Source organism: Dermochelys coriacea, chromosome 1, assembly GCF_009764565.3.
Source record: "Dermochelys coriacea isolate rDerCor1 chromosome 1, rDerCor1.pri.v4, whole genome shotgun sequence".
In the NCBI taxonomy this organism is placed as follows: Eukaryota; Metazoa; Chordata; order Testudines; family Dermochelyidae; genus Dermochelys; species Dermochelys coriacea.
Window position 1 is genome coordinate 267,828,793 of NC_050068.2, and position 72,089 is coordinate 267,900,881.

Here is a 72,089-nt window from a genome sequence, read left to right on the forward strand (position 1 = left end):
AATAATTTCTAACAATAATTGATCCATAAAACAAAATCCATAATGTTAATACACATTCGAACTAGGAGCAGTGATGGTATATGTGCTAAGAATTCATATCAAAGCATGGCTAAAGCATTGCATGCGCTTTGGCAGAGTTGGCTAAAACTTAAGGGCACAGCTCTGTTGTCATTAATGGAGTTTCACCTGTTCACACCAGCAGAGAAGGAGACAAACCACAAAGTAGTCAGTGAATATTTTTTCCTTAAAAAAGGAAAACAAAAATGCTCTTAGAGTTTGGGTTCTTTATCCCCTGTGGTGTTGGGCAGATAAAAGCAGAAGAGGACATGAGGATCGGATACAGCAATTGCAGGTGAATGGCTGGTTGTACCATGACTTCCTCTGTGTTAAAATACAATGGTATTTTAGATAGAATGTCAGTTGCAGGACCTTCTACAATCTCAGGTGGTGACTTTCCAGCTCCCCTTGCCCATAGGACAGCATATAATATAAATACCAATGTGAGGAGCAGAATATAAAGGCCTATAACAGCAGGTCAGCCTAAAATACAGCCATAATTTTGACTTCCGGTCAGAATACATTCTAAGGCTGGATGGAAAGATAATGCTGTTTTTTTGTAAAGATATTTACCATCTATGATACGAAAGTCTTACAAATGCAAAATTTATATTTTTTTTTAAAAAGTCACCCTCCTTTATTTGGCTCAGGTGCAGGTACACAATCTAATAACACATCTAACTGTACTTCTTATCAAAGACAAAAACAAAGCAAAAGGGACAATACCTCCAAAGAAAAAAAAAAATCCCTACCCACCCACTTCAGGCAAGCCTCTGAGAAAAGAGATGCATACCCAGACAAGAAGGTACCCAGTACTTACTACACATGCCACCTTTCACTCAGGATCCTGTGAGAGCTCTTTTTCCTCTGCCACCCCATTCTGATCTCAGCTTGTTAATTCTTTGCATTGCACCAGACCAGCCCAATACCTGAGTTTTTTATTATAATGTTGTATAGATCACTTCTTTAGGCAAAGAAGTCAGTATCCTTTTGTAATGTGGCCACTCACCTCATGACCACCTCTTAGATGCTGGACATGGTATTGCACTGTCTTTCTCCTCCTTGGTGCCCCTTTCAGCCAACCTTTGAGGGTCTTCAGTGGCTTTGTCCCTCCAGCTGAGGCACAAAGTCCAAATGAACCCCTTCTGGGGTATTAAAGAGCCCCATTGCTCTCGCTAGGGTCTTCAGCCCCAACTCTGGGCCCTTTAATTCAACTCTTTGTTCTGGGTCTCAATTAAGCCCTGTCCCCTTCTTGGGGTTTATGCCACTGTGGCTGGTAGGGGAACCCAGGCCCACCTATTGCATCAGGCTCCAACCCAGGGACACTACAAACAGCAGCTATTCATTGCTTAATTTCAGTTCATTACTGTTTCTTCCTTGGCCTCTTCCTACTTAGCCCCTTTCAGCTTCACCCTTACCTAGGTTCTTATGACCTTGCTCTCCCTGCAACCCCAACTTGAGCCAATGCAGCCAGAAACAAACTCTGGTTATGCCTTTGGCCAGAATGAAGCACGCTTCCAGGGCTGTCTTATGATTTATGGGGCCTTACACAGTATTATTAAACTGGTGCCCCTGTGCTCCACTGAAGGCAGTTCCCAGCTGGCGCTGCTGACCCCAGTGGGTCGAGGTGGCACAGCCACCACCCTCACCTGTGGACCCCCAGAACTCTCCTCTCCTCCCATTGCTGATACACACTGATGTTCAAACGCAGCAGATGCTGCGGCAGTGACTCAAGACATGCTTCGCGCTGTCACATGGAGGCTGCATCTTGCCAGAGCTCATGGCCCTCCTGCAGCCCCTAGCCGCTCCTGGCTCACCATGAGCTTTTTGACAGGAAGTATCAAGCAGTAATAACAATAATACGTGTGTGTGTGTGTGTGTGTGTGTGTGTGTGTGTGTGTGTGTTGGGGAGTGTGAGAGACAGTGAGCACACTGTTGCTGTCACACACACCCTTCCTCCCGACCTTCCTCCCCTCCCCCCCCACTTTCTACTGATTCGCATGGAAGTTTCCCTCCTCCTGTGCTGGCCCCTGCCAGAGATCAAGAGGCGCAAGCAGGCAGGGTCCAGGGAGGGATGCCACACAGGGCAATGGTGGGCCAGGGCTGCACCTCTCTGGGCTCCCCAGGACTGGGGCAGCAGAGCTGGAGGCTGGAGTCCTCAGCAGGCTGGCTGAGGAGGGGAGGGAGGTGGGGTTGGGGCTGGGGAGAAGCCCATCAGCCTAGCGCAGGGAATGGTGCCTCAAATTTTTGGGTGCCCTACACGGCCACGTGTGCTGCGTATGCCTAGGGACAGCCCTGGACGCTTCCTTGTCTCTCTGGTCCCACCCATGGACTGAGCTGCTATGGCTGTCGCCTTGCAGCTCCTTTTAGCTGAGCCTGCTAGGCTCTGATTGGCTGCTTCTGTGAGGCCTCTCCAGGCCTGCTAGAGGACCCACCTGTGATGTTGCACCCATATGCTTTATGAAAATATGCTTATGAATGTGAATATAATGAAATTGGAATATGCTTTATGCAAAAGTCTCTTGCATCTGATGAAGTGAGCTATAGCTCATGAAAGCTTATGCTCAAATAAATTTGTTAGTCTCTAAGGTGCCACAAGTACTCCTTTTCTCTCGTAAGGTATCATTGCAAAGTTTATAATCTACTGTGTGTGTTCATCCTATTTGTTTGCATGTATTATTTCTATGTCTGAAGTTAGGAGAATAAGATATAAACTTGTATTACTGATGCAAACATGTTAAGTGGAAGCCATTAAGGGTGCTTCAGAATCTGTAAATGGCTTTGTTTATTTGCAAACTTTCCTGTGCATGTGTGGGCCAGCCCAGGAAGAATAGAGGCTGGGCTCTCACAAGACAGGTGATCATGTCACCTGATACTGGAATCCATCTTAATCCTCGTACTTTTCTATTGATGAGGCAGGGGCGTGGACAAGCACAGACAAAAGATTCCCACCTTGTGCCAAAGCTATAAAAGGGGGTGGAGCAGGACAAAGTGGGCTGCCAGTCACGAGAAAACCCCTGCTTACCATCTGAGATGTCTGCTGGAACTAACAAGGACTGTACCAGGGGAAAGGATTGGGCCCAGACTAGGAAGGAGTCTAGTCTGTGAGAGAAGCTTATTGGAACATCTCAGAGTGTGAGATATTACCTGTAATCAGTTTCTTAATGTATTAGGCTAAGACTTGCGGCTTTTTGCTTGGTGACTTTGTTTGGTCTGTTATTACTTGAAACCACTTAAATCCTACTTTTTATACTTTAATAAAATCACTTTTGTTTATTAATAAACCCAGAGTAAGTGATTGATACCTGGGGGAAGCAAACAGTTGTGCATCTCTGTCTGTGTTATAGAAGGTAGACAATTTATGAATTTACCCTGTATAAACTTTATACAGATTTATTTTGGGTTTGGATCCCACTGGGAGCTGGGTGTCTGGGTGCTGGAGGCAGGTAACCTGCTAAGCCATTTTCAGTTAAGTCTGCAGCTTTGGGGACATGGACTGTACCCTGGGTCTGTGTTGCAGTAGGCTAGTGTGTGTGGCTCAACAAGGCAGGGTTCTGGAGTCCCAAGCTGACAAGGAAAGCGGGCTCAGAGGTAATATCAGCACGTCACGTGACAGTCTCGAGGGGATCTTTGTGACCAAACCAGTCACACCACTTTCACTCCTCCTTTCCTGGGTGGGGTGTAATAGTAGTCTCTTTTTGTTCTTTGGATATTTCCGGTCTCCTGGGGTCCAAATACCTGCCACACACACATGCAGCTAAATGCATGATGGAGCAGATTGTTTACATAAGTAGTTTAGCACACATTCTAAGGGACAATTCCAGGTAGAGTGGCCCATTAACACCTTTGCAGCCATAGAACAAAAAGGGGAGTTAGTAGGGTACAAATTGTTGTAATAAGCCAGGACTAGCCAAACTGTTGCTCATGAGCCACATGCAGTTCTTTTACTGTTAAAGTGCAGCTCAAAAGCTCCCCATTCTCCACCTACCAGAGTGGCAGTGGGTGAGTTCAGGACCTCTGCCTTGCAGTGGGGTGGTGGGGTAGGGGCTTCTGCCCAGCAGGGAGTGGAGTCTTGGGGCTTCAGCTCTGTGGCGTGCACTTACTGGGGCCCAGGGCTTCAGCAGGAGTCAAGCTGAAGCCCTGAGGTATAGTACCTGATCCACCTTGTCTGTCTAGTAAAGCATAGCACTTGACAACCTGACTTGAAAGCACCTTTTAAAATGTTCTCAAAGGGCAAGCAAGGTACTTTCAAAATACAAAAATGCTATGACAGACTCAGGTTCTGAAGTTACAGTGATTGAGGATGCCCCTTGAGAGTATAAAACACCAGATACGTGAATTAAAATAGTGTGTGCATTAGGCTCAGCAGCTCGATCCATGGCATCTGCCATATGTGTGAGGAGATGTTCATAGCTGCAGTCTTCCAGTCTGCTTCCTCAACTATACCCCCTTCCAGCTTCCCCCCTACCCCTTCCAGGATCCTCTTTTTGGGATCCTGAACTATGGTAACCTTACTTGGAATCTACACATAACTAGGAAACGGTTCCAGCCCCAGGAGACTCACAGATATCAGTGCTTTATACCTGGGCCCCAAGACCTGCTGAGAAAAAGGGACAGGAATTACAGGAGGTGACTTCTCTCCTCCTCTGTGGCAGCAGGTTCCTCTCAACCAGTAGTCCAGTCTAACTAATTTTGGTGGGTTTGTCGTGGGCAATGTATCACTACCTACAGACCCATCTATTCCTATCTGTACCTCTGCCAGTCATCTATCCCACTTCCTTCCTTGGAGTTGCATCAAATTGCATGAGTGGATCCTAAGCACAGTGGGTCTAGGATATTCTCCATTTTTTTTCCTACACCCCCCTCCCAATCCCTCTTCAGAGACCACTTTCACAAGCCTTCAGCAGGAGGTCTAATCTCTCCTTCTAGCAGAGGCCATTTCTCTGTTTCTCAGGGGGAAGGGCTTTTATTCCCACTATTTCCTTATTCCCAAAACAAAAGATGGTCTTAGATCTATTTTTAGATCCAAGAGTTAATCAAATACCTGAAGGAAATAAAGTTCTGCACAGTTACCCTAGCTTCCATTATTTCTTTCCTGGAACAAGGGGATTGGTATGCTGCCCTCAACTTACAGAACATTTACTTCCACACAGCGATCTGTCCAAACCATTGCAAGTTTCTCAGGTTTGTAGTGAATGGAACCCACTACCAACTCACAGTACTTCCATTTGGCCTATCCACAGCCCATTGTGTTTTCACAAAGTGCACGGCTGTGGTAGCTGTGTATATGCGGAAACTGGGAATCCATGTGTTCCCTACCTGGATGACTGGCTGGTAAGAGGCCAGTCCAAGTCTCAAGTACTGTCCAGCATGACAGTCATCATCCAGGTTTCAGAGTAGCAGCCGTGTTAGTCTGTATTCGCAAAAAGAAAAGCAGTACTTGTGGCACCTTGGAGACTAACAAATTTATTAGAGCATAAGCTTTCGTGAGCTACAGCTCACTTCATTGGATGCATCGGATTCATCATCCAGGCCACCTTCAGTGCAGTGGGACTGTTATTTAATCTCAACAAATCATTTCTAAAACTGTGCAAGGAACAAAGTTTACTGGAACACTCATGGATGCCATGAAAGCCAAAGTGTTTCTGCCTCCATCAAGGTTCCAAGTTGAGGTGTGGTATTGAAACTAAAAGCATATCCCATTACCACAGTGCACACTTCCCTCTCTGGACTGGTGGATAGACTCTCAGAATGTCTGTGTGGGAGTTCCCTTCATTTCTGCACAACCAACATTTACATTGGTCACAGACACCTTGTCCCTGGGTTGGGGAGAACACATAGGAATCCTGCAAACTCAAAGGTTGTAGCCCTCACGGGATAGGAGGACTCTCATAAATGTCAGGGACCTCCATGCTATCCATCTAGCTTTTTCGGCCTCCTGTCCAAATATTGTGGGGGAAAAATCTGCTAGTGTTAACAGACAACACAGCAACTATGCTGTATGTAAAGAGAGGGAGGGGTGTGTTCATCCCAGCTGTGATAAGAGGCAAGTCTACTTTGGGAGTGTGGCATAACACATTGTTCACCTCAAAGCTGCTTACCACCCAGGAGACTAAACACGTTAGCAGACCACCACTCACCACAAATGGTCCCTACATCAGGACATGGCCATGTCCCTCTTCCAGCTGTGGGGGACTCAAGTGGATCTGTTTGCCACAAAGGCCCACAGAAAGTGCCATCAGTTTTGCTCAGGGGGCAGGGGTCATAGCCCAGGTTCTTTGATGGACACTTTCCTGCTATCATGGATGAACTCCTTACTATACATCTTTCTTCCAATACCATTCCTACCCAGTGTTTTGTTCAAGGCCAAGCTGAACCATGCTTGACTCATTACTAATAGTACTGTCATGGCCTTGCCAACTTGGGTTCTCAACCCCACTAGCATTGTTAGTGAGACCCCCTCCCATTGGTTCCAGACATGATTTCTCAGGACCATGACGGACTGCTCCACCACAACCTACAACGTGGATACAACCTCTACTTGACAGCATGGATACTTCATGGTTAACACCAGTGGAAATGGCTTTCTTGAAAGGCATTCAAGGAAGTGCTTCTGAATAGCAGAAAGCCTTTAACTAGGCATGCTTACATGGCCATGTTCTATCTGGTCTCAACAGAAGCATGTCTCTCCAATGCAGGTTTCCATTAACCATGTTTTGAATTGTCTGTTGCACCTAAAACATCAAAGTCTGACAATTAGTTCTATTAAAGTACATTTAGTAACTATTTCAGCTTTGTACCCTCCAGTGGGTAATAGATTGCTTTTTTCCAAACCCATAGCTATATGATTTCTAGAAGCGTTAGACAAGTTATACCCACAGGTATAAGAATCTGTTCCCCTTATGGGATCTCATCCTGTTAACAAAATTAATGGGGCCACTTTTGAACCTCTCATGACTGGCTTCCTATTCTACCTCTCTATGAAAGTAGCATTTCTGGTTGCAATTACTCAGCAAAGAGAGCAGGTAAATTAAGAGCCTTGGTCTCTGAACCTCCTTACAGTTTTCCATAAGGATAAAGTTTACCTCTGCCCTCACCCAAAATTTCTGACAAAGGTGATTTTCAATTTCCACGTTAATCAGGCAATTTATTTGCCATTCTTCCCAGACCCTCGCACGCAGAGAGATGAGCAGGAGCTTTTCGCTGCATGTGAGGAGAGTTTTAGCTCTATACTTGGACTGTATCAGGTCCTTTAATTCCTCAGTGCAGTTATTTATTATGTAAAGGACAAACTGGTTTCCACTCAGAGGATTTCTTCCTGGATTTCCTCTTGCATTTGTTTTGCTACCAGTTAGCTAAAGTCATGCCACCTCCTAGAATGTTGGCTCATTCGACTAGCATGCAAGTAGCTTCAGCAGCTTCCCTGGAGTAAGTACCTATTTGAGACATTTACAGAGTGGCGACCTGGTCATCAGTTCACATATTTGCTACTCATTATGCCATTTACCATCAGCCCAGGAACAATGCCAGTTTTGGACAGAGTGTTCTAGAACTGCTGCTCATGCAGACTCCAAGTCCACCTCCACGTTAATCTGCTTGTAAGTCACCTACTGTGGAATGGACATGTACAATCACTTGAAGAAAAAACCCAGTTACCTACCTTTCTGCAACTGTTGTTCTTCCAGATGTGTTGCACATGTGCAGTCCACAACCTGCCCTCCCTCCCATCTCTATCAGAGTCTATCCAGTAAATGGTAAGTGATGGCACAGGGTGCTCGAGCTGCCCTGATGATTATCGCAGAAAGAAAAAGTTATTTAACAAGGTGTGCACACACCTACAGTGGAATGGACATGTGCAACAAATCTCAAAGTTATGGAAAAGTAGGTAACAGGTTCCCCCCCCCCCGCCCCATGTTTTATGAAGCACTGTGATCTATGAATAAAAAATGCTGTATTTTATTTTAAATTACTACCAAAACCGGATATTTTAAAAGCATAAAATTAGAAAGAACACAAAAGCCTCAGTATGGCAATCTTCCTTTTATAATTGCTATTCTAGAGATCAATGTGATATAACAGCATGAGAAAAAAGTGCCATAATCCCTATAGCTTTTCTCTTCAACAAACTCGTTTTTGACAGCCTATAAACGTAGCCACTGGATGGCAGTGTTTTACATGGAATGTCAATATCAGCTTCAACAGTTTAACAAGACTATGCAGGTGCTCATCAGATTAAAACTGCCATCCAAACACTAGGCTAGCACTTATTTGAATTCCATGTTTGTTGCACTGACAAAAATTGAACTGACAGTCATATTACAGAAAGGCTACTGCCTCTGCATTGTTAAGGTTGAGACTTGATTTCTATTATAAGCCCAGCTTTGACTCTCACCTCTGAAATTCTCATAAAGGGTCTTTTCTGTTTCAAATGTAATCTGTGCAGTGGGTGGCAAGTAGAGAATTTTTGCTCAACTTTCAGATAATTTGGAAAAGCTAATTATTTTTTTTTTTATTTTTAGGTTCCTGAAAACCTGTATTATGTTTTGAAAATTCCTCTGACACTTGTTTGCCACATCTTTCCTCAAAAATGGCTTCTCTGAGAAGCTTCGTATAAACTTATTTTAAAGACCTCAAAGAGGTCAAGTGCATGGGATCAATTTTGAGACAGGAAAAGGCATATTTGTCACAACTGGAGGTGAATTTGCTCCAGCCAAGTTGGGGTGCAGGCTCTTTTGTGTTGGTCTATTGAGGAAATTTAACAATCAAGTTTTACTGGCATGAATGTTTGCAGAAAATTAATTCCAAAGTGGCCTGTGTAAATATTTGCAGAAAACGTTTTTAAAAAAATGTGTACATGTCAGTATTTGAGCTAGAAGCACTCACACACTCCTCATGTCAGGGAACAGAAACAATATCAAATCATGTGATTTATTAGACAAATCACAACTAACCAACATAGCTCAAACAGGAAATGTTGAAAACTTCCTGAGACTGTATGCCATCATCCACAGAGTAAAAAACCAAAAAAAAACCCACCACAACTTAATACTCACAATATCAGAGGATAATTTCAAATAAGAAATTTCAGAAAATCATGCTCAGTGTGACGAGATTCCATGAAAAGGAAAAGAGGCTAAACCTACTGAATAAATTGTTACTTCGTTCTACCCACCCAGCTCCCAGAAGCCAGAGATCCCAGAAGACTCAATATCTGCTTCTGTTATCTTCTCCCGACTCCTGAATATCATGCTAGGGCTGGCATTCACCAGCTGAATCTTCATTCCCAATAAACTCCTCTCAGACATATGCTCAGTTCCAGTGACTGTCAGTCATGGCCACAGGAGAGACATCACCACTGTCCTTCCCCTTCTACTTGAATCAATTCAGCTTCTCTAAACCCCTCTCCCTGAGGAAACAAAGTCCCGCTGAGGGCATTATCTCCTGAAAATATTTGTTAGTCTCTAAGTTGCCACAAGTACTCCTTTTCTTTTTGCGAATACAGACCAACACGGCTGCTACTCTGACACCTGAAAATATTTTTGTGTTGAGACGATTCAGGGATGAATTTCCCTCCCCCCTCACACACATATTGAGGGGGAAGGAAAGAAGCTGTCCTGCACCTCCATATACTAGTCTAATCCTCCTACTGGTAGCAACCGTGTCTCCATATTATACCTTCAGAGTATACAGGATGCGGATGTTGCACTATTCTTCCTGATGTGAAAAATACAACTCTTCCCCCCTCCTCCCCAGTAGTGGTGCAGTCTTCAAATCCACTCCTTGGCCGATGGCTGTGAACTTCTTAAAGCCCTTAGAAAGTGTTCTAATCCAAAGATAGCATTTTTTACATAGCAAGTAAGAAAGGGACAAAGAGGGGAAAATGGAATCTGGTCTCAGTACTGGGCAGAGTTAAAATTATTGAGATGTCCCCACTGCTTTTTCACACTGTTGAGTGTTTGGGATTGAAGTTTAGACTTAACTCTGAATTCCCGGGGTTTCTGATGGCTACTTTTGAGAACTAGAATGTTCTTGTAAAATATTTTACCTTTGTTACTGATAAGTTCTCAAGCTTGACTTCAGCTTAACACCTTTTTTTTTTTGGTCTGGGAATTGCACAAGACTTAATGTGCTTTATTACTATGTAAAATTAAATTCACATGGCAGAATTCATAGTTGAACAATCCATTTCAAATTTGCAGCTTCCATTCCCCCCCCCATCATTAATGATGGTGTCACAAAAACCATATAAAAATGTAGTAACATAAAATGAGGGAGAAAAAAACAGGTTGTGGTACAAAAAATAAATTAGACTTACGTTGTCTGGTCCTTGCTGAGAAAAATGAACTTACACAGTTCTAGCAGTAGCATAGTGATAACATTTGCATGGTTTCTGCGCATCAGCATTTCCATGACTAAACCCTCTCCTTCAGGAGTTTGTAACTTCAGTGTGAACATTTGTTTTGGCATGAAGTTTATCAGTTTATATTTGTATGCATGTACATGTGTGTATCAAACTAAGTATTTAAAAGGGGAAAAAGCATGCTCTTAAATGCTTAGCTATGTATTAAGTTGATTTAAAAAACACATGGTTTTCTTACAACCCTAAGTGTGTTGCTTCAGATTCTATATGACATAGGTATTACAGATTCTTATCATAAAGGAGTTTTTGTTGGCAGGTTTATGTGATGGCATCCAAGAACTAGAACACAAAAGCCACTGATAAAGTAGGTCACTCAGTCCCTAGAAAATGGGTAGGTCTCACAAGCCCTCTCTCTGGCTGGTTGAGGAACAACATTGATTAGCTCCAAGAGAGTCTTTTGATTCATCGTGGCAAGGAGGACTGTAAGAGCTCTAAAGGGTGAGGTTGTAAACTGGTGACAACGAGCATCTCAGGATACATTTTACCATGTATAAGGTGCATGCAAATGGGTTGGGGGAGCACAGGAAGGGGGTGTATGGAACCTCACCTATCTTAGATGTACCCATGCACCTTTGCAGCAGAAGAGCACTGAGGAGACCTTTAGGATGATGGCCTTGCTTCTCTGACAGTCCTTCTAAGGGGTGTGGCTTGACAGTTAGGAGGTTCACCCCCACAGTCATAGTAATGTTCCCTCTGCTGGCCACTCGCTAGGCTATGTTTGGTTCCAATCCACTGGATCTGCATTCTCTAAGCTTCCCTGGATCTCAGTAGACTGCAGTGTTGTTTCTTCCCTTGGCCTCTCTGACATGTCTCTTGGGCATACACCCTGTGTCACTCCTTCACGGAAATGGAACCACAAAGCCCAGCAGCCCTAGGCCCCCAGGATCAGTGGTTACCCCTCAGTCTTCCCAGTATCTGAAGAACACTCTGTCCCAGAACTCCAGCGGTGTGGGCACTCTGGGTTACCGTTTAATTCTTCAAGGACATGTGATCGTGAAAAACAAACAGACGTATAGGTTTTGTAAAGGCTTCTAGCACCATTACGTTTTACGTAGAGGTAACAAGAAATACACTGATCTAGACAAAAATAATAAACACATCGGTTTGCATTTCCCTGCCTCAGTTTCCTCACCACTCTTTGGGCTTAGGACAGAGTCCTCTGAGGAGTCCAGGATTCCCCCCCCCACATCCTCTTTTCAGAATCATGGAATCTGTCTGCCTCCTCTAGGACTGTTATCTGTGGCACCAGCTGAGGAAGAAGTAAACCAAGTGTATGTCTTACTAGCAATGTAACATGGCTGTGTAGTCATGGCACCAGTACTGGGAGAGAGGTCTCCCAGCACTATAAAAAACCACACCCCCCATGAGGGGAGTAGCTCCCAGCACTTGTGCACTGTCTACACTGGCACTTTACAGCGCTGAAACTTGCGGCGCTCAGTGGTGTGTTTTTTCACACCCCTGAGCGAGAAACTTGCAGCGCTGTAAAGTGCCAGTGTAGACAAGGTCTAAAAGGATACCCCTGCTATGAAAGCATACCTATCTTTTTCTCTCTCCTGCCCAAACTTCCTTTTCCTGCTCTTAGAGTCCCTCAAGTTTATACTTCCACCACCAACACCTGGTTCCTTTGATCTGCTGCTGGGGATGTTCCCCCAACCATCCTATTGTTTCATCTGGGCCAGGTCTATTCACTAGCTAATAGCCGCTCAATGACTGTCTCTTTTCAAGAGAAACTTGCAGGCTCCATTCTTCTCTGTCACCATCTGTTGGAATTTCAGTCCAACATGGAGGTAAAAAGACAACAGAAAAGGTGGCTAGCCTGACAATCTAACTGGAGCTTGCAGTTTGATAAAGATACATACAGAGTTCATAATCTCAAACTGGAATGCATAAATGGTACAAAGATCCCCCCAAACAGCCACAGAGGGATAGCCAGTTACCTGTCCAGACAGTGCATATACTGTGGTGTACAGCCTTTTCTGGCAGAGGTACATGCCACTTCTTATCAATGTCCCACACGTTGGCCCTCATCATTGACATGGAGGATGGCACTGGGATTCTCTAAGGAGCCAGCACTGCTCTGATGCCCCTTCATGACTTAATCTGTTAGGTCAGGATATTAACCTTCATAGTACCAAAGATTAAAAATTCCTTGTGATCCAGTAACAATAAGAGTTTCTGAAAGAAAGATAAATGAATGAATGAAGTTAAATTATATTTTAAGGTGGGAAAAAAAGGGTTTGGAGAGAGTTTCATGTATACATCCCAATTCCTACCTTACTGGAAGCTGCTCTGCACTGTTTTTCAGATCTGATTAATTACGTTCGGCTGGTACATTCCATATTTGTGGGCCCCTATAGGGAAAATGGAACATGGCATAGGGAGGTCAGTTCTTGGAGTGAGGGGCTGGCCAGGGGCAATGGGGCATGGTCCGGAGGGGGCAGCCCTGCTCCACACAGTGTGAGGGCACTGTTTACAAACTGGCAGTCACCGGATGCACACTCCCCCCCACCAGCACCCCTTGGACCAGTTATGCCCAGCACCCCCCCAATGCAGTGCCCTGAACACCCCCCCGCCTAGTGTTCCTCCCACCCTCAGCCCCACCACAACTGCCCAGTACTGCAGACACCCCACTGCCCAGCACCTCAACACACACACATTTTCCCCACCCCCACAGCCCAGTACCCTTCCCCACAGCCCCCCAGACTCCCACTGCCTAGCACCACAAAATATACAAACCTCCCCCACTGCCCAGCACCTCCCACCCCTCGCATCCTCCCCACAGACCCACTCCCCCTTGCCCTGCTGAGCCAGCGCAGAGCAGGAATCCCCTCTCCCAGCACAGCACTAGGAGGCAGGACAGCTGAAACTCAGGAGCCCAGAGCAGCCCCATCCTCCGGGGCCCCACCTAGGCCTATCCGACTGGAGCTGATGGTGTTCACAGTGGAAGAGGCGTTTCCTTGTATGGGCCAGGGTTGGGGAAGACAGCCTCCAACTTCCCAGGCCTGCCGTTTCTGTAGAGCAGTAGGGAGAAGCGGGCCCCACCCCCAGGGAGCCCGAAACGGACGGTCACTGGCCCACAGCGGCAGCAGATGCAGGCTCCTCTCTGCATCCAGCTCTGCCAGCAGCTGCCTGCCAATGACAGGGGCAAAGGGGAACCCTTAGCTGGCTGAAAGAAGCGAGCAGTGGGCAGGGGGCGAGAGGTCAGGGGGTGGGGAGGAGCTGGCAAGTGGGCCAGGGGCAGAGAGAAGCCAGCAGGGAGTGGGGAGGAGCCAGGGAGTAGAGAGGAACCAGCTCGTCTAGATGCAGCACAAGTGGAGCGGGCCGGGGCCCCTTTTGAGCACGGGCCCTGCCCCATGATGCCATTGTAAACCCAGTACTGAACAGAGGGAAACATTGTACGGTTGCAGTAACAGAAACAAGATTTAAGAAGTGAGATTTATTAGACTTCAGGCCTGGCCATTCAGATCAAGGTAGAACATTGTATGCTGGGACCTGAAATCATGGCAGGTGACACATCCATGATAATACATGCAACAGTAGGCTTCATTTTATGCAAATTAGGTCCCCCACATCCAATGAAGTGAGCTGTAGCTCACGAAAGCTTATGCTCAAATAAATTTGTTAATCTCTAAGGTGCCACAAGTCCTCCTTTTCTTTTTGCGAATACAGACTAACACGGCTGCTACTCTGAAACCACACTTAATTTGATGCATATATGAGTAATCCTACTGAAGTCAATGGGACTACTCATGTGCTTAAACACATGGGTAAATCTTTGCAGGATGGGGCCTACAGATCACTGAGCTCCAGCCATACACGCCTTTAGTTGGATAAAGTTGGGCAGCTTTGTTGTGCACAGCGTGTCAAATCCTGCATTCTTTACTCAGCCTCCTACTGAAGTCTCTGGAGAGTTGCTTGGGTAAAGAGTGCAGGATTTTGCCTAATATCTGTCTCTCAAAATACAGCAAATGAGGCAACGTGCCCACTGATCTTCATAGAGAATTAGTCTGCAAGAATATATTGACAAAATACCCTCTTTGTTCCATTACATAATAAATCCCCAGCAAGGCAATGATACAAAGATTCCAATTAAAACCAAGAGTTTTATTCATTAAAGTTGGACTTTACTCCAGGACAGAGTGAAACAGATAGTTAAATACTACAAATAAGTAGTACAGATAGAGTACAGGTTTCAAAGTAGCAGCCGTGTTAGTCTGTATTCACAAAAAGAAAAGGAGTACTTGTGGCACCTTAGAGACTAACAAATTTAAGCATAAGCTTTCGTGCATCCGATGAAGTGGGCTGTAGCTCACAAAAGCTTATGCTCAAATAAATTTGTTAGTCTAAGGTGCCACAAGTACTCCTTTTCTTTTTACAGATAGAGTAGTTAAATAAAAGCTGCAGGCCTGGAAAATGTTTTTATTGAGTCAGCTATCAAGCCCGTGGGCATGAATTCCTGATCAATAATATTTATTATTACTGTTGCAACTAACAACACTAATTCCAGAATATCTAATTGCATTTGAAAATTAGAAATTAACACCTCAAATGAACACAATATAAATATTTCATGGGATAATAAAGCTTCCTTAGAAGAAAATTTTTTTCAAATATAATGTGGCCAAATAAAGAAGTGGTTCAGAAATACTGTGCAGAACAACAACAGTATTCTGTGCCTTGGCTTTTTGGGTGCTGCAAAGTCACCTAGATATAAGATTGGCTGATTAGAAAATGCAGCATATGTTTCATTCACTGTGATCACCATTAAAAAAATACCACATTTGCCAATATTAATCACACCACAGAATCTGAGATATTGCATTTATTGCCCATTTTATAGGGAAATGCTGAAGTAGCTCAGATAAATTTTGGAAAATGTGGATTTATTTATTAATTTGTAGTGTACTTACAAATATACTGAGATAATTGTTACAGAATCTTAAATCCAAATGCCCAACAAATAAGGAGAAGCAGAGCAGGAGTGACAAAAACAAGGGAGACTGCAAGATAATGTTTTAGATACAAATACTGTGCACATTGCACATACAGAATGTGTAACATGCCAATATAGGAATCGCCAGACCAGTGATCCATGTAGTTTACTATCTTGTCTCTGACAGTAACTGAGCCAGATGCTTCAAAGAAAGGTGGAAGAATCCCTGTGCAAGACAATTTTGGAAGAATCAGCCCAAAGGGGAAGTATCTTTCTTACTCTCATAGGTTAAGAGTTTGCTTATGCTCTACAGCAAGACAGGGTTATATCCTTTAGATTGTTTTCCCTCCTACATAAAATATTACTTCTTGGAATACCATAGATTTTGACACTAGTATCTTCTACAACAGTCTTTTGTATGCAGAGGAGGATTTAAGGAGCATCATCATTGGCAAATGTCAGCTAGGGTCCCCTGCTGCTAAGGTAAACAAAGGACTGAAAGCTTTTGCTGTGCTCCAAGTCTTTGATCTTTAGAAGCTACCCTAGCTAAGGAGCAGCTGCTCTACTGCAGGCTCCCCTAGTCCTTCCTCCTCCTCCCTGTGGCCAGCTGCCAAAACTTCCTCTGCCCCATCCAGACCTAACACAGACAGCAGGGAAGGAGTGCAGCAGCTGCAGTACATACTTTCTCCTTCAGCCTGATAAGGCACTGTGGGCAGTGACAGTAGATTAGAAAAACCTCACATGTCAAGCCCCCAATTCTGGTCCTACTGCCTCGAGCCAGGCATCAGGGAAGAGACCAGTGGCATTTGGTTTAAAAAAAACAAAAAAGTGGGTAAACTAACCTTTTTGGTGTTCCAGGCACGGCAGTAGTATGGTAGGCACCAAGGGGGTGCTGCATCAGTAAAAGAATGGTTAGTTTGTAACAATATATGAAGACAAACTACAATGGATGTGTTTCAGAGTAGCAGCCGTGTTAGTCTGTATTCGCAAAAAGAAAAGGAGTACTTGTGGCACCTTAGAGACTAACTACAGCTCACTTCAGCTCACGAAAGCTTATGCTCTAATAAATTTGCTAGTCTCTAAGGTGCCACAAGTACTCCTTTTCTTTTTGCGAATACAGACTAACACGGCTGCTACTCTGAAACCTTTCCTTACAGTGTGTATGATAAACCCATTGTTTCATGTTCCCTATGTGTGTATATAAATCTCTCCTCTGTTTTTTCCACCAAATGCCTCCGATGAAGTGAGCTGTAGCTCACGAAAGCTTATGCTCTAATAAATTTGTTAGTCTCTAAGGTGCCACAAGTACTCCTTTTCTTTTTGCGAATAGGAGTTTTGTCACTGACTTCAGTGGGGCCAGTCTCTTAGGCTCCTCCTCCTCTAATAAGCTTCTTTGGCCTACCCCTTTATTCTATCTTGCCCCTTCTGGCTTTCTCAAGGAGCCCCTCTCCTTGCTACATGCACTCTCATGGTGTCTATCCCAGTAGGTTTCAGAGTAGCAGCCGTGTTAGTCTGTATCCACAAAAAGAACAGGAGTTCTTGTGGCACCTTAGACTAACAAATTTATTTGAGCATAAGCTTTCGTGGGCTACAGGTAGCTGAGGGTAAACCTGGGGAATAGGGCGTTTACTCACTCATTTTCCTGTGACAAGCAAATGCTGGCTGCACGACCACTTCAACTGATGTGTGTGCTATCAACTGGCTGGTTACTCTCAGTAACGGATCAGTTGTGGAAATTGTGGCATGTAAAAAATCTGCAACAAGCCATCAACAAGTGGTGCTGCATGTGTGGGTTGACTGAATACATTTGCTGACCATCAAAAGCATATGACATCTATTTTTTTACAACTTCCCATACTTTACTTTTATTGTGGTGACAATGAAGCAACAAAAAACAAACACTTGTTTGTTTTTTGGATGGAAACTAAATGTTTCCTCAAGTTCAAGTTTGGTTTCTGAACCCGAACAGTTCCCACATCCATTGTAAAAAGAAAAGGAGTACTTGTGGCACCTTAGAGACTAACAAATTTATTAGAGCATAAGCTTTCGTGAGCTACAGCTCACTTCATTGGATGCAGTGAGCTGTAGCTCACGAAAGCTTATGCTCTAATAAATTTGTTAGTCTCTAAGGTGCCACAAGTACTCCTTTTCTTTTTACTGTAAGGAGAATGATCACTTAAGATAAGCCATCACCAGCAGCAGGGGGGGGAAAGGAGGAAAACCTTTCATGGTGACAAGCAAGGTAGGCTAATTCCAGCAGTTAACAAGAATATCAGAGGAACAGTGGGGGGTGGGGTGGGGTGGGGGGGGGAAGAAATAACATGGGAAATAGTTTTACTTTGTGTAATGACTCATCCATGCCCAGTCTCTATTCAAGCCTAAATTAATTGTGTCCAGTTTGCAAATTAATTCCAATTCAGCAGTCTCTCGTTGGAGTCTGTTTTTGAAGCTTTTTTGTTGAAGGATAGCCTCTCTTAGGTCTGTGATAGAGTGACCAGAGAGATTGAAGTGTTCTCCAACTGGTTTTTGAATGTTATAATTCTTGACGTCTGATTTGTGTCCATTCATTCTTTTACATAGAGACTGTCCAGTTTGGCCAATGTACATGGCAGAAGGGCATTGCTGGCACATGATGGCATATATATTGATATATATATCAATATATATATATGCCGAGACTTCTGCTTTACCCACGGGTGTGTTCCATCCACCGGTGCCGGCTGGGGAAGACATGGCAGCACTGGAAGGCAGTATCTCCCCTCCATGGGAGTCTCTCCCCTCTGAGGCCCCTGAGGAAGCCGCTCCTGCCCTGGCGCCATCTGAAACCTCTGTGAGCCCCGAGGTGACTGTCGCTTTGGGTGCCGGCAGGGAGAATCCCAGGGTGGCGGAAAGTGATCTCCCATCCATATATGAGGAGATTGAGGCCCTGGGTTTGACTCTGATCACCCAGGGGGAGGATGACCCTATGCCAGCGGGCCTTGATCTGGGCGACTTCACTCCAGCCCCCCTTTCCCCATGCTCCGTCTCCCTAACCATTGCTTCTGCTCCCATCTCCGAGGAGCCCTGGACTCCTCCATCAACCCGGCTGCAGATGGCACCCCGCTGATGGCCACCGAGCCTGTTGAGGTGACGGCCAGTGCCATGCGGCCGGGACCCGAGCCACCAGGGGCACCCCTTGTTGGTGAGGAGCAATTGACCTCCTTCCCGGGAGGGGGCCCTGCAGAAGATAGTCCACCTCCTGATGCTGGGACTGCCGAACCCACCATAGAGCCTGTGCCCAGCATCACTGAGAGCTGTCTCCCCACCCAAAATCTCGCCTCTAACCCTGCCCCTGCCCCTGCCCCTGTCCTTATCCTGTCCACCTCCCGCAATGTTATTGCCGCCCCTGGGGCTGTCTCCTTCCCTTTTCCAATAGATGACCCCCACGGAGCAGCCTTTGTGTTTACCTGTCCCGACCCACTAGGGGCTGCTATCCTCCCTCCGCCACCCCCTATTGCCCTAAGGTTTGAGACGGGCCTAGTGGCGCCAGCCCAATCGGTGCCCCGTCGGGGGTCTGCACCCTGTCTGCCCATCCTGGTGGGCCATGGGGCTGTACCAAGGGCTCTGTCGGGGAGTAACCAGGAGACTGTAACCCCCCACATGCACTGCGAGAGGAGTTGCGGGAGATTTTAGAAGACGTCTAAAGAAGAGATTTTAGAAGCATCTGGCCACCAGCCCCGAGGATCCGCCCCTCTGCGGAGCGTGCCGGGAGAAGCGGGAGGAGCTCTGGACCACTGAGCCCGGGGTGCCTTTGTTCGATCCCACATCAGTCTCCTTTGGGAGATGGATCGTGGCTCCTGCTTCTTCTACGCCCTGGAGAAAAGGAGGGGGGCCAAGAAACATGTCACCTGTCTTCTGGCAGAAGATGGCACCCCCCCATCATGGATCTAGTGGAGATGTGCGGGAGGGCAAGAGCCTTCTATACAAGCCTTTTCTCCCAGATCCAACTGATTCTAACGCTTGCAAAGTGCTCTGGGAGGAGCTCCCTACGGTCAGCACGGGTGACTGAGACCGGCTAGAGCTGCCTCTCACTCTGGCCGAGTTCTCGGAAGCCCTCCATCGCATGCCCACCAATAAATCTCCGGGCATGGATGGGCTGACCGTGGAGTTCTACCGCGTGTTCTGCGACATCCTGGGCCCAGACTTAGTCACTGTCTGGGCCGAATCTTTGCAGAGCGGGGTCCTCCCTCTTTCGTGCAGGCGAGCCATGCTCGCCTTATTGCCGAAGAAGTGGGACCTCCGCGATTTACGAAATTGGCGTCCCGTCTCGCTCCTCAGCACGGACTACAAGGTCATAGCGAAAGCCATCTCGCTGCGGCTAGGGTCCGTGCTGGTGGACATGATCCACCCAGACCAGACCTACACCGCCCCAGGCCACAGCATCTTCGACAAACTATATCTGGTGAGGGACCTTATGGAACTCTGGTGTAGGGATGGTCTGTCGTTCGCCCTCCTGCCTTTGGATCAGGAGAAGGTGTTCGACAGGGTGGATCACGGATATCTCCTGAGCACTCTGCAAGTGTCTGGCTTCAGACCCCAGTTTGTGGGTTTTCTTTGGGCGCTGTACGCCACCACAGCGTATCTGGTCAGGCTCAACTGGACCCTGACCGAACCAGTCCGCTTTGGGCGAGGAGTACGGCAGGGGTGCCCCCTCTCAGGCCAGCTGTACGCTCTGGCAATTGAGCCTTCCTCTGTCTCCTCCGAAGGAGGTTGACAGGGTTGGTGCTGCGGGAGCTGGAGCTGCGGCTGGTCCTGTCAGCATACGCTGTTGACATGCTCCTCATGGTCCAGGACCTGGGCAACTTGGTGCGGGTGGAGGCTTGCCAGGCCATCTATTCGGCAGCCTCCTCCACCCAGGTCAACTGGGTCAAGAGCTCTGGCTTGGTGGTAGGGGACTGGTGGCAGGCGAGCTCCCTCCCACCCGCGCTTCAGGCCATCCGGTAGAGCACGGGTCCGCTGCTCTATCTCGGTGTTTACCTTTCTGCCATGCATCCGTCTCTGCTGGAGAACTGGCACGGTTTAGAGGGCAGGGTGGTAGAGTGGATGCGGAAATGGACAGGACTACTCTGGTGCCTCTCCCTTCAAGGGAGAGCACTGCTGCTGAATCAACTAGTCCTGTCCATGCTCTGGTACTGGCTCAACACCCTGGTCCTGGTCCTGGGTTTCCTGGCCAACCTCCGGACATCGATTTTGGAGTTCTTTTGGTCAGGACTGCAGTGGGTCCCTGTAGGGGTTCTCCATCTACCCCTGGAGGAGGGAGGGCAGGGCCTGAAAGGTCCGCTTACTCAAGTCCATGTCTTCCACCTCCAGGCCCTGCAGAAGCTCCTTTATGGTGCAGATAGTCCAGCATGGAGCGTATTGGCGCACGCCTTCCTGCACCGCTTCCGAGGGCTCCGATACGATTGGCAGCTCCTTTATCTCCATCCGAGAAGTCTTTTGCGAGACCTCTCCAGGCTGCCGGTCTTCTACCAGGACCTCCTCCGGACCTGGAAACTGTTTTCAACGACTGGGTTCGTGGCGGCCACCGAGGGGGCAGATCTCCTCGTGGAGCCCCTGCTACACAACCCCCAGCTCCTTGTGCAGGTGGCGGAATCCCGCTCGGTGCGCCAGAGGTTGGTTCTGGCAGTAGTCACAAGAGTCGGAGACCTCCTGGACTACAACCGGGGTGACTGGCTGGATCTCCTAACGCTTGCTCAGCGCACGGGGCTCTCCAGACCTTGTACTCCCCGGCACGTACTTCAGGAGGTCGCTTTTCTGCCTGCTGCTCGGGTTTATCTCAACCGAGTCCTGCATTAGGGAGCACCGGACCTTTTAATTGGGCCCTTGCCCCATGGACCCAACCGACCCCCTCAGCCCTTCACCGTGAGCCGGCTGCATGAGATGCAGCTGGTCTGCTTCCAAACCGCGCCAAGGAAACATCTATACACGCTCGTGCTCCACACCCTTCATGCCCTCACCTTCCTGCTCCGATAAAAAATGGAGGGACCTCCTGCCACCTTTGGAGGGTGAGGAGCCCCGGTGGGCCAGCCTATATTCCACCTTAGTCCTGAGGCACGCCGGTGATATCAGTTGGCGACTCCTTCATGGAGCTGTGAGCATGGGCGTGTTCTTGGCGCGGATCACCCCATCCCAGACGTCTGCCTCTTTTGCAGCGTGAGGGAAACCCTGGCGCACACATCTGGAGTGTGCCAGGCTGCAGCCTCTATTCCGGCTCCTCACCAATATTTTATTAAGTTTTTGGTTGCACTTTTCCCCTCACCTTCTTATTTATGCACTCCCTATCCATGGCCCCACAAAGTCACAGGATCTCCTGGTCAACCTCTTCCTGGCCCTAGCTAAAACGGCCATCTATAAAACCAGAGTGAGGAGTTTGGCCGATGGAGTCTCCTATGACTGTGGGGCCTATTTCCGATCCTCTGTCTGTTCACGTATCCGGGCAGAGTTCCTTTGGGCGGCGTCCTCTGACTCCCTTGACACCTTTGAGGAGCAGTGGGCGCTATCCGGGGTTCTCTGCTCGGTGTCCGTGTCCGGTTCCCTTCGTTTGACCCTTTGACCACACTCCTGTCCCTGTTATTTCATTAGTTGTCCCCCGGATATATTTAGTGTCTAGGTCCTGTGGATCCCCCTTTTAGGCTGGGGGGGATCCTTTAGTAGTGGACGGGCTTTGCCCACCCTCTTACCAGATCCCAATAGGATTATTCTATCGCCATCGGGCCCGACCCTCTCACAATACCTAATATAAGATCCAGAAATTTTTTGATATGTATTAAAATCCTCCCTTACCGTATCTGGCACATTTCTGGTCATAAAAGAGAATTGTATTAGCAGCTTTCAAACTGGTGTACACTTCACCTTCTTGAATAGTTTGCACCCACCAGTTTTTCTATTGAGATATTATTCACTTATAGTCAAGGATAAGATTATACCCACAGAGATCATGGAAGTCACGGATTCTGTGACTTTCAGTGACCTTTGTGATATCTTCCGCTTCAGACCCAAGGTGGTGGGGCCGGAGCTGTCAGCTGGCAGTGCCACTGGAGCTCTGAAAGACCAAGAGGGAGATATAAAACAGATGGGAATTTTGGATTTAAATAACACAGAAAATTCTATTCGTCCAGCACTGGTGTGCTCCCCTGAAATCATATCAGTGTTCTCTGTTTCTTCTTTTTCCAGCAACATCTTTCTTGTTGGCCTATTATTAGGTTCCCTGCCGTTTACTACACACAAGGTGATCTTGAACTTTTAAGTACATTTTTCACAAGTATGTTTATGAAATATTTCTCTATGTAACTCTGTATAAGACCTTTATTATTACTCTTGTCCCTTAATGACAATATTGCAAAATAGATAGAAGTCTATAGGTATACCTCCCTCCTTCAAATCACTTCTCCCTAAACATTAATCAATATTATGGCACTATACACTCTCTTTGCTCTTTTTAAACTTTGTAGTGTGGGATAGAGTTAAGTTTTATTGACTTGAGTTAGAGTCAGCATAGAATTTTACAAACATTTTCTGACTTCCAAGCAACAAAAAGTAAGGAGGGCAATTAGGCTTGATTAAAAAGTCAGAAGTTCTATAGAGCTACTCATATTATGAAAATTATGACCATTTATTTGCATGGGCTTGCTGTGAAGTGAGGCTGGAGAATCAGACAGCACTATGGCACAACTGAAAATTATTCCATCTGATTGCTGGTCGGTAGGTAGTGTTCGTGAAAGACATTCGCTGGTCCCAGTCAAGTTCCCAGGGGCCAAGTTTCCACAGTACAACAGATACCCCCCCAAAATTTGGTACCCCTTTTGGCAGTTTCAACACAGAAGTCAAAGACTGGGCGGGAATGTAGAGTAAATTACTTTTTTACCACTAGAGATGGTCCCTCCATATTGGGGCTGTGGTAAATTGGTAATGTGGTGTGGTACCGCTTGTTCTGGTGCTGCAGATGCTATCCATGTTCTGTGGATAAACAGAGAACTTCAAGGTTATCAGTCCAACTTTTTACAAGTACTAAATTCAGACACAAATCCTCTTTTTCAGATTTGCCAGGATATTCTGCTACTCCCACCTCTGCGGAGTGGGTCAGAAATATGCAGGTAGATAGAGGAGAATATTGAAGACACAACTTATCATGTGTATCTGAGAGGAGAATTTTGCTGTGAGAGTACTGAGTGCATTTCAACAGAAATGGACTCGTTATAGTGCTGCTTATGATAAAGCTTTAAAGTACAATTTCATTGCAGTAAGTGGGATCCCGCAAGCGGCATCCTTTTGTCTGCTGGTAGGAAAATAATCATTATATTCCTATTTGTACTGATTTGCCTGAATTGGGCCATTTCAAACATTCTGTTTGCTGCCTGAGCTCTTAAGGCTGACTTTAAATGGCAGTCAGAACTCTGGAAATCTCTGAAGTGACTCAAATTTTTTATGACTGCCCAGCAATGAATTGGGGGATGTGGGAGTGGATGGTTCTACAACAATACTAAAAATAATACAAAAACCTGCCATACACCCACATAAAATCCTACTTAATTGGCTGGTTTTGGAGTTGACAAAGTTGTTCATGAATCCAGCTCACGTTTTTTAAATCTGCTACCCCCCCAGCCCTAAAGAGGAGGATATAAAAGTGATTCAGTCTATATTTTCCCTTATATTTTGTATTCAGTTTCGTGCATGTCTCTGCTCTGTTTTAATGCGGAAACATTTTAATAGGCTCAGTTCAGTTCCCAATAGAACTGACCAAAACACCCACAACTGAAAGAAATTAGTGTCTTGTTAAAAATCTCAGCAGAAAGACCCAGGACTGAGTGGCCATAGACAGTGAACAGGCAGGTAAGTGAGAGCTGGTGGTGCTTAAATTGGTGTAATATACATGTTGGGATGGGAGAGCAGAAGGAGGTATAAAATACACCAACGTAGGATATGTCTACACCAGTGGTCCACAAACTTTTGAAGGTTGTGCCCCCTCCCCCCGATACCCTGTTTGCCCTCCCCCCAGGGGCTGGGAGTAGGGCCATGGCTGGAATGGAAGATACGGACAGAGGTAACAGGGCTGAGGCTAGGGCTACAGCTGGGGGTGGGTCTGGGAGCAGGCCCATGACCAGGGGCCGAGGCTGGATGCTGCGGCAGGAACAGAGCTACAGCCAGGCTGTAGTGGGAGCTTGCAGCTGAGCCCATGGCCAGGTGTGGCTCAACTCCTGGCCTTGTCCCCAGCCTTGGCTCCAGGCCAGGAACAGAGCTGCAGCCAGTGGCTGAGACTGGGGGCTGGCACAGGGCCGGGAGCGGAGCTGTGCCGAGGCTGGGGATGGGGCCAGGAGGGAGCTGGGGACATGGCTGGGGATGGAATAGGAGCAGAGCTGGGGGCAGGGATCGGGCTGGGTGGTGCTCCCTCCCCACTCCTTGTGGGGAGCCTGGCCCGGCCAACCACGCCCCCCCCGGATGTTCCTCTATGCCCACCTAGGGGGCACATCCCACACTTTAGGGACTCTGGTCTACATTATGGGGTGCAGTCTACAATGATGGAAGAGGATTTCTGTTAGTGTAGGAACTCTGCCATTCCAAATGATGGTAGCTAGGTTGAAAGACGCATTCTTCCATTGACATAGCTGGGTCTACACTGAGGGGTAGGTGGACATAGCTGGGTTGGTCAGCGATGTGGTTTTTTTTGCACTCCTGACCATTTTAGCCATGCCCATCTAAATTTTGAGTGTTGACCAGACCTTAGACTTCCTCTGAATTTATGGTAATCAGACTCACAAAGGGCCAGATTTTTAAATGTGATTCCACTGAAGTGCCAAAGTAAGTGGCCACATTTTCAAAAGAGCTCAATCTTTTGGGTGTGGAGTTCTGAAAATCTGGCCCCACTTGTGGCCCTTAGATCTGCTTGAAAATCTGGTTATAAGTCTTACCTCAGAACTGGAACCATGACACCTGAATTTCATTTTCATTTTCCATATCTAAGGACTATTGCAGACAGTCACAATATGCAATCTTTTTCTGCTCACCATGTCAGTGACTAACTTAAAAGTAACATGAAAGTTGATCATATTGCAACTCGACCTGTGGTTTAATGCATCCACTAAAGAAAACTGGATCTAAGATACTTTTGCTCAGACAGGATTTGAGCAGATTAGCTAGCAGCTCCTCAGGAAGTTTATTAGTCATTTTTATCCCGTTCTGTAACAAACCTACAGGGAAATTCCTAAAGGGATAACTTGTTAGCCACAAATGAAATGTCATTTTGGTCTTCTTTGGTTTAGTAATGAACTCTTCACAGATCTGCAAGTAAACTAGTTGTAAGTGGCAGGGATGTCACCTATGTACCTGCTTTTGATGCTTGGGAAGAAGAAAAGGAGAAATGCACACAGAAAGATGTTAAATGAAACACCACCAATTACTGCACCTGTCAGTATTCAGCAACGTATAAAAATAATTCAGAAATCTAAACAATCAGCAGAAAACTGAACACAATTATATAAGAAATTAAGTTATATAGTTGCCATGACCTTTAATCAATCACTCAGCTGTTAATGTTAATTTTGTGATCTAAAAATCATAGTTCTATTTGCATTTTAATGGCTGTTAAATGAAAGTCATCAGGAAGAAATAATGGCAGCATGGCCTTTTGATACAAAATTCTTCCTTCTTAATGTGATGACAACATTAGGAAGCCTGGCTCAAAAAAGGTTTTTTGTTCTAAACTGCAGTTGGCATATGGAGCCAACTTTGCAGAGGGAAATATAAAGCAATTCCAAACAAAATACCATGATCTTACTGTTATAAATAAACCGGAACTGCAAAATAGTAAGAAAGCCATAATGGCAACATCATTACCCACATGCTAACAAAAAACTTTATTATAGCCTAACAACTTGTTTCACAGCAATCTGCCTTTTGAATAAGTTTTCTAGCAATAGGGCCTTGTCCTTGACCAAGAGTTTTGTTCCTCCCATGTCTTAAAAAAATTAGCAAGAAAAAAGAGAATGGAGAGGAGAATGGAAGAAAAATATCTCCTGACCAACAGATTTTAAATACCTGTGTTGATAGCTGTAGGGTGGGTTTTATCATTTGCAAGTGATAGGCTGTAGTGTAGTGGCAAGTTCCTGCGGCTATGTACAGTATTATAAGCATAAATGTAATGATTATGCCATGCTGTATTTCACAGCTAGTGACACTAAAGTTTGAATACTCAATCAAAATCCTGTAGATGCCCATTGCTAGATGATGGGGAACTGGCTGATACATTCTTTATTTTTAATAAGGTGAAAATGTTTCTGTCAGACTCTTGATGCTATTTCTTTCAATTTCAACATTTTTTTTTTTTGCTTAACATATAGACCTTCATGGTTACCCATGGATTTATTTGTATGCAAAACGCATAAAATTGATTAAAATGTTATCCACTGCTTAAAACTTTCTCTAAATCTCTTAGGTGACCACCCCTCCCCCCCACGTGGATCTTCTATACTTAAGAGGGAAGGTCTTGGAAATACATGCTCAGAAAGGAAACCAGCAAGTTACAGATGGTTTTCAGCAAGTGGAAGGGAAAGTTAGCACATCTAATGAAAGAAGAAAATGGTTTAGATCTACCTGAAGTTCTTATGTGGAACAGATAAATTATAGAGGGAAAAGATGTTTCAGCAGGTATCATGAAGCTAAGTTTCATAAGAGGAGATTTCCTAGCAATAACAAAGAGGAATTTTAGAGTGGAACCTTGCTAAAGTCTTTTGCCATGCAAATATGATGGGAGCTATCCAGAAAAACTGACTAATTTGAATGCACTGAACAACATTTCCCTTTCTTTCCCCAAGCAGAGAACCTATCCATTTTAATTCAACACATTTCAGAGCATACAGCTGGAATGCATGCTAATAGGATTGGCTCTCTGAAGTCAGTGCTCCAATTTATGCAGAAAATTATAGCAGAATAGAAGCAGAACTCCCATTTTTACTATGATGAACTGAGTTTTAATAAAGATATTTTGTGATATATATTACTGCTCTTAGAACTTTTCCCATTTAAAAGTTAGTCAAAGGACATTGCAGATCCCAGCTCTGTAAAATAACTGACTGAAAGGCAAATAAACAACAACACTTTCAGGAAGCTGATTTATTGGATTTTTTTGGTACTTCAAGAAATTTGTAATCTTAGATAGAAAACCATTGATTTTGCCACGATCAACACAGCATTCTGATTCTCAATATGGTTTTGGGTTGCGAGAGTGAGGGCGAATATGCGGTATGTGAAAGGTGACTACTGAGATCCCTGGGCTGAAACCCTGGCTCCATTGAAATCAAATAGTATCTTTGCCAATTACTTCAATGGGGCCAGGAATTTGCCTCAGAGTGTAAAATCCTTTAGTTCAAAGAATAGGTACAACACAAGCAGAGCTCTAAGGTGCTTCCTCATGCTGTCCTGCCAAAAGTATGTAATCCCTAATCTGGAGGAACCCACAATGTTTAGTCTCTAGGACCATTGGTGATTGTGCTCAGATTATCAAGAATCATGTCAACTAGTGTTAAATGTGGCAATGGTTTTTGTGATATATGTATGTCCATTTTATATGATGTCACTTTTAAATAATAATAATGGGCAAATCTCAAAAAAACCTTTGCAAGTTGATTTGGATAAGCATTCAGAAGGTTTAACACTTATTATGCAAATTTATCTGAACCTCTTTTGTTGAGAAATCAGTCCAGGAATCTCATGTGAATAAGATTTCTTATAAGATTTTCACTAGTTCTCAATTATGCTCAGGTCAGAAATACTGCGAGAATAGCTTTATCCAGGCCCTTCGGTAGCTTCCCGTTCATGAAGTAAAATGGAAATTAAACAATTGGTGTCCAACAAAGTACCAGTCTGGTAGGGGATTGGTTTTACTTTTTGGTAAAGAGTTAGGCCAGTTCTACTTTACCCAATCCCACTTGTCCATCCATCCCTAGTTTTAATTGCCCATTTGGTCAGCATTTAGATGACAGGCATTGTAGAAATGCCAGATGGACAAACACCAAGGTGACAGGCATTGTAGAAATGCCAGATGGACAAACAGATCTTTATTCAAGATTTTGCATGTGTTTTAAAAGCCACACATTTTCAGTTTTTACCATCTTATTTTCAAAATACAGAATTCTGAGGAAACATTCTATCATACAGTCTATACTGTTTCCTCAGCAAACTTCATGAGTAAAGGCAGCAGAGTAACTCTAGGAGAAAGGATAAATATTATAGAGGCATATTTCAGTTAGAATCATTGTAGCTATGTTGCAGGGTCAGTGTAAACTAAGCCCATTTTATTAATGGTTGCTGTTTTTACAGGTGTCATTATAGGACAGTAGGAGGAGCTGTAAACATGATTTCCACTTCCATCCAGCTCCCTAGGTTGTTGGCCCCATTACTGAAGTGCACAGGAAGGCCAAATGGCCCATGGACTTCCATAATAAGGATAAGATGAAGCAAATGGTTTCTGTACAGAAGGCCAGGAGGGTGAGGCCTGAAAACCCAAAGGAGGAGATGTTCCAAAGTACATGACGCTGAACGTGGAATGGGAGGTTTAGTCTGTGGTGAGTGGAACTTAATTCTCTGGAATGAGTCTCGGACTCCATTCTGAATGGCAGATAGACCAACTTCACGAAACCTGGGACCCACATGACTGGAAATGGCCTTCTGCTTGGCCAAACAAAGATAGGGAATAAGTATGAGGGGAAGTTGATAGAGCCTTCTATTCGTATAATCTCTGGAACTGAGAGTGAATCATAGCCAGACCAAGGAAGACAGCCTTGACAGGGAAGGTGACCAGACCCTTTGAACTGGGAATGGAGAGTTTTCCTTTTGTATGGGGGAGAAGGAACTTCTACCCTGGTGCTGGAAAATTCCACTGCATTCTTTATTGCTGAGTCCCTGCTGGATCCATTAACCCTAAATATCTTAGAACAGGAGAGGAATGAAAGGGAGTGTAAGTTTAGAAGTGTGAGCAACAAGGGTGATGTCGTGGTGGGAGTCTGCTAAAGACCACCAGACCAGCGGGATGAGGTGGACGAGGCTTTCTTCCGGCAACTAACAGAAGTTACGAGATCGCAGGCCCTGGTTCTCATGGGAGACTTCAATCACCCTGATATCTGCTGGGAGAGCAATACAGCGGTGCACAGACAATCCAGGAAGTTTTTGGAAAGTGTAGGGGACAATTTCCTGGTCCAAGTGCTGGAGGAACCAACTAGGGATAGAGCTCTTCTTGAAATGCTGCTCACAAATTGGGAAGAATTAGTAGGGGAAGCAAAAGTGGATGGGAACCTGGGAGGCAGTGACCATGAGATGGTCGAGTTCAGGATCCTGACATAGGGAAGAAAGGAGAGGAGCAGAATACGGACCCTGGACTTCAGAAAAGCAGACTTTGACAACCTCAGGGAACTGATGGGCAGGATCCCCTGGGAGAATAAGATGGGGGGGAAAGGAGTCCAGGAGAGCTAGCTGTATTTTAAAGAATCCTTATTGAGGTTACAGGGACAAACCATCCCGATGTGTAGAAAGAACACTAAATATGGCAGGGGACCAGCTTGGCTTAATAGTGAAATCCTTGCTGATCTTAAACTCAAAAAAGAAGCTTACAAGAAGTGGAACACTGGGGGACAAATGACTAGGGAAGAGTATAAAAATATTGCCTGGGCATTCAGGAGTGAAATCAGGAAGGCCAAATCACACCTGGAGTTGCAGCTAGCAAGAGATGTCAGAAGTTCAGGAACTCTTAGCCTGGATTCACCAAGGGCAAGTCATGTCTGACTTACCTAATTGCCTTCTATAATGAGATAACTGGCTCTGTGGATGAGGGGAAAGCAGTGGTCATGTTATTCCTTGACTTTAGCAAAGCTTTTGATATGGTCTCCCACAGTATTCTTGCCAGCAAGTTAAAGAAGTATGGGCTGGATGAATGGACTATAAAGTGGGTAGAAAGCTAGCTAAATTGTCGGGCTCAAAGGGTAGTGATCAATGGCTCCATGTCTAGTTGACAGCCGGTATCAAGTGGAGTGCCCCAAAAGTTGGTCCTGGGGCCGGTTTTGTTCAATATCTTCATTTAATGATCTGGAGGATGATGTGGATTGCATCCTCAGCAAGTTTGCAGACGACACTAAACTGGGAGGAGTGGTAGATATGCTGGAGGGTAGGGATAGGATACAGAGGGCCCTAGACAAATTAGAGGGTTGGGCCAAAAGAAATCTGAGGTTCAACAAGAACAAGTGAAGAGTCCTGCACTTAGGAAGGAAGAATCCCATGCACTGCTACAGACTAAGGACTGAGTGGCTAGGCAGCAGTTCTGTAGAAAAGGACCTAGGGGTTACGGTGGATGAGAAGCTGGATATGAGTCAACAGTGTGCCCTTGTTGTGAAGAAGGCTAATGACATTTTGGGCTGTGTAAGTAGGAGCATTGCCAGCAGATTGAGGGACATGATCATTCCCCTCTATTCAGCATTGGTGAGGCCTCATCTGGAGTACTGTGTACAGTTTTGGGCCCCGCACTACAAGAAGGATGTGGAAAAATTGGAAAAAGTCCAGCGGAGGGCAACAAAAATGTTTAGGGGGCTGAAGCACATGATTTGTGAGGCGAGGCTGAGGGAACTGGGATTATTTAGTCTGCAGAAGACTAAAATGAGGGGGAATTTGATAGCTGCTTTCAACTATCTGAAAGGGGGTTCCAAAGAGGATGGATCTAGCCCCACTCCTGCTGAAGCCCCGAGCCCCAGCAGGCACAACCAGTGGGGTTGAAACCCAAAATGCCCCTCCTTGCTGGACAGAAGCCTCTATCCCACCACTCCTCTGCAAGGTAGAAGTCCTGAGCTCCCCCCGCCACCCCTGCCCCAGTCTCTGATAGGAGAATGGGGGGAGCTCCATGAGCCACACTTTAATTGTAAAAGAGTTTCATGCAGCTCACAAGCCACAGTTCCCCCCACCCCCGCAATATTAAAAAAAGTTATTTAAGTTGGAAGAAGTTACAATGCGATTTGAGCCAAATGAACAAGCCAGAGAAAGTCATTCATGCATGTGTATCAGGATTGGGGCTCTGTTTCAAGCTAGAATATTTGTAGTTTGCTGTTAGAATAAGTGGGTGGCTCAAGACAATGTGATGGCTAGTGAATCCAAGCTGCAGCAATGTCTGGTGAATTCAAGTGTTGCCCTTGTCAGCTTTCTGAGAATGTGTGCTATGCTCTCTACCTGCATTCTGTAGGGCTCCTTCTGGAAGTTTTGCCTCAAAAGCAATATTTCTGGTTTAAGAGCTGGTAGTTCAAAGGGATCTAAAATCTTCATGCTTACTTAGGGCTTGTCTACATAGGGAAATCTTGAAAATTCTACTGCATTCTTTATTGCAGAGTCCCTGCTGGATCCACTGACCTTAAATCTCTTAGAAGAGGAGAGGGATCCAAGGGAGTGAAGATACCCATGTCTTGTCTCTTGAGAGTATAACTCCCTGTGTAGACACTCTTATTCCAGAATAAGAGTGCCCTTTTCCAGTTCAGTTTATGTCACAATGGAAGCAGTATAAGCTAAAAGCTGGAAAAAGGCACTCTTATTCTGGAATCAGAGTGTCCTCATGGGCAGTTATAATGGTACAACTATAGGGGTATAATTATGCCAGTAAATTTCCTTGTGTAGATAAGCCTGTTGATTTTTCTTTAGAAGTAGTGTCAGGGAAAACAGCATTAATTAATAGAGATAAAATGAAAGGAACAGAGGAATTGCCATACTGCAACAGATCTAAGGTCCATCTAGTCTAATATCGTTAGGCTGGACAGAATTCTTTTTTAAATATGTTTGATGGATAGTATTGATGTTTGTTTTTTCTCGATTTAAATTTCTACAGTTGCACAAAGTTATGGGGAGGATCAGACAATTTAGTGACAGTAGGTGTTGAGATGCAAGAAGTGAAAACTTTATAACTGTTAAAAAACACAAACTGTCAACATCACATGTCAAAATATACAAAGTAAATATCCTTAAATCAAACTCTAATAAGTTCTTGAGCATCTTTTTTCTTACTTTGCCTATCTGTAGATTTTGATGACTATAAATGGAAATAAGTTTTTGTCAGTTTGTATGTATATGGTGAAATCAACATTTACCCATAAAAATCTAATCCTTCCAAGCACAAATATCTTGCTACAGACAGTGGCCAGCACCAGATGCTTCGGAAGAAGGTATAGGAACCCCGCAATAGGCAGATGTGGGATAATCTGCCCCCACATAGGTCTAATTCTGGTCTCAAGGTTTAATATCTAGGAAGATGAGAGACAGCAGCATTATGTTAATCATGCTGCATTCTCTTCACACGTTTCCTGAACAACGGGACTGAGCATGATCACAGAAAAGCAAGTAACTGTGACTTTCGTGGATGCCAGCATGCTCAAAAAGGTTGATGAGCATCAGGAAACACACACACAAGAGAAAACCCCCGAGGAGTCCTTGTGGCACTTTAGAGACTAACAAATTTATTTGGACATGTCAAGGTTCCTTCCCCACTCTGAACTCTATGGTACGGATGTGGGGACCTGCATGAAAGACCCCCTAAGCTTATTCTTACCAGCTTAGGTTTAAAAACTTCCCCAAGGTACAAACTTTGCTTGTCCTTGAACAGTATGCTGCCACCACCAAGTGTTTTAAACAAAGAACAGGGAAAGAGACCACTTGGAGATGTCTTCCCCCAAAATATCCACCCAAGCCTTACACCTCCTTTCCTGGGAAAGGCTTGATAATAATCCTCACCAATTGGTACAGGTGAACACAGACCCAAACTCTTGGATCTTAAGAACAATGAAAAATCAATCAGGTTCTTAAAAGAAGAATTTTAATTCAAGAAAAGGTAAAAGAATCACCTCTGTAAAATCAGGATGGTAATCAGATTCAAAACATAGAGAATCCCTCTAGGCAAAACCTTAAGTAACAAAAAGACACAAAAACAGGAATATACATTCCATCCAGCGCAGCTTATTTTACCAGCCATTAAACAAAAGAAAATCTAACACATTTTCTAGCTAGATTACTTACTAACTTAACAGGAGTTGGAAGGCTGCATTTCTGATCTGTTCCCGGCAAAAGCATCACACAGACAGACAGAACCCTTTGCCCCCCCCTCCAGATTTGAAAGTATCTTGTCCCCTTATTGGTCACTTTGCGTCAGGTGCCAGCGAGGTTACCTTAGCTTCTTAACCCTTTACAGGTGAAAGGGTTTTGCCTCTGGCCAGGAGTGATTTTATAGCACTGTATACAGAAAGGTGGTTACCCTTCCCTTTGTATTTATGACAGGGCACAAGCTTTCGTGGGCTAGAACACACTTCATCAAATGGATGGAGTGGAAAATACAGAAGCAGGTATAAATACATGAAAAGATGTGAGTTGCCTTACCAAATGTGAGTCTAACGAGACAATTCAATTGACAGCAGGATACCAAGGGAGAAAAAATAACTTTTGAAGTGGTAATGAGAGTGGCCCATTTCAGACAGTTGACAAGAAGGTGTGATGTATTTATACCTGCTCCTGTATCTTCCACTCCATGCATCAGATGAAGTGGGTTCTAGCCCATGAAAGCTTATGCCCAAATAAATTTGTTAGTCTCCAAGGTGCCACAAGACTCCTCATTGTTTTTGCTGATACAGACTAACATGGCTACCACTCTGAAACCTGTCACACATAAGAGAGTCTTATGCTAAGGATTGATGTAAGGTCAACATTGCCTAATACAGCACCAGGATGCTATAGTCAGTAAAAAAACAGTGACTTATGTTTATCATGAAAAATAAGCACTGAAAACCAATTTAAATGCTCTACACAATTCATCTGATCTGCACAAACCAAGGGTTCAGACTTAAGAGTTTTATCCTTCAAAGTGCTATAGTTTCTGTGAAAAAGTGGTCTGAAAGGAAACAGACTTTAGACATCTTTTTAGCCATACAGCCCTTTAAAAAAGTCACAGGAAACCTCAAATGATAGTACCTCCACAAATTGCTATGGAGAAATCAAGCCATGCACAAACTACAATAAACATTTAAAAATGACACTACCACAAAAGATAGAATGTCCATAAACTGTTTTCACCCCTGTTAAAATGAAAATGATAGTGCTACCCTCCACTATAATATTGCTGTGCCACATTAGTGCTTGGGGTAAAGTTAGTGGTGCAAATTGAGGTCATTTCATCCAAGGATTATGTTGGATCATATTAAAGTAGTTCTGTATTAAAATCACAAATGAGTTTGATTCCCCATAGTTTAAATTCCAGGGTATTACTAATTAAGAGGTCTCTTGGTTTTTGGTACTGTTTCTCTCCCTCTATGTGTGAAACTTGCAAGCTGCTAATTGTGTTAGTACATTCTAAGACAGAGTCTGTTCTCAAAGCAATTCTTTGTAACAACTACTCACACAGAGAGAGACTCAAAGCAATACTCTGTAACAATAGAAACAGCACCCAAAGACTCCCTGCCCTTTTGTTGTATTCCTCTTGCTTTGTTAACATTTGTGATTAAAATAGAGATAGAGGATGTATGTGGATGGATGCTTGGTGTGGATAATAACTGAATGATCAGGGAAGTGCCAGCCTAAGAATCCAGTGTCCATCGGCTGAAGAAGGTGTCAAGTGGAAATAACCAGAGGACCCCCAGAGGGCAGACTGAAATCCACCCAACAGCCTCAAGAATGGGAGAACCAAAGAACAAGATAACATCTGGCAGCATGGAGCCGTTAGGATTGTGCCATCTGCTGATTGATTCAGCAACAGCATGATGAAGCAATTTCCATAGACTGGCATAGGAAGAAATTCCTATAAAAATGGACTCTAGAAAGTGAGAACTTTGGGGTCTGATTCTGCAAACCAACCTCCAGGAGCATCAGATGTGCATCTGACAAGGCCCTGCTCCCTCCTCATGTCCAGGCCACCTGGCCAATGGCTTGGCATGAGCAACTCTAAGGCTGGTAACTATGATAACAACCTTGAAGAACCTGTGTGTGTATGAATGAATGTGTGAATAAATATGAAATTGAATGGAATGTTATAGCTATAACTAACTGCTTACTATGATTCTTTCTGACAGGTTTCAGAGTAGCAGCCGTGTTAGTCTGTATTCGCAAAAAGAAAAGGAGTACTTGTGGCATCTTAGAGACTAACAAATTTATTAGAGCATAAGCTTTCGTGAGCTACAGCTCACTTCATCGAATGCAGTGAGCTGTAGCTCACGAAAGCTTATGCTCTAATAAATTTGTTAGTCTCTAAGGTGCCACAAGTACTCCTTTTCTTTTTATGATTCTTTCTGAATTCACAATAAATATGGTATTTTGCCTTTTCCCCTTTAATAAGATCCTGCTGGTTTTTATTTTATTGGTATATCAGTTCATCAGATTCCATCCCCCCAGGAGTTGATTTTAATAATCAAAACATTCTGAAACCCACATGAAGGATTATCTTGAAATCCACAACAAGGCTGAGCTAGACTTTGAGAGAGGGGAGAAGAGAACACCCACTGAGATGAATGGGTCAGTCAGCACCTCTCAGAGGTATTGTTTCAGGCTGTATCTATCTCCATGGGGTGTTCCCATTCAGCTGAGTACATTATATTGCAATAAATGAGCTACTTCACACCTCAGCAGTGCTTAGCCTTATGCCTACACTGGCCCTCAAAAGTGGAGTACAAAAACTGGAGCTTCCTTTCACTCTCTCTTGCTGTCTCCTGCTGGTAGATGTGCTCCTCACAGCCCACTAAAAGAAAAGGAGTACTTGTGGCACCTTAGAGACTAACAAACCAGCCCACTGGTTACCATTGCCTTTCTCCTAATGGCCCCTCTAGTCCTGCTGGGCTAGGCTAAAGGTATGTCTACATTTATCATTTAAAGCGCAAAAAGTCCTTTTTTTGTGCTAAAACGGCGGAAGTGTCTGCACTTGTTAATGACTTTTTGCGGTGAAATTCAGAAGTTTCACTGCAAAAAGAAAACCACCTTCACGAGAGGCGTACAGCTCTTACCGCTGTTCTTTTTGCACTGCTGTGAAAGTGAAGACACGTTCTAGCAGTGTAAACACCCTTTGGCCTCCGGAGGATATCTCACAGTTCCAAAAGCAACCACTCTGGCCAGCATCTCTGCTGCTCTGACGCATGGACATCCACCCCTCCCCCTATAAGCCCCGGGAAGTTTGAAGCTCCCTTTCCCTTTGTTTGTAGATGCGGTGGAGAAAGCAGCCAGACAGCAGGAGGTTTTAAAAAAAATGCCATGAAGAAACCAGGAAATAATGGGGCTCCTGAGACATGAAGCAGGGCAGTATGGAGCACTAGCAGCGACCCAGAATGCCTTCCGCTCACCCCCCTGCCCTCACAAGACCTAGTGAGAGAGCTGCACCGTGGGATAGCTGCCCTACAGCGCTGCTCTCATCAGTGATGGAAATGCTGGTAGTGTAAATACTCTCTGATGCCTGAGGAATTGAGTGAGAACACAAAACAGCGCTTTACTTTCACCAGTTCCCTATCACCGATGAAACTCAGAGTGCAAAAACTCTATAAGTGTAGACATACCCTAAGTCTCATTTAATGGGACTAAGTGCCAAAGTCACCTTTGAAAATGGGGCATAGACTCCTAGTCACTTAAGCACTTCTTAAAATTTTACCTGCTGTGCTTAAAAACAAACAAAAAAGTGCCTGATCACATAACAGTTCATTCCTATACCCAGCAATATATGAATATAGCTTTCTTGCAGTGTGATACGATGACACAAGCCACACTCTCCCTCTGTGTCTAGCACATTTAGTGTGCTACCACAATCTAAAATAGAATACTAATTATAGGCAGGGCTGCTTGCAATGCCCATGAAGGATGCCCAACATTGCCATTATAAGACCCTGTGTTCAGCTGCCTATACTTTCTCAAACTTTTTTGGGCAGAAATTTTTCCGTGCCAGGTGTTTACTTCAGGCTGATTTTTTTGGGAAAATTTCAGCCAAAATGGATCATTTGATTCCAAGAACAAGACTATGGAAAATACATTTCACCCATGTTAAAAAATTCACACAATGTTTTCTTTGAAAAAGCTCTAGTGCCCCATGCTTAGTGCCAGTCAGATGAAATCCCATTTAAATGTGGCCAAGTTATAAGCTGTTGAACAAAAAAAATGCAGTTTGCACATGCTCAGTAGACATTTAAATTTTAGCAGCTAAACTCCCTGAAGATTAGATCTGTACTGGGCCTGCTCCAGCCCAGGGTTGAGCAGGACTTTATTTGCAATTGCAACTTTGGGCTGCTGCAGGCTTTGCTGGATCCAGGCACCTGAACTGAGAGCATGGAGCCTATATCCCCTGTGCACTAGTATCCCTCCCTGCTTATCACAGGCAGCATGGTTTTCTTTCTAGTCATGTGCAGAGGCAGATTAAGATTTATTGGAGCCCTAGGTACAAAGAACACTGGGGCCTCTCACATTCCCTTCTCCAAGATGGTGCCTGGCCCCCTGCTCCTCCCCTTCCCCCAAGGCCACACCTCCTGCCGTGGCCAGAAGCCAGCACCGTGGTAAGAGCTGCCCAGGGAGTGTGGGCCACTGTGTGGAGCCCTGAACCATCCATCTGTAATGGGTGGTGCACCCTGGGGGGCAGGGACATGAGCCAGGGACTGCTCACAGGCAATCTGGTTCCCCACCCAGGACAGGCGGTGGGATATGGGCTCCCTGAAGCTGGCCAGGCTCCCTTGGTGGCTTTTACCACAGCCTAGGACAATAGTCCCCAAACTTCTGCTTCCTGTCCCACCCCTCAGCTTCCAGTGTGGCTTTCCTGGCTCTACAACCCAAGGGGAGGGTTGTGGGCTCTTCGGGTCTATCTCTGAGGGAGGCCATGTCTCCTTGCTACAAGTTCCTCTGTCACAAGCCTGGAAGTGGAGAGGAGTTGCACCATAGTCGCTATGATAGCTTCAAGGCTGCAGTGACACATTTCAGTGGGAGAGGGGGCTGTCTCAATCATAGGATATCAGGCTTGGAAGGGACCTCAGGAGGTCATCTAGTCCAACCCCCTGCTCAAAGCAGGACCAAACCCCAATTTTTGCCCCAGATTCCTAAATGGCCCCCTCAAGGATTGAACTCACAATCCTGGGTTTAGGAGGCCAATGCTCAAACCACTGAGCTATTCTTCCCCCTAAATAGGATAGCTGAATCTCAGCTATGGGAGGGCTAATGTTATGGGTTAGAGACTAGTGGAAAAATCAGGAGGCCATTAAACTAACAATGCAAGGGGAGGGGATTAAGGGAGCAAATGCAATTCTAAGTCAAAGTGTTGTGAATACATTGAACAGAGGTGGCAAAGAAGGTGAAGAAAAGAAATGGCATGTTTTATACACCGGTGCTAGGAGTCTGGGTAATAAGCAAAAGGGATTAGAGAGTCTCCTTGATGAGAGGGAATTTGATTTAATTGGCATTACTAAAACCTGGTGGCCTGATCTGCATGATTGGAAAGTTAAAATCACTGGTTCTAACCAGGTTAAGAAGGATGGAGTGGGTAAACCAGGTGAGGGATGGCATGCTATGTTAAAGATACCATTACCTGTTTTAAAGTTATTAGTAATTCAGAGACACAGGATCTTGAATGCATGTGGATCAATGTGCTAACTAAACAAGTCCAGGAGGGGAAATGTTGAGGGTTTGTTACAATCACTGAATTAACCCAGAGAGCGCAGTGCCCACTGACTTCAGCTGTGAGTGCTCAGCACTTCTGCAAATCATACTGCAGTGTATCAGGTCAGACACCCATAAAATAAGGAACACATGAGTGACTAGCTGTGAAAAGTCTGGTGTAACTAACATAGGAGCTCTGTAGCAGTGATATTGTTAGAATCCAGTTCTCCAGGAGTGCATTCAACTGCCTTAACCATGAGACTATTCTCTCTTTTCTTGCTAACCACTGCCTCATTTACTACACACCTTCCAACTTCTTCAACAAAGGGGGTAGGGGTCCTACAGACAACAGCTTCCTTTACTATATAACATTGGTTCATCCTGTGGAAAAAGTAATATGGTATTTAATTTATGATTACGTATCATAATGCATGTGCACAAGGGGCCAGTATTGATGCTGCACAGGCAACCTGAATTCTGGCATTTCCTAACTTCTGAGTGCTTGACTTTGCAACCTTAATAATGTTCTTTGAATGTAATTTTCTGTATGTAATGTAACATAGTGCAATTTTACAAAATGCTTAAAAACTGTATTATGTAATGGAATATATAAGATAGCATCATCTCCTTGTATTTTTCCTTTTCTAGAATTTTAGCTGACAGTATTGTTTATGAAAGAAAGAAGCTCAGTTTGTTGAAAAGCTTGGGGACTGAAGTCCTCCATCTATACACCAGGTAAAGAATGGACAATACTAGCACAAGCTTTCCCTCACTGCCCTGAGAAGGAGCCTCTCCTTTAGAACCAGACATTTCAATCTCTAGGCTCGTTCAGCCTTTGTCTTTCCTTCTAAGATTGCCACATAGTACAAGGTGTGTTGGCTGTTTTGTGACCTGGCCCCTATCTTATTCCATATAGGCTACCAAACAGTTATCAGAGGCTGGTAATATTCAGTTCCTTCCAGCCAGGGCTGGATGCGAAAAGATGAGTTGGGAGCATTATCTAATCCCTCAGTTTCCTCTGTATGACAGCACACATTTAAACTATTCATGAAGGCTGCATTTATTTACAACTACTTTCTAGCCTTAGGAAGCTTACCAAATATGTAATTCACTGCAAGTTCACATTTTGAATTAAAGGATATGATGACAATTTGGGGATCTGACAGAGAAATGATCTATTTGTTACCACGCACAACCAAAGGTCACAAATCTGGTTGCTACCCCCAACTAAATTATTCAGAAAGAGTTTCAGGGCAATTGAAAAGACAGTGTTTTTTCTGAGTTCTGTGAATGCCTGCAACGAACTGCTGATTGGGATTTGAGACCTCATGTAAATGAGTCTCCCTCTGCCTTCTCCATACAGAATATCATTGCTTGATTAAACAAAGCCTACCTTTGCTACAAAATTTTGTTTCCATATTTAAAATTAATCCATTTTTAGATGGATTAACCCCTAGAACTCTTCCTCCTGCTCCCCTCCTCCCCCAGTAGAGATGCATGCTCCTACTGACAAAATAAATTCCTAATTTTTATTTTAATGTTTTGGCCTGCTGACTTTTCTCCTATATCAAAAATATCAATCCTGATTGATCTCTCTCTCCTCTCTCTGAGTATGTATATATATCTATATATACATATTCTTCTTGTATGCATTTAAGGTGCTACTATGGAAAGAAGCTTGGCAAGGCTGTGAGAGCCTTCTGTTCCTAGTATGGTACATATCAGACATGGGGGTGGGGGGTGGGAAAGAGATGGAAAATCCTTAGCTTGACTTTCTACAGCCAAAATGTGTTCATCATTTTGTAAAAGGGAATAGTTGTTGGTTCTTGTTTGTTTTTTCTTTTGTAAATTAAAAATAAGTCTCACTTTATGATGTATTAATTGCTATAAAGGCTCCAAGATTTTGAAACAGCTGTCTTTATTCAGTTAGTGAAACTTGTTCTAATACGTTTCCCCCTGAAGGTATCTTGACCTCTATCACTGTTAAGGGAGCAGGGGAACTCCTCTCAGCCGCTAGAGGGCACTGTACTCTCAATTTAGGACCCTCTGGCTTTCCCATGGAGCTAGGAATTTTGGCCTAAGGAAATTTGTATTCAAATACTTAAGCTGTAATGCCTGTTTTTTTTTTTTTTTTTTTTTTTTTAAAAAACCCCACAACTAAAGATATCATAATAGTATAAATGTGCCAACCTCCTCTCCTCAAAAGCAAACAAATCCCCAGCCCACCCTTGCCTTACCCCTGCTAAGGAATCAATCATACATATGTCTTAACTAAACATGATCTGACAAGGCAGTCTTCACATTCTGATCTAGAATAGGTTAGGGAAAGGCATTCAGGTCTGATGCCAAGTCAGGATGAGGGATGGGGTTTTAGTGCTGTTTTAGTGAGATTTTTGCTGAAAGCAATGGCTTGTGGGATCAGTTGTTCTCATGAGATTTCTGCCATCTTGGACTAAAATCTCACGAGACTGCCTATTTTTATGGTATTTTAACTGCGTTCAAGCCAGAACCAGAATACAAACCCTTCTAGTTTTGTATCTGGTCTGGAACAAAAGCCACAGAGAATAGTTCATATCCAATCTGAATCCTCCTGAAATTAAGGGGTTTGGCTATGTGGTCTGGTTATCACTCCCCTCTTTATCATGTATAAATCCCCTTTAAAATCAAATTCTTTATCAGTTACTTTTTATTTATTTTTACAGCACTAAAAGGGAAGTTGCTACACACTGTGTACTGTTTTGTGGACTGCCTTCTTAGAGCCAGAACTGTACAAGCCTCAGGATTATATACACTGAAAATAAGTTTGCTAACGGAGTTGAACAAATAGAGTAAACAAATTGCACTGATATTCATTTGAATTTTCAAGCTAATTTTTATGCCTATATGCTTTGAATATATTTGTACTCTTATGTTTCCTTCATGTGAATATTCTGTGGAATGGAATTTAGTGGCAGGAATGTTAGTAGAAACAGCAACATTTTAAAAGATTACTAGAGAATACTTGTGGAAAGTGATTTTGGAATTCTGAAACATGGAATTGGCATGGAAACCTATTCCTAGGAAATACATTTATCCAATCAGGCAACAGAAACATATCACATGACCTATGTGTCCAATCAATACTAATCCACTCAGTTCAAATTTCTTATGTTAAACGCTTCCTGGGAACTGCTCTTGAATTATTTGCTTAAATTATTTGGAGAATAATTTTCAATAATGCATTAATTTGAGGAAAAAAACCCCATCAGCTCTTTGCTGATGATTTACAAACAGAAAGGGAGGCAGAATTAATTAAACAATATATTCATTTTGAAGGATTCACCCAGCTTGGTGTCTAATACAATATCTTTATGCAAAGTATACACAGTACATAGTTTTCTGAAATGTATTAGAGTATCAATCTTTTATAGCTAATTTGCAACAGAATCATTTTGATTTAGAAAAGTTTGAACTAAAACCACCTTGCTTTTTACACACATACCCTACTATTTTCCTCAGAAAAATTGCAGGGCTCAGGTAGCTGTCCTTTTGTATGCTTAGCACATTGTGTTTTGCTGTACCATATAGACCTAGAAATTATTATTGCCCCATATAAGTATAAACAATGAAAACTGACAATGCCATCCAACATTTACTAAATCAGGCAAAACTGTCAAAATGTGTGTATTGATGTGAAACTTTCAATGCAATGTTTGTAAAAAATACTTTTTTGTCTTTTGAAAAAAGTTGAAGATGTTTTTATAAAAATATACTGTGTATAGTCATATACAAGTTGACCAAAGGAAGAGGCTGATTCATAGTGGTTTGGTTTGTACATGGGTCAGTCCTGCTTGAGGTACCCAATCCTGGGTGTCTGGGTGACAAAATGGGAGATAAAATTCAGTGTTGATAAGGGCAAAGTAATGTTCATTAGAAAAAGTAATCTCACCTATACATACAAAAGAATGGGGTCTAAAATTAGCAGTTACCACTCAATAAAGAGATCTTGGCATCATAGATTCATAGATACTAAGGTCAGAAGGGACCATTCTGATCATCTAGTCCGACCTCCTGCACAGCGCAGGCCACAGAATCTCACCCACCCACTCCTATGAAAAACCTCACCCATGTCTGAGCTATTGAAGTCCTTAAATCATGGTTCAAAGACTTCAAGGAGCAGAGAAGCCTCCCTCAAGTCAACCATGCCCCATGCTACAGAGGAAGGCGAAAAACCTCCAGGGCCTCTCCAATCTGCCCTGGAGGAAAATTCCTTCCCGACCCCAAATATGGCAATCAGCTAAACCCTGAGCATATGGGCAAGATTCACCAGCCAGATACTACAGAAAATTCTTTCCTGGGTAACTCAGATCCCATCCATCTAATATCCCATCTCAGGGAATTAGTCCTATTTACCCTGAATATTTAAAGATCAATTACTTACCAAAATCCCATTATCCCATCATACCATCTCCTCCATAAACTTATCGAGTAGAATCTTAAAGCCAGATAGATCTTTTGCCCCCACTGCTTCCCTTGGAAGGCTATTCCAAAACTTCACTCCTCTGATGGTTAAAAACCTTCGTCTGATTTCAAGTCTAAACTTCCTGGTGGCCAGTTTATACCCATTTGTTCTTGTGTCCAGCAGCAATCAAAAAAAGCAAACAGACTGTTAGGAATGAGTAGGAAAGGGATAGATTAAAGAACAGAAAATATCCTAATGTTGCTATATAAATCCATTGTACTCCCACACCTTGAATACTGTATGCAGTTCTGGTCACACCTTCTCAAGAAAGATATATTAGACTTGGAAAAGGTGCAGAGGAGGGCAACAAAAATGATTAGGGGGATGGAATGGCTTTCATCCACGGAGAGATTAAAAAGACTGAGATTGTTCATCTTAGAAAAGAGATGACTAAGTGGGAGGGGGGGCTATGAGAGAGGTTTATTAAATCATGAATGGAGTAGAGAAAGTGAAGAGGGAAGTGTTATTTACCCCTTCACATAGCACAAGAACCAGACATCACTCAATGAAATTAATTAAGAGGCAGCAGGTTTAAAAGAAGCAAAAGGAAGTATTTCTTCGCACAGTGCACAGTTAACCTGTGGAACTCCTTGCCATGGGATACTGTCCAGGCCAAAAGTATAACTGGGTTAAAAAAAGAAAGGTTCACCAATGACTATTAGTTAAGATGATCAGGGACACAACCCCACACTCTGCATATCCCTAAACTTCCAACTGCTAGAAGCATCTGGCGCTGACCACCATTGGAAGACAGGATACTATGCTAGATGCACCATTGGTCTGACCCAGTATGACCGTTTTTATCTTCTTAGATAAGAAGAAAAAAGGTGCTGCGGGGAGATCAGACCAAGTCACATTTAGGTTCCCCATAACTTTAGGAGGTGAAGAAGAGCAATCGTTGAAGTAGGGGAACTGCAGAAAGTCCCCCCCGCCCTGTGGTGCCTAACCTCAGAAGTGGTCAGCCTCTTGAATAGTTTGTAAGTGCCTCCTACTGTCCAGGCCTAGAAGTTTTAGTCCTCCATGAGGAATGTACAATGTCAGCAGAAGATGACCTTTTCCTCCCCATCGGTGGCCAGCTGAGATGTTGTAGCTTTTATCTGTTCATGCTGGCCTTGCCAGGGTTATGGCTGCTTACTATTAATAAATAAATAAAAGTTTAACATTTAATTAATTGAATATAAATTCAGGGAACAAAGTATTTCAAAGAAAAGATTTGGTCTCCATTGAACTAAAACAGAGCCCTATTAAAATGTGTTTTAAAAATAAATCCATTAATAAAATATCTTTTGGGCTTTGAGGTGATATCTTTAAAAAGGTTTCCGATGTAGGACTTCTTTAATGTGCCTACAGATCGATGGGGGCCTTATTCTATTTTTACCCAGTCAAAACTCACATCCAGGCTAAAGAGAATTTTGGTCTGAGGAAAAAACAGAAGGCAAATTTGTGATAGCCTGCTCAGTAGAAGAAGGAAAGTAAAAGGTGCTCCTTACTCTCCCGTGGGCTACCCAGCTCATCATCACAGCTTGGGAGAAAGACTGGCCTCTGTGAGGGCTGTTACTTCCCACGGGCAGGTTGGTGGGAAGTGGGTGGAGCCTTGACTCTGCTTTCCACCCACAATCTGTGCCAGCCATCACAGAGAGCTTGGAAGGAGAAGAAATTGGCATGGGCTTAGGGGCTGACATAGGTTGTTGGAGCAAAGGGGAAATAAGGGACCAAACTGAAATGATTCTAGTCACAGTTTGATTCCTGGTCTGCTTCTGGGGCAACACATGGTTTCTCGGGACTAGTGGAAAATGTACAATCTAATCCAGAGTAAGGACTCCAAGGTTTGAAGCATACAAAATATATTAGAGAAAATGGAAATTCAAGTATCTGGTCAGCTAGAATCCTGCTTTCTGTAAACACACATTGATAAAAGAAATGTTGTATATATAGACACATGCTTACTAAGTATTTCCAGGTATTTTAACAACTTTTTTATAGGAATAAAGTTTGCTATGAAGACACTCATGTTCATGCTTTAAAACACTTAATACAAACCTCATGCTATGCTGTTGGTAAACTGAGTGCTCATAGAGATACTGTCAAGATTGTCTGATCTATACTTAAACCTAGCCACTATAACAACCTTGTTCTTTGAAACAAAATGTCTGCCTGCTTACAAAATGGAGACTATAACAGAACATTGTTTTTTAAAAGCGAATGCCCTGATTGTGAGCAGCTACTAGCCATTGAGAACTAGGGCAGCAATGTAGCTAATTTGTGTCTTTGCAACTGAGTGGCCTTTCAGCAAGCCCAGGGTGCATCTATCTTTATTCTTCCACTTACTACCCTTCTGTATTATTATGGACAGGAAGAGTATTGACATTTACAGGGTCCTGCTTTCCAAGAGTGCAATGTTCAAGTGTCTCAATTCAAACAATGCCAGTAGGATTTAATTTAGGAAGGATAATATCCTAGTCAGCAGTAATCTTGCTGAAACAGAGGCCTACATTCTGAGAAGGCTGTGTGTGGCTTGGCTCTGCCAGGAGGATGTTGGATGAATTTTAGGATTTTTAAAGATGAGGAACCCAATTTTCAAATGTGGGTGCCTTAACAGGACATGCAAACTCCATATTTGAGTACTCACCTTAGTAATTAGATAGTTAAATTTCTGTTTTGTGTGCCTACACATTGATCTGAGTTTCCAAATTATTAATATTATTTGTATTATGATAGTATCTAAACATCTCAACCAACACCAGGACCTCATGGGATTAGGCACTGTATAAACATGTGGTAAGAGACAATCCCTGCCCCCAAGAGTTTATAATCTTGGTGCCTGGAATAGCCAGCATGGATTTCATGCCAAACCATCCTAATTTCCTTCTTTGACAGGGTTACTGGCCTAATGGATAGGAGGGTAGCAGTAGACGTGGTATGTTGTTGTTGTTATCCTTCGTGACCATAGAAAGTAATATCACCAAGAGTCAGAACAGCCTAAAGGGTATGTAGATGGGATTACAATCCAACTCTTCCCCAAATTTCCTTCCCCTCCCCCACAACCTTGTGATGCCATATAAGCTCCTCTGAGGCACAGCAAAAGTGAAAAGCCAGACTGGGAACATAATTCCCAACTCTCTCCCTCCTACCCCTACTCTCTCAGACTCCAAGGCAACATGGCAAAGCCTAACAGCATTTACTGCATAGACAACATTTCCAGTGTAGCCTTCGTCGTTGCATACACTGCTCACCATCTCTGAGGTTCTTCCAAGGCTGGGAAGAATCTCAGGGAGGGACAATCAGAAATACATATAAAAATGATACCACAGCCTCTGGAATATGAACAGTAACAGTTTTTGTTTTTTCCCTACTCCCACAGCCATGGCTCCCTGCAGTGGCCAGACACTCAAGGACAGGGCCTTTATCAATGAGTAAGCAGCTGGCTAACCTGGGAGGAAGGAAACAGAAAACTCAGGCTTAAATGTTCATGGACCTCATTAGAGACCCAAAGAAAAATAAAAATGGTGGAGGCAATATTTGAGGACAGAGAGGGAAAAAGACACAGAGCTCTCCTGAGAGATCATGGCAGTGGGCAAGGATAATGTTGCTACGGCAAAAGACAATATTGCAAAAGACCATGAGATGCAGGCAACTCCTTGAGGCAACACAAAGCCAGAATACCCTGCTGCAGCACATGTTGCTGTTAGGACAGCAGGCAATGCAGTACTGTAAACCAGAACCCAACCATATTCTGCAGCCTAATCTCCTGACTATTACCAAGCTTTATAACACAGTGTAATTACACATCTGTATGACAATGGCCCCAAGCTGAATTAGTTGGCGACATACCAGTAGCATTTGGGGGTGGCCAACTTCCAGACGGCAATGGGGAATTGCCTCTCCGTGGATGGGGCACTGCATGTGGCTACACGGTTGTTGTAGCTCCAGGGCTAGGTCAGTACATATCTCAAAAAAGGTTGCCTTTCTCATTCTGAAATTCTCTCAACTTCTGATCATCCCAGGGCTGCAGAATGATCCTTTCCCACAAACCCACACTGGTTTCCCAAGCCCAGAAACTGCACTGCACTGGGTGAAGCTGTGCCAGGAACCACTCCTCTACTATCAGTCAGGCAGTGTCCTCCTCTTCTTCCTTATCTCTGTCTGGCTTCCTCTGCCGCTGAAACTCCTCCTGCTGCTGGTCGAGCTGCTGCCGCCACCAAATCATAAGCTGGGGGGTGTGGCAGGCGAAGGCGAAGGCTGAATTCATCTGGCTTTGAGTGTTGAAATACAGTCTGAGCAGCCTCTGCATATGCACAGGTGCCGGCACAGGGGTGTGGGGCATTGTTGGGTCCATGCAGCTACAGCAATTCAAAAATGGCAGTAGCCTGCCCAGAAAGGAAGTATGGGATGAAGACAATGGAAACATGGGATTTTAAAAAATTTGAATCCATCTGGCTTCTGCTAGGCAGCCCACAAGTCACAGTGAAAAAAATCCCAGGATGCACACGGCTCAGCCGTGAAGCAAAGGAGCGTGGGATACACACTGAGAACACCATGTACTTAGTACACAGTAAACTGCCACTACTTGTACATATGACGTGAATTGAAAGATGTGTGCATGCCATTAGTAGGGCTTGCATATTATGTGTTACCTGTTGTGCATCAGAAAGCTGCAGATTAAACCCTGCCATGTAGACAACCCCTAAATTAACAAGACAAAGGGGAGTGAGAAAGGAAATATGATCCCTACTTTATAAATGGGCTAACTGACTTGTTCAAAGTCACAAAGGAAGTATGTGAAAGGGCTGGGAATTGAACCCACATTCCTAAGTCCTAGTCCAGTGCCTTAAGACCAAAGACCATCTTCTTCTCAAGTATGTATACAATGGGGCCACCAGGGAGGCATTTGGCTGTCCAGTTAAGTCACACATATGGAAATTGGGACCACAGTATATATTGCATATAGTGTTTACATATAATAGAAGTACTTGTTATGTATGATAGCTACAAGCACAATTTAACCACCTATAGACAGCAGTTATAAAAGTCATGATTATATAGTCTGATTTTGGATTTACATGGCAGAAATAACCATTTAGCCCCGATCTTGAAAAAAGATCACTTGAGCAAAGGGTTTGTTTTTGCAGGATTGTTTTTGTAGGATTGGGGCCACACACTGTAATCATGCATTTACCCTAAAATGACCCTGCTACTAAATAGTACAGTACTAAAAATGTAATTAAATACACAATTGCATACAAAATTCTCACATTATCTCCAGTAATGAGACTAGGCATTTTGTGGATAGTACTCATTCTTTATTGCTTATTATTTACACAGTGCCATTAGGGGGTATAGTGCATTACTGACAAAAAGACACACTTGCCCTGAGGAGCTTACAATCAAATTAGACATAGCACAGCAAGGGATGAAAATAAACAAAGGGTGCAGGAAGAAGAATGGGAGGATGAGGGTTACAACACTGAAAGATTATGAGATATGCTTGTTATGTTCACCTCTTGTTTAGTGACGCTTATTTTCCCCAATCTATCCTGACACTAAACCTGAATGATGTTTTTGAGGAATCATGCATGAATTCATATAGCTTCTTGTGATAAGATGCTGACATGCTAGCACTTTTTAGACAGAGGAGACATGTTACAGCAACAGTAGCCTGTTTTTCACAGCAGGTGGAATATTCTGATCAACGAACAGCTTATCAACAAACTTAAATTCACCACACACTTCACAAATCCTATTGAATGCCATTTGAAAATCACCATCGCCACTGATACAACTTCCAAGATAAGGCTCCTCAACAATATCAGCTATTACTTGCAGAGGTTCAATATAAAGGTGTATAAAGCTTTTTCCTGAACAAATTAAGCCTCAGATTCATGGATGAATAGTAGAACCGCTGGTACTCACAGGTCTTATTTATATTCAATGCCCATTGCAAGTGATGCTCTTTAATTTATATTTCCTGCACTGCACAGCACAAAAAAAGCACTTAAATCTAAAACAGACATATTTTTCTTTTAGATTAAATCTTTTTTTTTAAAGCCATGGTACATATTGGGGTATGATATTAACATGGAACAAAAATCAGCAAACCAGAAGTGAGTGTTGCATTAGCTCAGCTCCTGATGTGTTTATTTTCACAAGATCTGTGAAGGAGGCGGACAAGCAGAATCTCTTGTCTTACAGAGCTGCAATAAGCAGGCATCATATGAAACAGCATGCTAAAAAAGCTTCAGCAATGCATGGCCTCCTCTCTCCCCCTCCAAGATATGTGGAGTACAATCGATTAACACCTGATCAATAAAATAGGTTTATCAGAAACAAAATTAAAATAATTGCACAGTAAATACAAGTTGCCATAAGAGATGTATTTTATGACATAATTTAGTTGAATTAGATACTATTGAGCCTCTGTGTACTTTAATCAGAAGACTAAATTAGCCTAGAAAAGATCTGAACAGTATGAGTACGGACATAGTCATGTTTTCAGACTTCTTCAAGATCACATCCAATGCTTTGGATAAAATTGCTACTCTCAGTAAATGAAAAGAAAGGTTCACATATTCATGTTAATGTCATGAGTAAGGATAGCAACATCCTCCACAGACTTCATATCAGAGAATAATACATATGAATAAATACAAGATGATTTACCATTTTCATCACCAATTGGGCTGGTGATCCAATGAGAAAACTCTTCAACAACATTCATGTTACTTCACCTCTCTGTTTCCCTACCCACCCTTTGTCCGTCTTGTCTAGACTCTAAACTCTTTGGGACAGAGAATGTCTTTTACTGTGTTTGTACAGTGCATAGCACAATGGAATCCTGATCTCAGTTGGATGCTCCTAGATGTTATTGTAATATAAGTGACTAAATAATAATTGTTTGAAATGAAAAATATCTAGCTGTCAGTAAATGTGCAAGTTGTAGTTGTCCTAAAAAAGCCTTAATACCCTCCCAAACCAAAGCAAAACTGAGAAACTCCATGCCATTTGTAACTTGATTAAAAATATCAAAGGATTTGACTGTACATATCTGGTTGACACAATCGAAGCCCTTATACAAAAAATTCTTTGCTGCTTTTAAAAAGTGGCACCTCCTGAGACTTGGAATCTGCTGAAATAGACATTATGAAAGACTTTTCCTGAGATTGTCAGCAAATGAAATATTCTGCCACTTACCGCAATCCTGTTTGGCAGCATAATTATGGGTATCTTTGCTCCATGCTTTCTGAATGATTTCCACTTGCCAGACAGCCTCCCAGATTTTATGCATTCAACAATTGTAGAGATGCTCAGCCCCGTATTTCAGCATATATACAGAAATGGAACTGACAGCAGGTGACTGTCTATTTCTGATCTATCTTACAGTTTCTGTCCTTTCAATGTTGCTTGCATTTATAGAAAGTCCAGTTCTTTCTTCTCATTTCCCCAACACAGAATAACGGAAATATCATAAACATCAGTGACAAAGACCAAATTTAGAGTAGTCTCTAAAGAGCAGTCTTTACATCATATACTAAATAGGCAGTAGAATTAGAAACTACATATCACATCTCTACTAGAGACTGTTTGAACTGGAAGCTTGACGAGATGGAAGATTCAGGGCCTGATTCTGAAAGTTGCTGAGCACCTGAAGTTTCCATTAGCTTTAATAAGGGCATCAGAGCTGGTCAGATTCAAGGCCCTTTGTGAATAAAAGAAACATTTTCTGCCTTTTAAATGATAGTTTCCAGTGACAGACAATAACAATGTGGAAAAGGACAAGGAGAGCTTTTCTGTGCAAATTTAGGGACAGCCCTGAAAACGAGGGCAACATGTTTTTCCTGGGCTTATTTTAGCTGAAGTCTCCAGAGGAATCCTATTAAAAATCTCCATTAAATCTTATTTCTATTGAGGAGTGATATCATTTGTGATCACTGGACACCATCTTTAGCTTTGACAGGAAGTACATTATGCGACTTTCACCTTATCTTTTGTAGATTTAATTGTGTAGTAAAGTGTTCTTAACCCTCCTCATGTGGTACTGGTCTAAGAGTCAGCTTTTTACTGTTCATCTATCTTCTTTTATCATATCTCTGACTTCCCTTTATTTTTCTATAACTATTGCTGTCATGTAAGTGTCTAGATACTATCCTCATTTGTGGTAACTTCTAGCCTAGCTTTCAAAATCCCTTTCTTTTCAAAATAAGCCCTGTCTCTTGCCTGATCCTCCTTTTCTCCAGCTTTCTTTGGGATCTGAAATTTTCATCACTAATGTAAACACAAAGGGCAAAATTCTGCTCCCAGTTATGCTGGTGCAACTCCATCCAAACCAATGGGGTTGCACTAGTGTAACAAAGCAGAATTCAGCTCGCGATGTTCTCAGTCCAAAGCCCTGCTTTGCTGCTTCCTCTGAAGTATTTGTGCTTTCACATGCTTTCTGTTCCAGTATGCCATGGAGCTCTAGGGAATTTAGCCCCTCTGTGTATGCCATTTTGGGTTGGGAATGCTGTGAAGGATAGAGAATTTTTCTTCAGATCATTTCACTCTTCAGTATAAATCACATTACTCAGCATATAGTTATTTTCCCCCGGACAAGGTAAATACATTAGAACTTATCTGCTCTCTTGGGGTATATCTACACTAGGAGATTTTGTATCTGTTTGTTGTTTAGCAGTTGAACCGCTGCACTGGTACTTCCCATAGTATAGGGATTGTACCACTTTGTTTCATAGACCTGCTCAGAGCAGAGTTAGATCAACTGAAACAATGCTTGCTCCTAATTCACACTATGGCTTACATTGTTGCTGAAGAATGGATAAGAAATATTTCGGTGCAAAGTCTTGCAAGCTGAAGAATTTAGTCCTGCATTATGTGACTTGCGGGTGACAGGGAATGTCCAGCTCACACTGATAGTTCCTTTTCTTCTATAAGAGTACATAGAGCTAGATTATGAATCTCTCTAAAGATTTTCCAGTAGAAACATTTTATAGGAGAGATGTGGTCTGAGCACAGGACTGGGAATCAGGAATTCCTGCATTCTATCTCAGGACTGATTTCTCGGTGGCCCTGTGGTAGTGCTATAACCTCTCTGCCCCGCTTACCTATTTGTAAATGGGGATAGTAATATTTCCTGGCATAGATGAGAGGGGTGTTATAAGGAAGGTACAGTCCTTTGAAATAAAAAGCACAAATTATTTGAAAATTTTCCTATTATTGTTCGTGACTTCTTTCACTTCACTTGTGCATTCTAATTTTATTCCAATTTTTCAGTTTTCAGAAAGGGTTTCTTAATATCATTTTTTTCTGACAAAGAAAGAAAATACATTTAAAAATAGAGGCAGACTCTCAAAGCACTGAGACTACAACCTGCACTGGGACAATGTCCCAAGCTGAGAAAAACAACAGAACATTGACCCAATCAGGATTGTGGTGGAACTTTGCTCTGTATTAAGAAAAGAGCAGTGTAGTAGGGGTATTGAAGGGCAGTCATGAAGGTCGGGTGAGTAATACAGAGATGTTCCAGATAGCTGGCTACCACAAATATCCTTTAGGCAGTAACCATGGATAAAGAAAACAATAATAATTTACTGTTATCATTGGAAAGAGTGATATTTTGTAACTTTTACTAAATGTAAGAGAAATAACCCTAAACATTGGTAAGGTGATAACCCTATTAAAACAAATAGTTTCCCATTTGCCAATGTGTTTTGTCATGAATGTCATGAATGTGAAGTTGCATCACTGTGCTGAAACAGTAATCTTAGGAATATATGCTGTTGGCATCAAAGTGTTAGTGCCCTGTGATGTTAATAAGAAAATGTGTCATAGCACAAGTGCAAAGAGGTTAGTATGATGCCTTCATGAAAGGGTACCATGATACAGGCATAAGGACGTGTCAGACTGTGAATTTGCTTCCATTGTCCATATCAAGGCTCTGAGTTATTCACATTCTATGAGCTGAGGCATGGACTCATTTATAACACTCAGCGTCACCAGTGTGAGGACACACCAACACAAGGATGCCTCAAAGAACCAATCTATTATTGTTGTGTGCATGCAGTTGCTAATGTGGGAATATGCCATAGCATTAATGTCATTGTCTTCAATGGGAGTTTTGACTGAACAAGGACTTCTCTTTCTTACACATTTATTTCATCTCTGCTCTGCTTAACTGTGGATTGTGCTCTTTTTCTTATTTCATAGGAGTTCTGATTGCTGCTTGGTTAGCTTTATTGCTGGTGTCCTGTGCCTCAGCAATCACATTTGCCACAAACGTGCAGCCTCTAAAATGAAGAGTCAGGCTTAAAAGGAAAGGCAAATGTTCACACTTACAGCCTATCACAAACACTGACACTTTACAACTCTGATGAGACAATGAGGCAGCAGGGAAAAGCATAAATGAAGTACATTTTGGATGGAAGTAGCAAATGACCAGAACATGGTGATTAGCCCTAAACTCTGTCTTCAAAAGGAAAAAGAGCTGCTGAAGGGGAAAAAAATCACTGATGTTCAGTCTTATTAAGTGAGCCTCTAGCAGAAGGAATTTTTAAAAGAAAAAAGCATGGCCAGTGTTCAAAAATACAAGCTGGAGAATGGCAAGGAAACCTAAAAAAGGGAATGGTGGTAGAGAGATAGCAGGAGAATACAATTCCACCCACAATAACAACTTATAAAGTTCCAATGCATTATAACTAACAAATAAAATCCTCCCAGAGATGAATAAATTATCAAATGCACTGTGAGATAAATAACGAGCAGCATGTCGATGTAGCTCATCGACTTTTTAAATTATAAGAGTCAGCCTGGATGTGAATACAAACATCTTGCTTTCTCTAATTCTTCTTGTAAACAGTGTTATCCTGGGTGTTTATGGAATAATAACCTGGGCTGTCAGAAGAAGGTGCTGTCTCATTGTGAATACCTTGCCTAAATGGGGCATTTCATTTCTTTCTGATTTATTAAGCCTATGTTCTGGAGCACTGGTAGCAGCCCTAATCCCAAATAACTCAAATTCAAACCTGTTATACTGTATTTAGAATAGTGTATGGTCACTGAGACCAGAATCTGATATAATCTCTTCATTAATCAGAAGAAGTCTAGTCATTTTAAAAAATATTTTTTGAATTTTAGGTGTTTAATCCCTTTCTGTCTCTGCTTTTGTTACTCATGTGTCAACTTTGCCATCAATTAATCAATGTTATTAGCATTTTGACAGGAATCTTGTTATGAGGTGTGTATATTGAGCATTGTCGTAGCCATAATATGCCTATTAAGAACAGGTAATGGAGGAATAGTAAAGACTAAATTTATGTGCATCCTGCATGGCTGTGCTATAGGGAAGTGGGCATAGGGAGCCTCTTCATCCCTTTACTGCCTATCTGAATTACTTATATGTTCCCCATTACTACAGTATCTGAGTCCCTCACAATCTTTAATATATTTATCCTCACAACATCTGTGTGAGATAGGGAAGTATTGTCATTGTACAGATGGGGAACTGAGGCATAGAGAGAGAATGACTTGCCAAAGTTCACACAGAAAGTCTGTGGCAGATCAGAAAAGCAAACCCAGATGTCCTGAATACCAGGCTAGTACCCTAGCCATTTGGTCCATCCTTCCTTATTTCATGCACAGCACCCAGGCAGAATGCTTACAATTGTGGTCCCTGAGCTTTGGTGTGTACTGTGACAGGGTCAGGCCAGATGACTACAGGAGAGTGATCCTATTGGGATCCAGGAAGTGCTAAAAGATCCCCCCGCAGCCTAAGAGGGGGATCCACAGGACCTGGACACCAAATAAGTACGGGGGGACAACTAATGAAATAACAGGGACAGGAGTGTGGTCAAAGGGTCAAACGACAGGGATGGGGACGGGGACACTGAGCAGAGAACCCCGGACAGCGCCCACTGCGCCTCAAAGGTGTCAAGGGAGTCAGTGGACGCAGCCCAGAGGAACTCTGCCCGGATACGTGAACGGACGGAGGATCGGAAATAGGCCCCCCATCGGCCAACCTCCTCACTCTGGTTTTATAGATGGCCATTTTAGCTAGGGCCAGGAGGAGGTTGACCAGGAGGTCCCGTGACTTTGTGGGGCTACAGGAGAGTGATAGAAGGCAGATATATTAGCCCCAGATTAAGTAAGTCCCTTTTCCCTGGGTAAGGTAACAGGTAAGTTCCAGAACAATCAGGAACTTTCTGGAAACAATTAAGGCATACAGGCTGATTAGAACACCTGCAGCCAATCAAGAAGCTGCTAGAATCAATTAAGGCAGGCTAATCAGGGTGCCGGGGTTTTAAAAAGGAGCTCACTTCAGTTTGTGGTGTGCGTGTGAGGAGCTGGGAGCAAGAGGCACTAGGAGCTTAGAGTGTGAACGTGGACTGTTGGAGGACTGAGGAGTACAAGCATTATCAGACACCAGGAGGAAGGTCCTATGGTGAGGATAAAGAAGGTGTTGGCCATGGGGAAGTAGCCCAGGGAGTTGTAGTTGTTGCACAGCTGTTCCAGGAGGCACTCTAGACAGCTGCATTCCACAGGGCCCTGGGCTGGAACCCGGAGTAGAGGGCAGGCCCGGGTTCCTCCCAAACCTCCCAATTCCTGATCAGACACAGGAGGAGTTGACCTGGACTATGGGTTCACGAAAATGGCCAAACTGAGGGCTGCCATGAATCTCCAAGGTGAGCAAATCCGCCAATAAGCGCAAGAACCACCTAGGTAGAGGAGGAACCTTGTCACAATACATACAGAGGCACTCTACGGGCATGTGACCAATAGGGTTGGGGGAGGGACTGGGTCTCTCCTCCATCTATTAATATCTGTCAGCAGGAACTAAGCAGTACATGCCACACAAATAATTCCACTAAATGCATCCGATGAAGTGAGCTGTAGCTCATGAAAGCTTATGCTCAAATTAATTTGTTAGTCTCTAAGGTGCCACAAATACCCCTTTTCTTTTTGTGAATACAGACTAACATGGCTGCTACTCTGAAACAAATAATCCTTTTACTCTAATCAAATCTAATCTACACACTGAGCTATAACTTCCTTTTCTCCAAGTCAACACTCCCAACTATCTGCATCAAAGGATTTTCCTAGTCAACTTTCTCTCCATTCTAGAATACTTGAACCCAACTATACAGATTATTGGGGAGCTACTAGGACAACTTCTGATGTCAGATCCAGGCTATTATGCAGCTTTAGATTCCAATCCAAGAGACGGTAAGAGGTCAGTGGAGGGACTCCTACTGATTTCAAGCCCACACACTCCAGCTCTTTCACAAACCTCACTTCTGTCAAACAACAAAACTTTCCAGCACGTGAACATAGCAAAACCCCAAGGTTTAGAACCATGCAATCAAGGCTCAGTGGTAGCCCAGAACCCCAGTGCCAGGTCAGGGCCTTACCCTAAATCAGTGATGCTCAGACTGAGGCTCTCAATCTGCAAGTGGCTCTTAAATGTGTCTCCTGAGGCTCTTTGCAGCACGATATTAAAACACTGTGTGATGGAATATATAGTATTATAGTAAATGAAACAATGAATTCACACTACTGTTACTCTTTTGAGTAATGTTGATCGCTAATTTGGCTCCTGAACCACTGACGTCTCAGTATCACTGCTCCAAATGCTGCAGCTAAGCACTTGCCTTTTTTTCCCTTTGTTTTTTCTCCTGCTTGTTTAAAGGTACAGACAACTAAATCCTGGGCTGCTACTTTAGTTTAAAGACTGCCCCAAGCAGGTGGCCAAACCGTGCAGTCTAAGGCTAGGAACTCCTGCAGTGCCACACGAGGCCTGAGCAGAGCAGCCTCCCACAGTTACCTTTTATACAATATTCACACAAGCTACAGTCACATGCAAAAAACCTGTCCAGTGTTTTTGAATATTATCATTTGTTAGAAATGCCTGGTCTGTTAAATATGTATAGTCAGAGATTTCCCAGCTTTCTGCTCCCAGCCAGGCTGCTGCCTGGGCTCCCCACTTCCTGGGGCTGCACTGAGGCTCCTGGCTCACTGCTTCCCGCGGGGAGCCCGGCAGCCACCTGCAAATTGGCACTGAGCTCCCCGCTGGGAGCCTGGGCAGCTGCCAAGCTTGTGTCAAGGAGTGGGGAGCCAAGAGCCCTGGGGGTGCTGTGCTCCTGATGGGGAGTGGGGAGCTGAGAGCCTGAGGAGCAGCTGCTCTCCCAGCGGGAAGCTTCGCATGGAGCTGAGAGCCCGGGCTCTCAGCCCCCTACAGTCCCCCTCTTAAGTTGGTGGAAGCACTCCTGTTGAGAACAGCACCACCGACAGAAGAAGGGTAGTGTGGACATGAACCCCCACAGTAATTACTGCAGTGGCTGTAAGTTGACCTAAAATAGGTTGACTTAAGTTTGTAGTGTAGACATGCCCTAAGAATCTCTTCCTCTCTCCCATTCTCACCCAGCCCTGCCCCTGAGCAAAAGCAGGCAAGCCTTCTTAACTAGCCTGCTGGCTCTTGATTGGTCAGTAGTTCCTCCTGGACCTTCTAGGCCTCTGGAGGCCTATTTTGTTTGTTGCCTGTTATGAGTGGATTTCCTTGGGTGGGGAGTGTCAGGGTGCTGGTGCCTCCAGCAGGGGCCACAGAGAGGCCTGACAGACTTTGTCACAGTAACCAAATACCTAAGTATCTATTTGTCCTCTATCTATTTTGCTGAGTGTGTAAATATTGCCACAAGCTTTAATTACATGATCACATACAATTTTTTAATACAGGACCCCTGCCTCATTTAGCTCAAAGGATGAACACAAAAGGGGATGCATTGATGTTGTATGTACAACTGTAAAATCTGGCATTTTCTAACTTTAAGTGCTTAATTTTGTTATCTAATTAACTTTTTTTAATGTATAATTTAAAATGTAATTTAAATTCACACTAGGATTTGTAAACCCATGAAAAGAATACCCAAATTTGCATCTAAACTATTTGCCAATGTCCTTTTAAATCAATCGATAAGACACATGTCAGGCAATAGAACAGGCAGCTATCCTAAGTTATTTAGGTTTTAAATAGTCAATCCTAAAACCTTTATCAAGTTTACAGGCAGGAATGTGCAAACCTAAACTCATTAGAGACACTGTGAATAGAAGGCAAGAATTATGGGTGGTCAGATACAATACATGTATAGATGGACTGAATTAGGTATTTGAAGACAGTGGTCAAACTAGAAAAGTGACTTAATTTCATTCATAGTGACAGGCAGGTCAATCAGAAAGTCACTGGAGGAGAAACTCATTTGGGGGATAAATCTGGAATGATGTTTACCAAATAAATTTTAAATTCCTGACCAAAACTTCAGTGTTAGGATTTATTCTCCTTCCAATAACTGAGGCAGTATTAGGATTAAGTATACTGAAATAAACTTACTTTGATTTCAGCGGGGTCAATAAAATTAACAATCTTTTGGTGAACTCGTCCAGCCATACTGGTTCCAGTCAATATATCTCAAAGTGTACAGCTGTACAGTTTCATTAATGATCCAAATGCAATGCAGTCCATTACCATGGAAGGCAGGTGCCTACTTAAAGATTTAGGAATTCTTAATAAAAAAAGTTCAGGTTGACCGATATAAGGAACAAGATTTAAATGCTGTTGCCTCTAATGATCTTACCTTGTCCAAGCCAGTTGGAAACATTTAGTCATATAAGTATCTAAAAGAATTACTTTGGATTTTTCTTTTGTTCCTTTTCTGGCCATATTTTTTTTTTCTCCACCAGGCTAGAAATGTTGAAATAACCAAACTATGTTCCAAATGTGACCATTCTCTCAGTTCTATTAATCCCATTCAGCAGATTAAGTTATGATTTCTCATGTTGATTTTACTTTTGTAGGCTCACACAGGATGTCCTCATCATCTGCCCTAAATATAATGTAGGTACCTGGTTTTTAAGTTCATTAATATCCTTTAAAGCCAGCTAATATGGACAGCGCCTGGTATAAATGTTTCTTATTCGTGATTACCAAAGGCAAGAAACTTGTCACCTCCATAAAGCACATTCACTTAGATTTTGGACAGGTTACATAACTGGAGGACCGATCCTTCCCCCCCACCCCCAATCTGTGGAACACCTTCATAGCCACAATGTAGAAGCTGTAGCATTGACTACAGAGAACTACTTGCCTCCTACTTGCCTCCTATGAGCCACATAGTTCACAAAACCGCTGGCTATACTAGAATCTATCTTCCAGGCTGCTCCCCTCCATGCTTCTGCAGAATAACAATCTTGGAGCATAGCTTTGTGGTGCATGGGAAATAAAGAATTCCGCTGTACAGCCTAGCCATGTCTTCACGATCCTAATTCAGCAGAACCACATCAATCATCAGACAAGAGAGAGATTTTTCTGAACAGAATTTTCCATGTAGCCAAAGACATCACCTAAGTGTAAAAAGTCCTTAAGAGGACTGGAAACATAGCCTACCAAGATGGTTTTAACACCATGTAAATGAGTTTCAATCACCATAGCTTTAACATTAGTCTGAAAGAGATCAATAGGGTGATCTTAAATTTATTTGAAACAGAGAGCTATGAACTTTTAACCTACTGATATGAGAAACAGTATAGCCAAGGATATTAATGCAAGCTCAAGAAATTTAATGTGTGACCAAGTTTTTGAGATTGGTATGATAATCAGGTTGGTAAGTATATGCCGAGGCACGTAACTTGTCTAGCTTTGGAAGTAGTCTGAAGATGCTAATATGCACTCTTGTTAATCCCTTACTTTGCTCAAAGCACTGGTGATCATGAGCTATACTGTTTGCATTAACAGGTCGAGTAGTATCCTTTAGTTATTTTCTTCTTTGTAAGAGTAATAACACAAGAATATTTTCCAGAATCAGGCCGAAGCCAACCTATGTAATTAAGGTTACATGTGCCTCTGCAAACCAGACCCCAGGATCTCCAGTGAGGTACCACAAATAAGCAACTCACAATTAATGACCACTTTTGAAAAGTTTGGTTTAAGTGCCTTTCTTTGCATCAGATAGTATATCTATGCTACAGAGTTAGGCCAATGCAAGGTAACTTATGTTGACCTAATTATGTCAGTGTGAACACTGCAGACTTGCTCCTGTTGATGTAAGTGCTCTGCTACACCGACATAATAACTCCACCTCCACAAGAGGTGTAGGGCATATGTCAGTGTAGTTAGGGTGACACAGTGTCCGTGTAGACACTGTGCTACTTATATTGTTTATTGGCTGTCATTCTTGTCAATTTCACGGCTCTGTGATTGGCTCTCAGCCTCCCGCACAGCCCCTCTTCAGTTGGTGAAAATGCTCCTGGTGAGGACTCACACCACCAACAGAAGGAGGGCAGTGTGGACAGTAATTACTGTGAAGGCTGTAAGTCAACCTCACATAGGTCAACTTAAGTTTGTAGTGTAGACTTGCCCAGAGAAACTCTGTGGCAGAGGATGGGATAGAGTCTCATTCTCCCAGGCAGCATTCACCTCCCTTAAGCATGAGACTGTCCATTCTCTTCCTGCAAACTCTTGCCTCATTCACCACATTGCCTCCCACTTCTGTAACAAATGGGGCAGGTGTCTCACAGACAACAGTCTCCTTCACTGCACAACCCTGATTTGCCCTGAAAGCAGGGCTACTCTGCATATTGAAAGAGGTCAGGGTCCTGTGGAAAAAATGGGATGTGATTGTGGAATTAAAGGTTGTCGCATAAGAACTAAGTTCGTATAGGAAACCTTAATTCTGACATTTCCTAACTCCCAAATGATTGATTTTGAAACTTTCATTATAATCTTTTGAAAAGCTTTCTGTGCGTAATTTTCTGTTTTTAAAAAAGCAAACAGAAAAACCTGAAATTCCATCACAAGGCATCTTGACACTGGCATTGTTCATCAGCAGGGTTGGACTCTTTTGCTCTGCCACACAGAGCTCTGCCATTTGGACTAATGGAGTAACTGATAGCAATAAAACATTGTCATCCTTTACGCTGACCTGCCCTAGAGGGGGATGGGAGACTTTCCAGTGGGTTTCACAGATACATGCGGACAAAAGAGGAATGGGGCTCAGGAATCCTGGGTTCCATTTTAGGCTCTGGAAAGGAGAGTGCTATTGTGGGCACAGACTCTTCTGCCCATTTCCCTCAAGTTTGACCCCTACTGCCCTCTCTCCTCCCATCTGCCTCTGTCCCAGTCCTGTCTCTTCGCCACCCGAGGCTCCCTTTCCCAGTCTCCACTCTTTAGGCTTCTCATTCTAGTCCCAGTGTCCTTGCCCCACCTCTCTGGAGTACTCATCGCAGTCTCCCCCACTACCAGCCCCAATCTCCTTGCCCAGCCATTTCCAGCTCCCCCCAACCACCCAGGTCTCAGTCTTCTTTCCTATGACAGGCAGTTGCTCCTCACCCCTCATCTGATTATCCAGTTTGGTTCTCTCTCCCATCTTGGCTTGCAGTCATGCCCTGCCCCAACCACACTCCCTGTCCCCACTCTCAGTCCCAATATCCCTTCCAGGGCTCCTTGTCCAATCTGTGTCCCCTCAGCTCTGTGTCCCAGTCTCTCTACCCAGACATTCTCACATCTCTCCCCACACCCCAGGTCTTTATTAGATCTGCCTCTCTCCCCACCGACCTCTTTCCCCTTGCTCCACACTTGCTTCCAGGCCCAGTGTCCTTAGACAGTCGGTTCCAGTTTTTCCCCTACACTCAGTCCCAGTTTCCTCCTGCCAGCCTCCAGTTGCAGGTTCCCTTCCCCAGTCTGCTTGTCCCTATCTGCTTCCCTGCCCTCCTCCCCACAGGTCTGACTCATGTCCCCTCTACACTTTAAGCAGGAGGCTTCCTCCTCCATGCTGCCTGGATTCAATAGTGGGGACAGTCTCCTTGCTCCCTGCTCTCAGACCTGGATCCGACATGGCCTGTGGTAGCCCAGAATTGCTATTGCAGGGAAAGTCCTATTCAACTGTGGGTGGCAGCATGCCCAATGCAGATGGAATCTTTGGGGACTTTAGCTACTAAAATCTAAGAAATCTCTATGGAGCATGATGATTATGACGGCAAAAGGCACATACCTGACACAAAGGCCACCTCCTCATCTCTTTTCAAGTCCTTGTTTCAAAGCAGGTTATCAGAATTTTCTAACATGGGCAATAAAACTTTTGTTCCTTAGCCTCTGTAGCAGGGTGGGTCACTCACCACCACGGTGCCTCCTGCTGGTCAGTTTGGGAATTAGCTCACCCAGCTTAGGAGCACCCTCCTCTGGCCAGTTTCTCCCCTGCCTACCTGCCCCTCCAGTGGCTGGGCCCCTACTGAGCTTCTGGGTCCTGCCCCTTGGCTTCCATGGGGCAGAGCTAGGATTAGGGCTTCCAAGAGGGATCCACCCTCTTCCTCTGTGTCTGGGAAGGGCCAGTCCACCTCACTACAGCCTCATTTTTGAAAAGGCCTGAATTGTTTTGGTTGAAATTTTCCAAAATGTGTAATGTGTAAGAGCTTGGTTTTATAAAGATTTGAGAAACAATAATTTAACTCTTCTGTGAAGTGTTACCAGCTCCTGCAATCTTTTTGTGGTAAATTCAATGGAATCTGTCTTAAGTGTTTTCCTCCTTATTAAACAGCCTTCTAACATATATAATTCAGTGAGACGTTAAGTAGTTGGCATTTATTTTTATACAATTCAATTCCACATGTTCTACTGTGAATTCAGCAGGGCATTTTTGTAGTAGCCAGTTTCTGTTATCAGTAACTCTACTAATGGCACAAACCAAAGAATAATAAAGTCGTTTAGTACTTTAAGACATTATTTTGGATGGGAGTTTTGTGATTTAAATGCAAGGAACTCTAGAGATGCTTCTGAACAGAAGTATCTGTTACTGGTTAGTGCATATATGGCTCTTCTCTCTGGTGGGTGAAGAAATATAAACTCCCGTCAAAGTTAAAGGGACTTGCATCAGTAGAATAATAATACTAAACACTGTCAGAGCATTTTATATGTCATATGTTGTAAATATATTAACCATTTAATTTTTAATTAACATTGTAGAATAGGTCCCTATTTTAAAAATGGTAAGGAATGCCTCATTGTGATTTTGACCTACATTACTGACACAGCATCCTACCCTAATTTTCCTAGAAGTCTAAATACTCAGATGTGTGAATTAGAATGCCTGGTATTAAATGAGGATATTGGTATAACAGGCATCTCAGAAACTTGGCAGAATGTGGATAATGGGATACGGTAATACCAGAGTACAAAATATATAGGAATAACAGAATATATCATGCTTGTGGGAAGTGGCACTATATGTGAAAGAAAGCATATAGAGTCAAATAAAGTAAACATCTTAAATGCATAAAATGTTACCATAGAATCTTTCTGGATAGAAATTCCATAGTTGAACAATAAGAGTATAGAAGTAGGAGTATACTTCTGACCACCTGATTTGGATGGTAACAGTGACTGTGAAATGCTCAGGGAGATTAGAGAGGCTACAAAAACAGAAAATACAATAGTAATGGGGGATTTCAACTATACTCATATTGACTGGGGATATGTCACCTTAGGAAGGGTTGCTGAGATAAAATTTCTCGACACTACAAATCACTGCTTCTTGGAACAGCTTGTCCTGGAATCCCCAAGGGGAGAGACAATTCTTGACCTAGTCTTAAGTGGAACACAGGATCTGATCCAGGAGGTGACTATAGCGGAACTGTTTGGTAATAGGAACCATAATGTATTTAAATTTAACACCTTTGTAGGGGGAAAATGTCAAAGAAACCCACCATTTAACTTCAAAAAGTGGAACTACCCCTGTCATAAAAATAAAGGGAAAGGTAACCACCTTTATGTATACAGTGCTATAAAATGCCTCCTGGCCAGAGGTAAAGTCCTTTTACCTGTAAAGGGTTAAGAAGCTCAGTTAACCTGGCTGGCACCTGACCCAAAATGACCAATGAGGGGACAAGATACTGCCAGCAGATCGAGGGAAGTGATTATTCCCCTCTACTCGGCACTGGTGAGGCCATGCCTGGAGTATTGTATCCAGTTTTGGTCCCCCACTACAGAAAGGATGTGGAAAAATTGGAGAGAGTCCAGCGGAGGGCAACAAAAATGATTAGGGGGCTGGGGCAAATGACTTATGAGGAGAGGCTGAGGGAACTGGGGTTATTTAGTCTACAGAAGAGAAGAGTGAGAGGAGATTTGATAGCTGCCTTCAACTACCTGAAGTGGGGTTCCAAAGAGGATGGAGCTTGGTTGTTGTCAGTGGTGGCAGATGACTGAACAAGGAGCAATGGTCTCAAGTTGCGGTGTTGGAGGTCTAGGTTGGATATTAGGAAACACTATTTCACTAGGCGGGTGGTGAAGCATTGGAATGGGTTATCTAGGAAGGTGGTGGAATCTCCATCCTTAGAGTTTTTAAGGCCCAGCTTGACAAAGCCCTGGCTGGGATGATTTAGTGGGTGTTGGTCCTGCTTTGAGCAGGGGATTGGACTAGATGTAGGGTGACCAGATGTCCCAATTTTATAGGGACAGTCCCGATTTTTAGGTCTTTTTCTTATATAGGCTTCTATTACTCCCCACCCCCTGTCCCAATTTTTCACACTTGTTGTCTGGTCTCCCTAACTGGATGACCTCCTGAGGTCTCTTCCAACCCTAATATTCTATGATTCTATGATCATGGATAGTTCTCTGAAAACATCTCTTCAATGTGCAGTGACAGTCAAAAAAGCCAACAGAGTGTTAGGAACAATTAGGAAAGGGATAAATATTAAGACAAAAAATATCATAATGCTACTATAATTTTGTAGTACACCCACACCTTGAATACATGCAGTTATGATTGCCTCATCTCAGAAAACATATATTAGAATTGGAAAAGGAACAGAGAAGGGCAACAAAAATGATTAGGGTCATGGAACAGCTTTCCTATGAGGAGAGATTGAAAAGACTGGGGCTGATCAGTCTAGAAAAGAGATGATTTAGCGGGAATATGATGGAGGCCTATAAAATCATGAGTGCTGTGGAGACAGTGAATAAGAAGTGTTAATTACCCTTTCACATAACACAAGAACAACGAGTCACCCCATGAAATTAATAGGCAGCTGATTTAAAACGAACAGAAGGAAGTTCTTCACACAACTCACAATCAACCTTTGGAACTTGTTGCCAGGGGATGGTGTGAAGGCCAAAAGTATAATGGGGTTCAAAAAAAATTTAGATAGGGAGGGTAGGTCCATCAACACTATTAACAAAGATGGCCAGGGATGCAACTCCATGCTCCAGGTGTCCCTAAACCTCCAGCTGTCAGAGGCTGGCACTTGTTGACAGGGGATGGATCACTTGAAATTGCCCTGTTCTGTTCATTCTCTCTGAAGCATCTGGCACTGGCCACTGTCGTAAGACAGGATATTGGGCTAGATGGATCATTGGGCTGATCCTGTATGGCCACTCTTCTGTTCTTAATATGAAGTAGGTCTTCTAGTAGTTTTAATTCTCTAGAATGAAAAGAAATTTTATCCCTCACACAGGCAGGCTCTCCAGCTGTGTTCTTTTCAGAGACCTTTATTCAAAAGCATCTTTCTGGAATTTAATATATTAACTAAACTCCAGATTCAGCCTTTGCTGCTATGCCTGAGTATGGGGTGGTGCATTGTTAGGCCACCTGAGGCAGAGTCCTGGGAAGGAATGGGTGTGTGTGTGAAGACCCTTACCCCCCTCCAGTTCCTTTATGCTGGCTAAAGAGTGCAGTAAAGTGTCCCACAAAGCCCTGAATCTGGCTGGGGAACAATGTCTCTGGAGCAGACATTCTGGAGATAGCTAGAAGGCTGACTTTCCAATGACCCCCTCACAAGTCCTGGCATGTAGAGGCTGCAGCACTGTGGAGATTCCAGGCAGCACTGCAGCCCATAGGGCAGCCCAGAGAGGATGCCGTCGTTCAGATAGTTTATACTGAGAGCTCAAAGGTAAGTGAAAGCCTCCCCCAGGCTGTGAGTTCTGTGAGGCATCTGGTAGAGGAGCAGCACACAATCTCATTGAAGACTCTGCTTGCTCCAACGGGGAAGTAATCTGAACCTTCATTTTACTGGGTACAGGTTACTTCTCCCCTCATGTCGGCTCGGATCTGCTGGCTAAAGTGTCTGGGGCAGAGGCATGGCTCTGCCTCTTCCCACCTTTCTCTGCCCATGTGTGGGGAGAATATTGGTCTGGTAGCCCTGGCTCTCCTCTCTGCATCTGAGGTAAGACTGGGGAGAGGGGGCTGTGCAGTGGGTTGGGAGGGTCTTACTTCCTTGTGTGGATGTGTTAGAGACAGGCAAGGTCTCATCTTAAGTAAGCCATAACTCCACACTACCTCCCTGGCATATATTTGATTAACAAAGTACCTTGAATACTATCTGATCAGTAGTTCTGGGGCTTGATCTTGCACTAATGAGATCAATAGGAGTTTTGCTATTAACACCAATGTGAGCAGAACTGGGGTTTCAGTTTTCCTAGGCACATATTTTTCAGTTCCTTGGGGGTGATGAATTATTGCTGCAGCAGTCAAAACCAGACATCAGATGTCTGCCGTTGTCAAAGAAATGCTTAGCCCTCTTCCTTCACCTCTTCCTTCCTCTGCACCCACAAATGAAAAATGTCTCACCTGCACATCTCCATGACTGACATCACCAATCAAACTGTTGAGTTGTGTGCACCTCTCTGTAAGGGGGGGAAGGCGCAGTTCAAACAAAGTGATGGGAGCCTGGGCCAGGAGGCCTGCCAAGTACAGAACCCCACCAGAAGAGGACTTCCAAAGCTGTGCAGAAACATGTAACTCATTAATGGTCTTGCTTTCGAAATGGCATCCATTTTATGCAGGAGCAACCAGGTCATTAGATTACTAAATGCTCATATTTGTGTCCACAATGATTGTGGAAGAAAAATTCCAACCACAAAAAATGGAGGTTGGGTTTAAAAGCTGAAGCTACTTTTTATGGCTAAGTCTTTAGCTAGACTTAGAATTATAACTATAAAGAGAATTATTTAACAAACAGCATAGTCAGACTAAGTGGGACGTATTTGGGAAGGCACTTCTAGGAAAGAAATTTTGGACTTAATGATATGACATCTGCTCATTTAGCTGGATTTCCTCACTTAAAAAACCCAAAATTGGGGAGGGAGGGATGGAAGTGAGAACGAGGAAGATTCAAATTGATGACATTGTGACATACTGACACGCAACCTAGCTAGACCTTGTTTCAAGAAATCTAGAAGTGATCTAGAAGCATGCCAAGCTTTCTGGAGCCTCCCGTGTTGTCCTTTATAGCAGAAATAAATGTTTGTTTCATACTATGGAGTAAGCTTTCCTTGTGGAGAGATACTGCTAGGCTCTATGTGAATCAACTGTATCTTTAGACTATCCCTTCTTGGCTAAGGTTTAGTTCTCAACAGGCAGGGTGTTAGGGGTAAAGACTCTGCTGCATGCAGAAGATGAGGGACTGTGTCTTAGGAGACATTTCCTGGAGGCTGGAATGAAAGGAGAATTAACAAATCTATTAGCTCAGAGAAAACTAGCCTCCTGGAGCATTGTGGGGTTAGAATGAGTTTTGCTTTTTCTCTTTTTATTCAAATAGGATGGGGAGCAGTAGGGGGAAGGAATACTAAAGAACATTTGGCCATTGTTGGTAGAAGAGTGCCCATTCCTAGTTCGCTGGGATCTAGTTATCTTATGAAATAACTAAGGTTGCTGATTTAAATAATGATTACAATTGGTTATTAAATCACTTTGATTTAAACCAGTGCAGCCTTGTGCCCAGCATGGAAAAATCTGCCCTTGCCTCAGTTAGGGTGCGTGTCTGTCTGCACTTGGAAGCAGGGTTTGTAAAGGGGGATCTGGGCTGGGCAAGAAGCGTCTTCTGTGGCCTGTGCTTGCAGCACAGTATACTAGCTTGTGACCCAGTCAGTCTACTCCTGCTTTGCAGAAAGGACGGACTCAATAGTTAGGATAGAGAACAGGTCACGGTATAGAACAAATGATTTTCCTTCTCAGAGACATGGCCCAATTATTTGAAATTGTTCCCTGTTGGACATTAAAAACAAGGATTCTCAATGCTGAAGCCACATATCCATTGTTCTGTGCTTGCTGTCCGTTTCCTGCCTCATGTGATCTCCGAGTGGAGTGGTGCCCACATCACAATTGTTGGCACAGTTAGCTGCCAGGCCAAGGACTGAATGGAGCATGGAAATTGATCAAGGGGTGGTAAGTCACAGGGTGGACACACTTCGGCAGAGCAGCAAGAATTGAAACCCCCCACATTTTTTCTATTCAAATTGATAGTTGCTTAACCATCCTATTTCCTCATCTCCAGACAGTGAGTGTTGACTATTGCCGTGCTGCAGCTGGAAGAGCGGGGTCAGTGTCAAACTCTGCTCACAGGGAACACAGTCACTGCGAGAGAGACAATCAAACACAGCAATAATTTCTCAGGGAAAAAGTTGGAGGAGATAAATGGATTTCAGTCCCTTGGACTTCTAACTCCAGCAAAATGGCTTTAGGGCACATAGCAGTGCAAAGAGAGAGCGAGACAGCAAGAGAAAGGAGGCAGTTTAGCAAGTATTATCCAAATGTTTGTATTAAATTAACAATTAAAATATAATTTGCTATTTAATACAAATATATTTTAAGAGCATCTACTGCATAGTGTGGCAAGCAAAGGGGGCATAGTCATGTTGATGGAGAAAGCACCAGAGACATACATACCAAATAATAATATTGATCATTGTAATTGATGATGATAACAGGCTTCTGTTCTGCTTCCAGAGCCACAAAGGAAACAGCAATAAGTCAGAAGAGAAGTAATTCAAGGGAAGAAGTTGTCTGGGTTTTTAAAATATTGAGACTGAAGAATAATGGATTCAGTCAGGGAATAAACCTCTTTGCTGAACACAAAGCTATGAGAATTAGTTCTGCACCTGCCCAGCGACAGGACTCACTTTTCATTGTCTGTACCCCTTTGTCATTCCAAACGTGCTTATAGGAAACATCAAGAAAATCTAGCAACACCATTATCAACACCAACAACATGGAAGTAAATGAAGGGATACCTCCCAGAGAAGATACAGAGATAGTTTTAAAGATTAAAAATAGTGGCATTTATAAATAAGAGGGAGGGGGAGTAGTCTCGTTATTCTATCCCTCTATCTCAATATTTCTCTGGCTCCATCATCAGTATGCACCTTCCAGGATGGGTTGTGGGTTTGATTCTGCTCTTGGTTTGTTGATCTTTGGTGTTTATGAGACTCTCCCAGATGTGCATGTTCTTCTTTGCAAAACAAGGTAATAGCTGCTTGCAGCAAGAGTTGCTCTATTCTGGGGTTGGGCTGAGGCAGGATGGATATATGAAGTGATTTACAGTCCAGAAAAGTTCGGTGAATAGTGATTCTGATGTTTCTATGGCAGAGAAGAATTAGCATCTCTTCCTTTGCCTCTTTCACCTGGAAATATAGGACTGAGAATCAGATAATCCTGAGTTCTAATTCTGCCTCTTTCAGTCCCTATGTCCCAAGACAAACAACCTAGTCTCTGACTCAGTATTTCCAGTATTGCCAACACAAAGACTTCAAAAATCACACACACATGGTAAAAAAGCAATAGGCCTTCATGACTTTTCTGCCAAAGTCACATGATTTTGAATCTGACTTCTGATTTTCAACCCTTAGCTCCCATTTGAACCCTCCTGCCACCCATTTTTGTGTGTGTGCATGTTTCTGGATGAACAGTCTACACACAAAAAGAAAAGGAGTACTTGTGGCACCTTAGAGACTAACAAATTTATTTGAGCATAAGCTTTCGTGAGCTACAGCTCACTTCAGTGAGCTGTAGCTCACGAAAGCTTATGCTCAAATAAATTTGTTAGTCTCTAAGGTGCCACAAGTACTCCTTTTCTTTTTGCGAATACAGACTAACACGGCTGCTACTCTGAAGTCTACACACATGCATCCTAGCTTTCCCCTCTTTCTTCTGATGAGGATTTTACTTTCATACACCTTGTCCTTGTTGTAACATCTTTCCCCTATTAGATACCCTACTCTCTGGTGCACTGCAGAACCCCTTCTCCTCTAGCCCCTTTACCTCAGTCCTCTTCTTTCCACCCACCCAGGAAAGCTTCATGCCCTGGGCAACCAGTACTCTTCTTCTGACCCCTTCAAGCAGATTCCTTCCCCAGTACTCCACCCCTAAACACACTCCAGCCCTTGCCCAACAGTACTCTCCCCTCGCTCTGCCCCCTGGGCCTTACCCTCAAAACAGGCTAAAGCTTGCAAGGAAAAGCTATAGATATTTCCTTTTCTTCCCCACTACCTTGGGCTGTACTTGAGTTATACCCGTACTGTAAGTGCTTCATAATAAAAGGGGTGAAGTTGCTGTTGTCTGGCTCCTCAGATGGGTGGAGAAAAGAGGATTAGGGTGAACTTCCTTCCTGCTACATGTGCATCAATTGCTTACTCTGCAGCTGTTCAAGGCACTGCAAGAATAGTAGGAGGTCTGTTCATGAAACAGGACAGCTGCCTCTGGTGGCCAGGACAGGAGATGAGTCTGCGCCAGAATTCCCAAACTGTCTTCAGTATTTTCCATAATAATTATGCCTGAAAATGGCCCTGGAAACATAACATAATTAACAGGTTTCAGAGTAGCAGCCGTGTTAGTCTGTATCCGCAAAAAGAACAGGAGTACTTGTGGCACCATAGAGACTAACAAATTTATTTGAGCATAAGCTTTTGTGAGCTACAGCCCACACTAACAGCAGTCCTGTATCTCCATCTACAAACTGGGGGTATAAACATTTGTATGCAGCACAGGGATATTGCGAATAATTGGTTAAGCACTTTGAACATGGAAGGTACTGTATACATCATAAATATTATTTTCTTTTGAGGTCTAGAATCTACAGTGATGGGCATATTAGAAATTCATAGGCAGAAAACTATAGTCAGAGAGATGGGAAAACTGGTCTTTTGTTCATACCTGGCCTCACATATTTTAAAATTACAGTTATCGAAGATAACACTTTCTTTTAAAAAGAACAGGAGTACTTGTGGCACCTTAGAGACTAACAAATTTATTAGAGCATAAGTTTTCATGGGCTAAAGCCCACTTCATCGGATGCATAGAATAGACCATATAGTAAGGATATATACACACACACACACACACACACATACGGAGAAGGTGGAAGTTGCCATACAAACTGTAAGAGGCTAATTAATTAAGATGAGCTATTATCAGCAGGAGAAAAAAACTTTTGTAGTGATAATCAAGATGGCCCATTTAGAGAGTTGACAAGAAGGTGTGAGGATACTTAACCTGGGGAAATAGATTCAATATGTGTAATGACCCAGCCACTCCCAGTCTCTATTCAAACCCAAGTTAATGGTATCTAGTTTGCATATTAATTCAAGCTCGGCAGTTTCTCATTGGAGTCTGTTTTTGAAGCTTTTCTGTTGCAAAACTGCCACCCTTAAGTCTTTTATTCAGTGGCCAGAGAGATTGAAGTGTTCTCCTACGGGTTTTTGAATGTTATGATTCCTGATGTCAGATTTGTGTCCATTTATTCTT

The 72,089-nt window shown here is 43.5% G+C and overlaps 3 long non-coding RNA genes across 3 annotated transcripts; 1 reads left to right on the forward strand and 2 right to left on the reverse strand.

Moving 5' to 3' along the window:
* Positions 1-3,525: 3,525 nt before the first annotated feature.
* On the reverse strand, positions 3,526-25,004 carry LOC122455671. The gene is made up of 4 exons (XR_006274039.1): positions 24,995-25,004; positions 22,485-22,491; positions 22,109-22,124; positions 3,526-3,710 (listed from the first exon to the last, which is right to left on the reverse strand). It is a non-coding gene; the product is annotated as an uncharacterized LOC122455671 (long non-coding RNA).
* Positions 25,005-36,785: 11,781 nt separating this feature from the next.
* On the reverse strand, positions 36,786-50,366 carry LOC122457802. Its single transcript, XR_006277476.1, has 4 exons — positions 50,355-50,366; positions 40,609-40,615; positions 38,296-38,303; positions 36,786-36,986 (listed from the first exon to the last, which is right to left on the reverse strand). It is a non-coding gene; the product is annotated as an uncharacterized LOC122457802 (long non-coding RNA).
* Positions 39,140-42,807, forward strand: LOC119848132. The gene is made up of 3 exons (XR_005290188.2): positions 39,140-39,453; positions 39,702-39,788; positions 41,756-42,807. It is a non-coding gene; the product is annotated as an uncharacterized LOC119848132 (long non-coding RNA).
* Positions 50,367-72,089: the final 21,723 nt, after the last annotated feature.